At 39.7% G+C, this 72,089-nt stretch overlaps 4 protein-coding genes across 5 annotated transcripts in view; 2 read left to right on the top strand and 2 right to left on the bottom strand.

Moving 5' to 3' along the window:
* Window positions 1–18,634: 18,634 nt before the first annotated feature.
* LOC135475113 (G-protein coupled receptor dmsr-1-like) lies at window positions 18,635–19,723 on the top strand. The gene has a single exon (XM_064754857.1). The coding sequence runs from the start codon at window positions 18,635–18,637 to the stop codon at window positions 19,721–19,723; it is 1,089 nt and encodes a 362-aa protein (XP_064610927.1).
* Window positions 19,724–25,944: 6,221 nt separating this feature from the next.
* Window positions 25,945–48,143, top strand: LOC135475112 (vitelline envelope sperm lysin receptor-like). Its single transcript, XM_064754855.1, has 10 exons — window positions 25,945–26,067; window positions 29,449–29,499; window positions 30,303–30,339; window positions 30,997–31,181; window positions 32,719–32,873; window positions 34,883–35,040; window positions 37,983–38,058; window positions 38,289–38,442; window positions 45,864–45,927; window positions 48,052–48,143. The coding sequence occupies exons 1-10, from the start codon at window positions 25,945–25,947 to the stop codon at window positions 48,141–48,143; spliced, it is 1,095 nt and encodes a 364-aa protein (XP_064610925.1).
* Window positions 48,144–53,640: 5,497 nt separating this feature from the next.
* LOC135475906 (vitelline envelope sperm lysin receptor-like) lies at window positions 53,641–62,176 on the bottom strand. Of its 2 annotated transcripts, XM_064755861.1 has the most exons (10): window positions 61,751–62,176; window positions 60,987–61,032; window positions 59,729–59,765; window positions 58,952–59,139; window positions 58,401–58,555; window positions 57,586–57,740; window positions 56,657–56,732; window positions 55,437–55,590; window positions 54,663–54,720; window positions 53,641–54,009 (listed from the first exon to the last, which is right to left on the bottom strand). In XM_064755861.1, the coding sequence occupies exons 2-10, from the start codon at window positions 61,017–61,019 to the stop codon at window positions 53,687–53,689; spliced, it is 1,179 nt and encodes a 392-aa protein (XP_064611931.1). In that variant the 5' UTR covers window positions 61,020–61,032; window positions 61,751–62,176; the 3' UTR covers window positions 53,641–53,686. The 2 variants fall into 2 exon arrangements, with proteins under 2 accessions (XP_064611931.1, XP_064611932.1); XM_064755862.1 differs by lacking the exon at window positions 61,751–62,176 and having other exon boundaries at window positions 60,987–61,103.
* Window positions 62,177–65,303: 3,127 nt separating this feature from the next.
* Window positions 65,304–72,089, bottom strand: part of LOC135475375 (vitelline envelope sperm lysin receptor-like) — a 10,420-nt gene continuing 3,634 nt past the window's right edge. The window contains exons 4-10 of the mRNA XM_064755243.1: window positions 70,966–71,150; window positions 70,536–70,690; window positions 69,537–69,691; window positions 68,523–68,598; window positions 67,566–67,719; window positions 65,967–66,027; window positions 65,304–65,780 (exon numbers count right to left, since the gene is read on the bottom strand). Of these exons, the coding sequence (XP_064611313.1) occupies window positions 65,434–65,780; window positions 65,967–66,027; window positions 67,566–67,719; window positions 68,523–68,598; window positions 69,537–69,691; window positions 70,536–70,690; window positions 70,966–71,150 (1,133 nt within the window). The 3' untranslated portion in view covers window positions 65,304–65,433. The remainder of the gene's footprint in view (window positions 65,781–65,966; window positions 66,028–67,565; window positions 67,720–68,522; window positions 68,599–69,536; window positions 69,692–70,535; window positions 70,691–70,965; window positions 71,151–72,089) is intronic.

Raw genomic sequence — 72,089 nt, 5'->3', positions numbered from 1 at the left:
GAAGGAATCATCCAAACTAACACCCAAACAAACGAACACACAAACAACCACCAAATGAAACGGTCCAATAAATTAATACGTATATATGACTCTCTTCTTCTTCATATAATGCTTTGTAAAATGGCCGAAGCTACATCACAACATCACACTGAATAAGCCTTTTCAGGTGGTTTTAGCTTAAAGGGATGCAAAATCGATTCTGATTGGCTGATGTGAGAGATAGGCAAGTCCCTACTACGCCTAGCCTAAGCTGAATTTAAGATGTGATACATATATTCAAGCGTGACCAAGGCTGATGGTTTTAACCCAGGAACCCTGTCTCCAACGTCAACCAGTCAGCATGGATTCTGTATCCTTGCAACATTAGACATCGATCAGGGGAATGCACAAGTGTTGTTTAGTTTCGAAGTGTCTTCATATCCACCAGATCTTTCGGCAACCCCATTTATGTCATACAAGTCCAACCATTACCAGCTGTCAGGGTTTCGCCATTTAGATCGGTGTTAACAAAGTTACAACAGTGACAACAAGCATATCGAATTTCTCCACGAAATGGTTTGCTGTTCTTTGTATGGTTGTTAAAAAAACAGGTTATCCAAGATCCCTCGAGTTTGTTCAGGTTTTTAGATGATTTGCCCCCCAGGAAGACTTAGATTTTATAGCACAAGACGGATTTTAAACCCAACCAAGGCAGCCTTATCTGCTCTCGTCATTTTACAGCTGAAAGCTACGAGAGGAATACAACTGAATTGTTTTGGGTGGATTTAAAGTCATCATTACATTTTTCAGCAGATCTAGCGGTAACATACTGTTTGATCAGGTCATAATCATTATAATTAGGGCTAGTAGCTAAACATGGAAGCTAATTATGTAAGGATTATTTGGTGGCAAACAGTTATTGATAGATTATATTTGTATACCAGACATGATAACATTTATTATATCCGAATAGTTGAGGTACATATTTTCTGCAACTGGCGTTATGTTATATAGCTGACACCTCTCCTCATGGGGAATTAGAAGACCCTGCATCACAGTAGGGCCAGTTTGCGTGCTCTTTTCATTGTCTTCAAGAGAAGCTCAATTTTGCAGTATCCAAAATTGAAAAAAATAGGATCTCTCTCTCTCCGTCTCTCTCTCTGTCTCTCTCTCTCTCGGATTTTCGGATGGCTATATATTCTGATCAGTGGGAATGAATATTGTCTGATCAAGCTGAACACACAAATATTGCCGTCGTTCAAATTACTGCTGTTTATGGAGAGTTCTGTGGGAGTTATTACAACTTATGATATATGATACTTATAGTCGTTATTTTACCCTTATTGTGGTGGTTCATTAATCGAAGTTTGATCAACAAAACCACGTGTTTGGTTTCATACGGATACCTCAGGTGTTCATACAACTAAATAATAAACACCTGCAGTTCTTGCCCCAGTTATCATTTTACCAGCAGACATTACCGGAAGTGAGTGTATCTGTTTTCATAAGCGACGAAAGGTAACTGTCTTCACCGGGATTCTATTTCTGTTGCAAATCATCCTCTTATAGTGGTCGTAAACAGGGTTGTGGAATTATAGGTACTCTCAAATCTTATGTCTTTAATTCCTTTTCATATTAATATGGAACTTGTCTTACGAAAACGTTTATTGATGTAATAAAATATATTGCTTTGACACACAGATTTGTCTCCCATTATGCTACTTAAACAAAAAATGTTTTCTTGTAATTTACTTATATTTATAAATATTTATTTATTTATTTGCTTGGTGTTTTACGCCACACTCAAGAATATTCCACTTATACGACGATGGCCAGCATTATGGTGGAAGGAAACCGGGCAGATCCCGGTGGAAACCCTCGACCATCTGCAGGTTGTTGTCAGACCTTCCCACGTACGGGTAATTTACTTACAAGAACGCTCAATGTAATAGGCCTGTACTTTGTGTATAGCTCATGCGTGCACCCAGTTGGGCACAGTTGCTCACTATAACACGATTTGTCAAACTGTTCGAACTTGCCGTTACGCGTAGGTCGACTTTGTGAAGTTTGACCCAGTTGCTTGTGGTTGCATGTGGACATATGCCAGGCTTTAAGAAACTCGTGACCCACCCACAAGTGACATGGGCATTAATTGCGCATGACGTCACTCTAGTACGGCCACTCATTTGCAACCTGGGGAGAGACGGGACAGTTCCGATTCAGTATTTGGGGTTTTCTTTTGAATGTGAAATAAAAATGAAAACGACCTACTTATTAAGCATCATTCTATCGTATGTAGTTTTCTTTTCAAAAATTAGAACTCAAACCAAGAAAACACAACAATTATTTCACGGCTCATCATGGATGTCACAGGTTTCACTAAACGTGTAAACAGCGTTCTGGTGAGCCTCGTTCTCTATTTATATCTTGGCGGGCCCAAGGAAAATATGATAAAGCTTATTTACTTGACAGGTCATATAGTCCATGGGCCAGACATAATACTGGTACTACCTGAGGTGGCCAAACCTAATTGATACTAACATGTTTATAGGGTCAGTAGAAGTAAATTAAGACATGATAGCCTTTCTGCAATGGTAGATATATCACACATTTTGATTAAATAAAAAAATCGCCTTATAACACATATAAGGCGTTTGCTCAAATAACGAAAAACAAGAGAAATGTCAATACATCGTGGACCCTCAGTTAATAATATAATAAGACCAATGTAAAAGGGAGGCTTGTATTGTTTATGAAGCAAAGAAAATTCAGCAGTCCACATTTTGTCTGTGTCTTGTTCACTGTTAGCTGAATGTTCAGTTAATCTGTACACGTACATGTAACATTTGCAAGGTTTCCAGCTGAGTTAATAACAGTTTATCAATAGTTTATATGCCCAGGTGTGTAGTTCTTTTTTTGGCACGCACTGTTACGGTGAGTTAAGGTAGATTAGCTCAGGTAAGTAAACGTTCGTGGCATTTCCTTACCTGTGATCTACATGTGTGAAAACTTCAATGTCAGAGTTAGCCTTTGATCAGATTTTTTGACTGTCAATCAAGAATACTGGTAACTGAAAGTACCGACAAACACTAAGATGAAGGATTACATTATTCCGCAATATTCTTTACAGAGTATAAATGTCTACTTTGAAGTTAAAGCCCAAAGAGAAAAATATACTATTATGAAGTGTATGTCAGACGAAATACAACCCAGTAAATTGCCTTATAAACACTGGCTATTTCAGTTGCATTTTCTGAACATATTGTGAACATTAAATTGCACAGACATATTTGTTCCATAAATGCATTAACACGAATATACCAACTACTTCCACCCAAACTTTGTTTGAGAGATCTCAAGACATTCGCTCTTGAGAGATGAAATTATGCGTGCACACTATCTCACCAGTAAATCTCACAAAATGCCTCAAGGATTATCATGCAGATGCAGTTGTTCTCTGATGGACGAAAACAAACGAGCCTCCTATCCAGTTTGCTTAGCTTGGCGCAGCATACTTAAAAGAGCAATCCAAAATTTTGACCAGAGAGTCTTTGACCTACACAAGACGGACGTTAGTGTTACAGCCGTGCATTGGAAGCTCTAGACTGTAGACAAAGGGGAGTCCTCCTCTAGAAATAGTGACGTTAGGCCACAATCTTTCATTCATTCATTCCTCCAGAAGTACGACAGAGTGGAATGTACTTTCAATATTCCCTTTTGGCATCACCTTGGGAATCAGAGACAACATCCAGATCACTACATCCAATGGCATTTAGAAGTTAAGTTGGATAACATAACAAATATATAGATCACACCTTGTATTATCAGTCATAATACTGACATCATCCAGTGTCATTTAGAAGTTGGATAACATAGCAAATATATGGATCACAACTTCTTAAATTCATTGAGCGACGTTATGCTCGATACAGTACCTATACCGAAATGTCGCTCACTGAATTAAAACAAGTTGTGATCCATATATTCGTTATGTTAACTTCCAAATTTTCTGAGATATACAAAAATCTGCACATTTAACTCTTATTACGGAATACAAAAACATATAAGCATTAGAAGAGGTTTCCTATATGCACTTCATTTATATGACGATATTCTCCATGTACATATTTACTGATTTATTTGACTGTTGTCGGTAAGTTTTGTGGGTAGGGGAAAATGGTGGGCCCAAGCTAAGCCCCAAACCTTGTAAGATACATGTCTACTAGCGAGGTATCGCACATGAGATGTACCGATATGCTGTCGTATTAATGGGAGACATGTGGTCTTCATTGCAGTGGTCACATTGCCCACACGTGGCAAGCACTTCCAACTAATAGACCACGGCCATCTTCCTCCATGTGTCATAAACCTTGGAATAATTGCATGAAAAGAAAACTGAACACTGACTCGGTTGTTTATATGTTCTAAGTATTATTTATTTACCTTTTATTTATTTGGTTTGATTATTGTTTATTGCTATACTCAACAATTCTTAATGTATTCGATAGGGTTTTATCGAGTTTTATCGAGGGACACATTGCGTATGAATATCACTCTCCTTTAAATATAGTTGGTGACGTTTTGATCTACATGTAGTTCCTTACAAGTTCGTTTTAAATACTGTTAGAGCCTGCATCGAATCGTCTCCAGCCATATATGGAGTGTGCTTTTTACAGGCAATGTGTCCAAAATAATTCAGGTAAAAACATCCAGTTTTAGCTCAAGTAATTAAAAACTCACTAATGAACACGTATTCGTTTTCCCTGATTAATCACATCACGTCTGTCCAACCAGGACACTGGCTCACCCGTTTTATAAGAATTCACCTTAATAATATGGTTTAATGGCCTAATGTCTATATCTGTTGGCAGACATATAGCATACATGACTATCATGAGCTTTGTCTCATGGGTTCATGTTAAAACATATTAAAATCCGTTTGGTAAATCTTTGTTTATCATTTTGTATAAAAAACCAGCAGATACTTAATTTACTTCTTTGACTTGGCTGATGTCGAGGTTGTTGTAAACAACCAGGGGACATAGCCATGTGGAATTTGTCGATTCTCGTCGGTTCTATAGAGTGTTAATTGCTGGTTTTCGGTCGAAAGATTGCTCCTCTCCAGCAGAAGCTCACAGCGATAATCAGAGTTCTTACGGCGATCGACATCAATATTTTACAGCATATTAAATTAAGCCGTAATGAGTGATTTGTTCCTGGGACTTATTGCCTCGAGACGGATTCGTCTGCACAGCCTACGCTCAGCTGCACGATCTAGGCTGACCAGCATTAACCAGCATTAACCAGCACTGAGTCTCTCAAAGCGCATTTTGTCTCGCGGCAACTGATGCCAATTCCATCCATTTATCAACGCAACTCATTGTCTATAATCACTTTGTACCACTATAATGACTGTTTGAACTAAAATAGATCAGCATACCAAATACTTTGTGAGGACATCAAGATATCCTGTCTACCTTTTCGTTGTAGAACCGGAAGGCCCTTTGTATATTATATAAGTGATGAGGTTGGTTAAAACTTCACAAAGAAAACATACAGACCGATAATTGGTAACTAGACGCAGATAGCCTCTAAAACTACATGTACTATCCTTGTTATGATAACAAACTGTAATTCACTTTGGATTCCATTATATTACATAACAGGATAAGATCTCACACACCTTTGGCGAATGTTAAAGACAGAAATATTGATCTGTCAATTTTCACACAGTCTGCTGTTTGAGTGATGCTGGAATGAATTCTGTTATTATAACACAATATTCTGTTGTTAAAACACAATATTCTGTTCTATTCAACATTATATCCTAATATCCCAATCCTAGTTAGTCTAATAGAATTTTTACGTCGAATTAATAGTATTGTGTTTGTGTTACATTTAGGAGGATATTCTGCTGTATAATAGCAGAATACATTCTAGCATTACGCAGACAACAGACTTTCTGTTAAATTTAACAGATTATTTTTTTGAGAGTACACTGTCATCTGAACTGCATTCCATCTTCCAGAAGAATCAAAGACTTCCTTCAGTGCTTCTAAATGTTTGTATTGCCTTCAACAACTAACAAAGAAAGGACTTTTAAATCACAAGGGTGTTATCTGCTATTTCTGTTGGAAAGAATAATAATCAATTAAACGCCCAAAACAGGTGATTTTTATCAAAAAGATCTGCCTTTCTTATGAAAAACATTACATGATTTATTGTTTAAACATTCTATCAAGTTGAACAGGTGTGGTCTTAATTAAGTCGGAAACCCAGCGAGGGATGAGTCTATAGTTGTAAGCTCGTGGAATCTCTTCAATGCTTGGGGAGTAAATATTTAACAGAAAACATGGTTTCCAATTGGATATGAAACACAAAAATATATAAAAGGGACAAAAAATCTGTCAAGTGCACTATGAGACTTAACACATTATCACACAGCCCAAAGGGTTTTATCTTAAATAAGTACTCTGTTATCAGAAATTCTGTTCTCGAGGCAAAAAATGTAACATGCCATTTCAGAAACGCAAACGAATAAGGACGCAGAGGGATAAAATCTGCACCAAAAGGCATGTGATAACAACACAGTGGTTTGAATTATTCTACAGTGCAATTAACATCACTGAAGGTTTTTATATAATTCTTAAGCCAAGGAGGCGTCATGTTTGCTACATGGTAAGAAGACGGATTTCACCGGTTACGCATGACCATTTCCCAACTACCACACCGTAGTCACTGCTCTGGTTTGACTCTCCTTACTGTAGTATTATGTACAAAATGCATCCGACATGCATCATTAATGTCTAGGTAATATATGGCACAGAGGCTATGGACTATCAAGCAGCATGGGATAGTTGCTGGTTTTCTGCGGGCTCTACTTGGCTCCCTCCACCTATTTACATGTGTGTTAAACGTCGTAGAAAACAATTATTCGCGAATGTATGTAGCGTGAAACTACGTGGAAAAAAATCCATAAATCTTGAGTCATGTGAAGCATGACTATTGTCAAAAGTCATGCTGATATTTCTGCAAACGAACACATTGGAGAACTCAGGAGAAAAAGCGTCATACATGTATGTACATCGTTAATTGCCGCTCTGTATGTCAGATAATTCTTCGGCGCCCTGTCCAATAAGCTGCCAGGTGCTTGGTGTAATGCGCTGGGTGTGTCATTATTTATCGAAATGGGACACCCCACTTCTGTTTGCATTATGCTTAGCTCCACAAAGTTTATAGAACATTTTAATACTGATGGTCACCTTGGTCTCAGCGGTGTAGAGAGCCAATGCTCGGATGGTGCACGGAGCGTGAAGATGAGAACTGGGTCTCCGTGTGCCTCTGTCCTGGGTGTCACAGCACACTTGACAAGTGCACAGTATTAAAAGTGTTACTGAAACATTTAAGGCAAAGCCATCTCTAGTATGCATATCATGACATTATGACATTTCTTGTACGCATGCGAGTCCATGCAGTCAGGGTGCTGTCGTCACTGAAGTATTGTGGCGAAGACACCAAACATGACAACCCATATCATACTGGCACCGGGCCAACCATTCCTGTTTCCTTTTTCTCGCGAGGCAGCAAGTACTAAGTCGTTGGTTTGACGCGACCTGGGTTTGATCCCGGGACTCCCGACCTCTAGGTGGACGCTCTAACCATAAGTTGACCGAAGCCGTCCATTGACATCCCATGGTCCGTCAGCTGGTGATTCTGACGAACCCTCATGAACACTGATCAACTAGTATTGCAAAACAATGAAGCTTACTGTATTTCTTCCTGTACATAGACCATGTTTTTAATATGTACAAACGCCAATGCGGTCAATGTGAGTTCAAGTCCAGCTTATTCTGGCCCCCTCTCTGGCCGTCCGGAATGTCTGCAGCAACCTGCGGATGGTTATGGGTTTCCCCCGGGCTCTGCCCGGTTTCGTCCAACCATCATGCTGGTCGCCATCATCTAAGTGAAACATTCTTGAGTTCGGCGTAAAACACAAAATAAATAAATAATATTCATAAAACAACGTATTAGCGTTAAACAGTACATAAACGACATTCTTCGGTTGTCTTCTCGTGTTACTTGAACATCAGTTGTACAATACAATCAGTTCGAGCAGTGCGATTATCCCGTGCATGAACGTGAGAAATGAGAAGATCACAAGATGTGTTTCCACACGAGCGAACATCTGTCTTCTAATATTGACATGGATTATCAGCAGGGTTGACATCAGTGTAGCCTGAAGGGTAATTCACTTGTATTGACAGTTATCTGTCTGCGAACCTACTTTAATTTCATCACTGTAAGGACTCCGTAACGTGGCCTCCCTGATCCAAACCCATCCGCCTTGAAATCTTAGCCAGACACAAGAACACCGGCCATTACAGTCTGTCAGGGCTTTAATCTGTAGGCCGTTGCCTATCCATGGGGATACAGGGAATACATCCAATTTTCATTATCTAGGGTTGGATTTGTCAACTGTATCGTCATTGTCTTGTGAGACAACCTTTGAAATGCTTGTAAGGTGTTGGGAATACTTTGCCGTCACATTTTGTATTGAAAACCACGCCCTATACAATGTTCCCACTATGTAGTTTGATTCGAGATAAAGATATTCCTGTATGACGATACTGATGATATGCTGTTTAAATGTTATGGTATGTAAAGAATAGAACGCCATACTATTAAAGAGATTCTGCCGGTATTGGGTTGTCAATGTCTCAGTCTAACTGTGCCCAGCAAATATAAGAATATGAATTATGTATTTAAAAATAATAATTTTTATTTTCCAGTTTCCATCATTGTGCATGTAAACTAGATTTATCAAATAAACAAACAGACATATTAAAGTGGACGAGAAGAAATATCTTTTCTATATGTTAAATTCGTCAAGAATTGCCATCGTCCATCGTTTTAGAAGGTTCACGTAGTAAACTTGTATATTATCACCATTACAACTATATGTGCCATCGATACAGAATAAAAATAACACCAGTCAATACTATTCAACTTTATTATGGCTAATAAAATGTACAATTAATGATTCGGAATTTAAGTAAATCCCCACTCTTTATTATATTTATGAGCCTTAATAATATAAAATCTGACAAAGAAGTTGATCTCAACTGGGTGTGATGGAAATAATTAAAATCTAGTGTTAGATGCGCCAGGGATTTGAATTCTGTATCACTTACATTCGAACAAGGAAGAATTTCAAGGCTTCAGCCTAGTCCCAGTGCCACCAGTATGTGGTATTCTGTCGAAAATATATATTCAAATATTCTGCTCTGCACGTATATTAAGGATTGAATGTAGATGATTAAATGGTGATTTGTATAATATTATTATTAACCCCCAATCCCATGTTTATCGAAGTGCACCACGTAGTCGCCTCCACCCTTATGTTGTTCAAAGAGATAACATGTTTAACAATATTAGATTATTTGTTTATTTAGTACTTGGGATGGTCTCTCAACAACCTGCGGGATGGTCGTGGTTTCTGGTTTCCATCCTGAACTTTGTAGCCTGGAAAAGTCAAGAACATTGTCTAATATGCCGACTAACAGGAAGGACAGAGTGGCATCGATTGAGACTGTATGTGTATCCTACCGGAAGTCCGTTGACTGACCAGTTAATTTATTATTTTACACGTACAGCCCTGGATCCGTACTTATCCAACACCTCAAGGCATAAACCCACAAATCCAAAAGGGCTACAAATAAAATGTTTTACTATAGGATGTTTAAAATTTCTGATTTTTTTTTTATTACAGATTAATGTACTAGCCACAATTTGAGTGCTTTCCTCTTTTTTTGCCTTTTAGGGACTTGCAGTTTATGACTTGAGTCAAAGTCAAGAAGGGAAATAACAGGAAAGGAGGTAGTACGTCAGGGGCTCAGTCTGTCACTTATTGGTTTCTATTTTCTTTTGCCACGGTCGGTGGTTTTTGTTTACGATTATATACAACCAGTCGCGTGTTTTGTCGGACTTTATATTAAGGGTCTCTACACAATAAACATTAAATATTGACACATAGAGGTAGAAAGCAAAGGCGTTATCACAGCTGTGTCATGTCTGAGCTACATGGTAAAGAGACCTGGAGGAAATTCCGGCGTAAATCACCTCCATAACCTACTAAAGTGTTAACATCAAGTACGTACAATCATGCCATTGCCCTGGTGTGCATGTAATGTTTTTGTATTGTTTGCCTGCATAAACTAATATTCTGCTGGTAGATTAATAGTCCCCGTGTTTTGTACCCTCCATATTGTTTTTATTTTACTATAAATGTGATAGGAACACAGTGTTTCAGTCATTCTAGACCAGCTCCATCTAATTATATATCTAATCACCATCTAATTAGCTCCATCTAATTGTAAGGGTCTGTTTTTTAAGCATGAACGTGAACAATTAGAAGGAAACTTTAACTGAGGTAAATTGAACAAGAGGCTATATTTCTCCGGTTACGTGTGACCATTTGCCAACCATCACACAGACGTCGATGCTCTGGTTTTACTCTCCATGTTGTAGTCCATTGCATTCAGACTATTAAAATATAAATATTGTTGAACACAAATAACTGACTGTTAATTTCATTATTCCTGTTTTTCTTCTAACAGTACCTTTGTTGATCCCTTCGTGAATTTGTGAGAAACAGTCGGCGCATGATTTTATTTCATTTTGGGTTGCCTAGAGGTAAGAGCAAGGAAACAGAATTGGTTGACTGGGTGCCAGCATAATGTGACTGCAGGGTGTCGTATATGGTGTCTTTGGCATAATTCTTCAGTGGCAGCAGCAAGCGCCATTGTATGATGTGTATGTTTACATGGGAGTAGCTAGAGTTTACTGACACAAATGTAGTTCACATGGGCCTAGGTTTAATGCATGGTAGTTTGAATAGGATTGTAACGTAGACAGTTGTATCATGGTTTCTTATTAGAGAGTCGAATAAGGTGAAACTATTTTGACTCAGACAGTCAATACGAATTGCAAGGCACATAGGTGTGGAGAGAGAAATGGTCAAAATTACCTGAACAAGAAATACGCAAAAGACATACATGTAGCAGAGTGCACTGGTGAGAACATGTTTTCATCGAAAATCCATCAGAATCAAGGACAGTTGGGTTTGCTATTTGTCGGTCTAAAGTTAGCTCCCTTGATAAACTTCAAAGATTTCTGATCTACCGTCCAGCAGACTCGTATAGCTCAAGCACTGTAAAAGAGATAACGCACACTTTCACGAGCGCAATTGATTTTCGCTATTTATGCAGTAATTACCTCAAGGAAAGAGCCAAAAAAGAACATGATTCAGGTGAACAGAACTGAAGCATGCGTTTCGTACAAGTACGACATCTCTATGAAAGTGGCCCCTAATCTGTAACATATTTACAAAGCTGCCAATATAATTCCTTATTAATTGAAAGTCACACTCCTGAAATTTACAGCCCAAATAATATGTTAATATACACTTCGAAAGAAGTAAAGAAAAGAGAGACAAACTTAATTCAGTTTTACTAAACTGTGGTCACTGTTTCTTCTATGATACTGAAGTAGAGTGTTTTCCGGGACCCTCCAATCTCTCCCCTAATGAGTACTGGGAAAACTCAGAACAGGAGGTCCAGCCTAAGCTACCTGCTGGCATCTCGACAGGGGTACATGTAGGTCATTCATAGCTTTTATGTGCATGTCTTGAAGGCATCCACCGATGGGTGCTAAACCGACTAAATCAAGCCAAAGGCGAACGTGGCTGTCCAACACACAGATAATTAACCCCAATTGGACGCTAGGAAACAATTTGAACATGGGATAACTTGTAATGAACAGAAACATGCACCAAGGGCATGGCTACCCCATTATCTCCTTTGTCAAGACAACCTTTAGTGTAATGGTGCTCGGGACTATTTTCACCTCACTTTTGCCTATGTAGTAATCCCATGAATTTGTGGATGTCCATTTGGTTTCGAAAATTGCTTGAGATAAATTTCCACAGTCGACAGCATGCATCCTCCTTGTGAGGGAAACTGTCCCGGTGCTCTTCGCAATTTTTATTTTGACCCGTACAAATCAAGTGCGTTATCACGAACAATGGTTGTGTTTGGCTGTACAGCACTGTGCGCCACTTACCATGCAAGTCGTTATTCCCAGGATCGTCTGATTTTTGTGTGGCTGTATCACGGACCCGGCTTCCTAGATCAAGCCTAAAAGAGATCTGTCGTCATATTTTATATAAATACGACATTGCAATCATTAAGTGTTTGAGGAACCCTGTGGATAATATATATTGAAAGACAAGGACAAATGTGTTCACAAATGTCACGATTTTATCTTAAATTTAATCAACATATTTTAAATCAATCATGTAACAATTGTAGTCAAAAAGTAACCTATATTCAATTTAAGCCCGTTGACATCCATTGTTTTTTTAGGCGAAACATGAATCTACATGGAGTCGGTTTTTCTGCAGGTTTGTTTCTAGTTCTTCGCGTATTTTGGTTATCCTCTAAGTAATATGCGTACATTTAAATACAAGTCATGTGTGTCTCCTGGGTTCAAGGAAATGTTTCGTGTTTTTGTCGCACTGATGACGTGTATTTATACCCGTGGGGAATAACATTTTACGCCTGTGGATTGGTACTACTTAATGGACAAGTTGACCACTGGTCAGTTATAGTGCCTGTTCAGAATCCATCAGCGATGAATCGAAGCGGTGATCACTGTAATGTTGATGGATCAAAGCAGGAAGAGCCATGACAACACAGGCCATTAAAGCTGATATGAAGCATGCCAGTGTACTTAAGCTTTCGTAGTCTATTTGCAAGGACTCTTTTAAAGCGCGGCCATTGCTATGGAACGCATAGAAAATATGCAACGCAAGGGTTTTCTTTTCATAATTCTTTTCCACCTATCAAGTCATTATACTCATTATTCCTTATTAGCTTCATCAGGGGCTCTTACTCCACATCAGTACTTATCACAAACTCGCTCATACTTACACGTGTATTCACAATCTGCCCTAATGAAGAAACACACATGTAGTGATTTGCTTTCTTTTTGGACAGCGTTCCCATAATTTGCTAATATCTGTGAAAACAAACAAGACGAGAGACATAAAAGTCAATATCATTGTAACGTGCATTAAATATGTGACAAGCTTGTGGTTAGTGCATACTTTGGTGTATCAAACCGATGTCAGTCCACATGTGTCTGTTAATTTCCATGGGTAACGTCTCTGTAATGTGTAATGTAATAGTTTTCTCAAAAACTGAACTCGAAAACTAATAGAAATAGAATTATGAAACTCGGAAACTAATATTTATTTATTTATTTGACTGCCGTTTTACGCCTTACTCACGAATATTTCACTTATACGACGGCGGCCAGCATTATAGTGAGGGGAAACCGTACAAAGCCCGGTGGGTCATAAACCAATTGGACGAGAATTATGAAAGTCGAAAACTACTTGGACGAGAATTATGAAAGTCGAAAACTACTTGGACGAGAATTATGAAAGTCCAAAACTAAGTTCAAACTCGCAGGCTGCGAGCATTGAGTAAGCGAGACAATTTGTTTCTGGATATGTTATTCCGTGATTAGCTAATATTTTGGAAACTAACAGAAATAGTCCCATTCTCATATTGATGTTACACTGACCTTGTAAGAGGCTTGTGATTGGTGTATTTAGGTTCATCAAACATTTAAAGCTGCGCAGATTTGATTATACATGAATGCGATGCTTCATCGCTTTAACAAGGCTGGATTTGGAATTGGTCCTTACAATGCATGTATGTGATTATAACTTATCTTGTCTCAATTCATATTTTCAGATTTGTTAGTCTCGCTCAATAACGTATCACTTCTTAATCACCGCACAATCTGACAAGCGCCATGTAGTCACCAAAATAATTGTTTGGAGCATATCGGTCTGACCATCGTTTTTTTTTGTCATTTTAGTGGAGAAGTCTGGAGTCAGAGTGAAATTTTTGGGGACATTTTTGTCCCCATGAAACTACCAAATGGTTAAATATCCTTTTATTTCGTATTTGGTATAAAGTATTCTACAGAAATCACAGAGTATTATTAATATCTTCAAAACATTTCTTGAGACATTATATAATACTGTGATAAGCATTTTGTTAGTTGCTGTCCATTCACTCACCTTATTGAGACTCACGCTGAAGGGAGATGGCCAATTGTAAGATGGATAATTGTATGGCCAACTATAATCTTCATGCACAGATTGTATGGGCTTGTCAAAGAGGAATGAATTAGGAGTAGTTATCACTACATTAAGGAATGAATTAGGAGTACTTACCACTACATTAAGGAATGGATTAGGAATAGTTACCACTACATTAAGGAATTAATTAGGAATAGCTACCACTACATTAAAGAATGAATTAGGAGTATTTACTAGTACATTAAGGAATGAATTAGGAGAATTCATGCCACTATCCATGTTTAGTGTCGTAATTTTATGTTTAAAATATGTCAGTATACAATGTATATTGGAAAAATATATTTAAATGCGTACATAATACAGCGTAAAAGCAGAGCAGCGATGACAGTGTGACATCTGGCAAAATGGTCACACGTACATGTTTTATTGTGTCTGTTCATGTAAATGCTTAAATGGTACCAAATTATACTTCCCCTAGTACTATGGCTTAAGCAGGATTTGGTAAAAAATGCGGTAATGTTATTGGAATTTTTTAGATTTTACTGGCTTGGAATATCTCAAAATACTGTGTTATCATTTTTATAACATACAATAACATTAAACAATGCAAATTGGTGATGCTCAGTCTCGCAACAAAATCCTGATTTATGCAGGAATACACCATAGAAAGTAAAACGAGGGAAGCGATGACATCAATGTGAAATTTGATGTTTCACGAACGCAACCACCTTTCCCTCCAAAGCCTATACTCTGTTATATTCAATGGGTTATTCAATCAGATCGGCCCAAGGACTAAGCTAGGTTCCTTGTATACTTACTGCTCAGTTGACTCCGCTGTCGACAAAATTCGGTATGACTGAGAACAGCAAGAGACTGATGTATGACCTACAGACAGGCCTAAACCAAAAAACATCTCCGATATAAACCCCAGGTCGGTTTGTTGTTGATTACTGCTCTATGACAAGCTCTTTCAGAATTCCATCACACTATAATGCCGACATTATCAACTTGTTTATAATCTCTGAAAACGCTATTCAATTACTAGCCTAACACGTCGAAAACCGTGCTTGTTTCTCTAAACCGTTTATACGAGATTGCATTGAAGTGAAAATCAGATGCCTTGGGAGGTTGAGGATGAGCCATGAAGCATCCTTAAGAGAATGTTGATGTTGCCTTTAGATTTAAATATGTCAACTTAATTCAGCCAATCTCGCCTACTGGTTCCGGCAGCGTTAACTCCACAGTCATCACTGAAATGGTAATTGCTTCAAACGTCAATGTTCAATGTTCTTCATGTTTTGATCTTTGGAAAACAAAATAAAGCCCATCATATTTTTCACCCCGACAGCGCTTATTATATATGTTCACGTCGCCGTAATTTTGCCAAACATCCATGGACAAACCTGATATATACCACATCATTCCTACAGACACAGCTAATTACAGTTGGTGGGTCAACACAGACCATGGGATGGCGTATTCTGATGGGGTATCACAGGGATCACACCATTCCATTGGATGTTTTCGTGTAGGATTAGTATCGGTGAAGCCATATGCGCCGATTCGTGATATCGTGGTGACACGATCTAGAGCTATAACTAGCCGTCATGCAAGGAGAATTGACAAGTCTTTATTTCAGCTATAACTAGCCGTCACTCAAGGAGCTGTGGCAAATCTTTATTTCAGCTATAACTAGCCGTCACGCAAGAAGCTGTGGCAAGTCTTTATTTCAGCTATAACCAGCCGTCACGCACGGAGCTGTGACAAGTCTTTATTTCAGCTATAACTAGCTGTCACGCAAGGAGTTGTGGCAAATCTTTATTTCAGCTATAACTAGCCGTCACGCAAGGAGCTGTGGCAAATCTTTATTTCAGCTATAACTAGCCGTCACGCAAGGAGCTGTATGTCCCCTTTGCAAGGTAAAATGGAAACTTAGCTCTTACAGATGTCAAAACAATTTTATTTTTTGAAAGGTACAAACTTATTCTAAATGGAAATCACCGTCTTTTTTCAGAGATATCGACATACGGTGAGCAAATGACAACGTGTAAAATTATGCTACAATTGTGTATTAGGTTTATATATGTGTGTTTAACGGGCCAATAAGGTCTCGCTGTCGTTTGGCGACCATTGTTGTCAGTTGAGACTCACTTGCTGAATTTGGCTATGGTTTTATACCACTGGTACTGAATATCCCTGACGAGAAAGAAAGTTGTAAAATGTGGCTGTACACACCGATGTAGAAACTGAAAAACATTTTGGTTTGTTATATCAAGTAACATATCATGATCTACGCGCATGATAATACATAATACATAACATTATTAATTATTTTTTCCTTTCATTGCTGGGCTGCAATCTACATAGAGTTTTCTTTTTAATTCAGTAACTTTTAAAGATTTTCACCGTACATGCGTTGTGCTTTGTAAGAGTGTGCTATTCGTGTTATTACACCCTTATCGCAACACACACGTGATCTGTTCTGGCGCCACGTGCCTTGTTGCCTTCATTTCGGCATAACCTGGACAATGGTTGTGTTTATAATCATATAATAATGTAATAGTTCAATTAAATGTACCATGTATTTCGTCTAGTAAGTGTATCACCTAGATAGTTCTTTTACACCCTATGTTTGACATCTTATAAGGCGTTTGTATCATGTCTAAGAATGGGAACAATAACACAGTTGACCAACGGATAGGTTTTTAGTTTTACTTTACCAAAATATACTTTAATTTGAAATCCACAAAATAATTAATTCGATGTTTGACTAACCGGTGTTCAGGTCCTTATCCTTCCTGCACGACCACGATGTAACGTACTGCTAATAGAATGTAGGAATGCGGAAAAGTGCTTTTGCACACTCCTGGTTTCGAGACATGGTACCCCTCAGGATAAATGTTCCGGGAACCGACCATCACCAGTATTAGCTCCTGCAGCAACGAGCGTTTCACCGTTAGTTGAAAGTTCTTTACTTTCGAGAGCAATACTATAGAATGTTTGTCAGACAATGATGACGGACCTAGCTAAGGTCTTTTTATGGCGTTCGCTGAGAAACTGAATATTGTTTGATTTTCTTCACCAGCCTTGCGATTATTAACTTTGTGAATGGTGTGTATTTCTCGGTTTACAATGCATCCCCTCTTCCTTTGTTTCTACTTGCATCATCACGAAGTAATGTAATAGTCATGTTTCTTCTGCTCTGTGTTCACGCAATACATTCAATCAATAATAATCCCTCTTCAACGAAGAGGGATACATGTATTGGAAGAAATAACGTTCGTGAACATGGTGAAGCGGATATCTATCGCTAGTTTAGCCTTACATTCATATTGAGGGCTTTATATTTCAGGTATCGATGTTACACCTGTTCTATCAGTTGAATAACATGATGTTTTACTTTCTATTTTTTAAATTTTACAGTACTTCTAAAAGCGCTTCACCCATTCTCCATATTGTAACTGATCCATCGATATAGTTCTCATTCTAAACGCATCTGACCTATTTCTTTCGACCAATCTTTATGTGATCTCAAATAGGGACGTTCAGTGACGAAACCTGCTGGAATCAAAGAAAAATATAGTTTGCACGTTATATGAAGACAATTGATGCTTCTCGTTGAGCTAATGAAACTTAAACCATTGGCAAATCTTCTGCCTCAGTCTAACTATGTGGATATAATACGGGTGATTAAATTGTCGTTTGCTTCATTCGTTGTTAGCCAAAATAGCCTATCTATACCCTAACTCCACGAACCATCGCTCAGTTGCACCATGTGATTGCCGTCTACTTGAAATGATAATAACCACTGTAATAACACAATCTGAATAAACTCACATATCTAGCTGAGGTTAGTCAGATTGCTGGGCACATTGCATAGAGAGATAATGAAACGCTACTTGTACTTCCTTTTCAGCTGGCCACCGTCGGAAAGGTGAAATAAAACGCCTATCAAATAAATAATAGTTTTCTGTATGGTGTTCAACGGCAATGAAATAAATACATGAACCATAGTCACACCTGGCCATGATAAATGCATTTTCAAATAAAATGATCCCTTTTACGCTTATGATATCCTTGGTTCAGTGCATTTCTTAACAGCTAATTACATATTTATACTAAATGAGGGATTATCCCGCTATGGTATCTACCTTTATCATTGTTCTTTGTATCCTTTGTGTGATATATTGTAATCAATAAGTTCTGTATTGGTGCATCAATAAATTCTGATTTACAGCTGGAATTTTAAGTTGGGTTTGACGTCATGCGCAATATTTGCCAAAGTTGTTCACTATTTCATTATCTATAGATTTAAAATAAAATGTAATAAACAGCTGCACAAAATTAATCGGTTCAGCAATGGATATTTCCTAATCTGAGCTGTTCGCATTGTGTCTTTGCAGACTTTTCAAATCGAACAGTAGCGTACGGGCGACGAACTGTTGGCGACTCAGAGCCCTGTTTCAAGGCGAGCTATACGCCATGGAGCTGGACAACGCTACGGTGACAGACATGTCCTCTCTCATGACATTCGCTTACTACTATGCCAATGTCCATGGCTACATAAGCATTTGTGTTTGTGCGTTTGGGATCGTCACGAATTTCTTCAATGTCACAGTTCTGACGCGGAAGAATATGAGGACACCAACGAACTACATTCTCTCCTGGTTGGCCGTATCTGACATCATCACCATGATATCTTACGTGCCATTTGCTGTGCATTTCTACTGTTTTTATCCCCCTGGCCAAATATCAGAGGAGAAAAACAACTTATCTTGGATGACACTTATGCTGGTTCACGTGAATTTATCAGCTACTACTCACACGATATCGATATGGCTGTGTGTGGCGCTGGCAATCTTCAGATATCTCCACATAAGAAATCCAAGCAAAGGTCAGGCAACCAGGCGTCGACGTCTAGCTCGGACCAAGCTCATAATCCTTAGCACATATGTAGCATCTGTGATTGCTCTTATACCTAATTACATGTCCAACGTCCTGGAGAGAATACACGACAATGCCACCGATCAGGTTGTCTTTGTGTTCAAGGACACTAAGCTTGGCAGTGGAGAGACCGACCCTATGTACCTGATAAATGCCTGGCTGTACTCAGTAACCGCTAAAATAATCCCCTGTATTCTCATGTCCATATTTGGTGCCCTCCTCATTTACAACATCCACTTTAAGAACAGAAGTAGAAGGAAACGCTTGGTGATATCCGGAGCCAGCAGTCTGCGCCTATCGGAACATTCCAGAACGACCAAAATGCTACTCACCGTCATCGTTTTATTCCTAGTCACGGAATTTCCTCAAGGTGTACTCGTCATCTTAAGTGCTGTGCGTCCGCAATTCTTTGAAACGATATATCTTCCATTGGGTGACGTAATGGACATTGTAGCTTTGATCAACAATGCGATCAACTTTGTTCTGTATTGCACGATGAGTGCTCAGTTTAGGAGGACGTTTTTAAAACTCTATTGCAGGTTTCCATCTAAGAACACTGCTTCTTCTACGACGTACGCTGCGTACGATAAGCAAGACAGCAACAGTCCGAATAGCCCTCATTCTTAATGTATGCTTTTAAAAGTCATTTAATTGTGAGCATAGAGGCATAATCATCTGTTCAAAACAGAGAATGCAAAACAAAAAGTTTTTCATTTCCTGCTGAATAATGAACGTCTTTTCATTGCAAATTGGGGAGTTCGCTTTACATGTTTGCCAAATATCTTATGTAGAATGAGAGAGAGTAACGGTGGTAGAGACTGTTGACATTTGCTTGGGATATTAGATCCGAACTAATGGTGATAAACACACGTCTACACCTTAGTTCTCTGGCATTTAAAGGTTGTTATATTAATAGTTAGTTGTTACATCTGGCTGTTCGTGGTTACAATGGGCTGTTCGTGGTTACAGCGGGCTGTTCGTGGTTACAACTGATTGTTGATTGTTATAACTAACTTTCCTTAGTTTCCATAGGTTGGTTCTGTGTCACAACAACGTAATGGTTTACGAGCCCATTTAGCTGCCATTATTTCTGAATTTCCAACATCACCACCTTCTACTAGTTTTCATCAGTACTGAATGTTCATGGCTGTAAATAAAACCTCAAAGGTTAGAAACAGACTACGATGGTGATGACTGGAAGATTGTTTTCTGTTTGTCCCGTGATATACACCTGTATCGCGTTTCTTGTTTAGAACTGCAAGTAAATCTTTTCGGAATTGGATGTCTTAGCTTGCAACTTGACATTCACCAAAATGTCCGAGCAATGTCCGAAGTGGAAATCATCACAATATTGTTAATGTTATCATATAGTGAGTATGCTGCGATATGCACATCGATAAGCCGGACTTTCCGTTGCAGCAGTTGCGCGAGATCCGGGCTGTTATAATTAGGCAACACACAATTTGACTGCACCTGTGCAATAGATTGCATATGGCGTGTGATGACATGCCACTATGACGTACAAGTGAAGTTATCTTCTCGACCATTCTGTGCTTGCTACATCCTCTAGCAAGCAGTTGTTCATAGACAGTCCGCGCAAGTGCACCGAGCTCAACGTTTACGTCAATCACAAGGTTGTGTTGATGGGGATAGAGGAGTTGTGAGGGAGTGGTTTGTGCCAATGGTTCATCTGGGCAATCTGACTACCATACAGGTTCGGGATCAAGTCTTGTCTCATTTTCCCCTTGATGCAGCATTATGGTCCAGGACTGGCACTGTAACATGACAAGGCTACGCCCCATGCTGGAGCTCTCGTGCACATGTCCGTGCGTAGTGCACAATGGTGGTCGGTTGACTTTCACGGTACCCACACTGAAACTTGAACGACACCTTCGAAAGACCAGTGAGTGAAGCAGCAGATAAATTCATCTCAGACCTGACAAGGTCTTGAACATTATGGACGACTTGCGGGTAAAATGCTTTGTGAACTTCTCCAGTCTACATGGACTAGTTGTGTTAGTTGCCCTATTAGAGGTCACACTCGTTCGTGACTAACTGTTTCAACAGATTGACTAATGTCTTATTCATGTTGGGGGACGTCATGCAGGTTTTCTCCAGTACATGCAGTACATGTAAAGAAGTATGATTAAAATCTGTTTTCATAATTATGCGCACAATAATTTCATCGTGAGATTGAGTTAAATGAGTGTCACGTTCTTTTCATTTTTTTTGAGCATATATCTTTTGTATGAGTAATGGTATTACACTTTTAAAAGTGGAAAAAAAATTGAAAATTGCATAATGTTCAGCTGAATGAGTGCAAAAAGTTAGTTGTAATTGTGATCTTGAATATTTTTTTCTATTTTTCTTAAAGATAAATAGGCTTTTGAAAATAATTGTTTTACGATGGGTATCTAGGACCACCATTTGGTATATATAGTCTTTGTGTAATAATGTTATAAATAAATTCATTTATTTATTTATTTATTTATTTATTATGTATTTGAATGTTGCTTTAGGTCGTACTCAAAAATACTTCACTTATACGACGGTGGCCAGAACTATGGTGGGAGGAAACCGAGCAGAGCACGCTGGAAACCCACGACCATCCGTAGGTTGCTAACAGACCTTCCTACGTAATTCAGATTAAATGCATATGTTCCGATAGAATCAGGAGATTTACATTCAAACAAATTTATTAACATACATCACGTCCTTATGGAGAACATCATTATGCAGTGACGATGAGTACCGAAAGGTGGTCCCAAATACCCACAATACAAAAATATTTTCAAATACACTTGTCTCCTGACAAAAAAAATGGAAGAAAATATTTAAGACCATATTTGTAAATAAGTTTTGACGCTTTTCATCTGATTTTGGCATAATTTTTAGGTTTTCTTTTCCTTTAAGTTTTCTAGGAGGTTGGACGCAATTCAGTAACGACACTGATGTAGAGTGTGCGTTTATGTAGATGTATTTATTCGTGTTAAACAACAAAAACATACGTAATTAAATATATCTAGGTTAGATGTCTTTTCTCGTGGACTGATTTTTCAGTTTTTAAATTTCGAATTAATACATAACATAATGGAAAGTTGCAAGTTAAGCAATAACATTGATGTAGAATGTATGTTTATGTGTATAATATTTGAATATATGTTTATGTGTATAATACTTGGATGTATGTTTATGTGTATAATACTTGGATGTATGTTTATGTGTATAATACTTGGATGTATGTTTATGTGTATAATACTTGGATGTATGTTTATGTGTATAATACTTTTAAACAACGATAAAGTACATAATTAAATGTATTTAAGTTCACGTCGGTTTTTTCTTCTTCTTTTGTATTCTTTTACCTTTCAGTCAGCAGGAGTAAACAGCTAGACAACAGATTTTGAAAAGTGTTCCCTAAAATAATTCTGGGCCACACAGCAGACAAAATTGCCACCAAGTTTTTTGTTAGTGTTACAATTTTTCCATATTTACTTGCATTTACAAAGAAAGGAGATATTTCTTTGATGTTGACAGGGGTAAATCTCATGTCGAATCTACTAAATTTGTTACAAGCCGAATGTTCACAACTATTCTTTATCAAGATGTAGGTCTACCTGTTTTGTAACAATTCAGATGCATCATGGGTCTTTCAAGCATCAGGTTTATGTGCGTGTTTGTTTGTTAACATGTTTCTGGATTGACCGAGGGTTGCGGAAGAATACCGAGAGTAACGAGTGTGATGTGTTCGTTTCCATACACCATTATAGATTATAAGCTACACAAATGATAGCTGGAAATTTCTAACAATGTGAAACAAGTAGGTCGAGCAGTAGGGTATGCATGTTTTGTGGAATTCCCGGTTCTCATAGCACATTGTTCATGTTTGTTAATATTATATACAAATAAAGATACTTAGACAAAGTAATGTAATGTTGCTTTTGATGTTAATTCCGAAATCTTGCACTGGGAGAACCATGAGGACAAGGTCTGTCAGAAACCAGCAAATGGTCGTGGATTTTCCCCGAGCTCTACCCAATTTCCTGCCACCATAACGCTGGCCGCCGTCGTATAACTGAAATATTCTCGAGAACGGCGTAAAATGCCGATCAAATAAATAAATAAAGAGGCTGTTTTTTTGTAAGTTTTGCAATGAACAAATTTTCATTTGTTTACTTGATTACGCCTTATTTGATTCAACTTTGATTTTTTACTTACTTGCTTTGTGTTTTCTGCGTCATCAGGAATATTTCTCGTGCAAAATGGGGGCCATCTAATGGTGAAAGGCCGGTGTTAGTATACAGAACTGGTGAGTACGGTGCCATTATACAGCAGTGGTCATTCAGGTGTCAGTATACAGCAGTTGTCAGGTGCCAGTATACAGCAGTGGTCGGGTGCCAGTATACAGCAGTGGTCGGATGCCAGTATACAGCAGTGGTCAGGTGCCAGTATACAGCTGTGGTCAGGTGTCAGTATACAGCAGTGGTCAGGTGTCAGTATACAGCAGTGGTCAGGTGCCAGTATACAGCAGTGGTCAGGTGCCAGTATACAGCAGTGGTCAGGTGTCAGTATACAGCAGTGGTCAGGCGCCAGTATACAGCAGTGGTCGTTCAGGTGTCAGTATACAGCAGTTGTCAGGTGCCAGTATACAGCAGTGGTCGGGTGCCAGTATACAGCAGTGGTCGGATGCCAGAATACAGCAGTGGTCAGGTGCCAGTATACAGCTGTGGTCAGGTGTCAGTATACAGCAGTGGTCAGGTGCCAGTATACAGCAGTGGTCAGGTGCCAGTATACAGCAGTGGTCAGGTGCCAGTATACAGCAGTGGTCACGTGTCAGTATACAGCAGTGGTCAGGTGCCAGTATACAGCAGTGGTCAGGTGCCAGTATACAGCAGTGGTCAGATGCCAGTATACAGCAGTGGTCAGGTGCCAGTATACATCAGCGGTCAGGTGCCAGTATACAGCAGTGGTCAGATGCCAGTATACAGCAGGATTAAAGGTGACAGTATACAGCTGTGGTCAGGTGCCAGTATACAGCAGTGGTCAGGTGTCAGTATACAGCAGTGGTCAGATGCCAGTATACAGCAGTGGTCAGGTGCCAGTATACAGCAGTGGTCAGGTGCCAGTATACAGCAGTGGTCAGGTGCCAGTATACAACAGTGGTCAGGTGCCAGTATACAGCAGTGGTCAGGTGCCAGTATACAGCTGTGGTCAGGTGTCAGTATACATCAGTTGTCAGGTGCCAGTATACAGCAGTGGTCAGGTGCCAGTATACAGCAGTGGTCAGATGCCAGTATACAGCAGTGGCCAGATGCCAGTGTACAGCAGTGGTCAGGTGCCAGCATACAGCAGTGGTCAGATACCAGTATACAGCAGTGGTCAGGTGCCAGTATACAGCAGTGGTCAGGTGTCAGTATACATCAGTTGTCAGGTGCCAGTATACAGCAGTGGTCAGGTGTCAGTATACAGCTGTGGTCAGGTGCCAGCATACAGCTGTGGTCAGGTGCCAGTATACAGCAGTGGTCAGGTGTCAGTATACAGCAGTGGTCAGGTGCCAGTATACAGCAGTGGTCAGGTGTCAGTATACAGCAGTGGTCAGATACCAGTATACAGCAGTGGTCAGATGCCAGTATACAGCTGTGGTCAGGTGCCAGCATACAGCAGTGGTCAGGTGCCAGCATACATCAGCGGTCAGGTGCCAGTATACAGAAGTGGTCAGGTGCCACTATACAGCAGTGGTCAGGTGCCAGTATACAGCTGTGGTCAGGTGCCAGTATACAGCAGTGGTCAGATGCCAGTATACAGCAGTGGTCAGGTGCCAGTATACAGCAGTGGTCAGGTGCCAGCATACAGCAGTGGTCAGGTGTCAGTATACAGCAGTGGTCAGGTGCCAGCATACATCAGCGGTCAGGTGCCAGTATACAGAAGTGGTCAGGTGCGACTATACAGCTGTGGTCAGGTGCCAGCATACAGCTGTGGTCAGGTGCCAGTATACAGCAGTGGTCAGGTGACAGTATACAGCAGTGGTCAGGTGCCAGTATACAGCAGTGGTCAGGTGCCAGTATACAGCAGTGGTCAGGTGCCAGTATACAGCAGTGGTCAGGTGCCAGTATACAGCAGTGGTCAGGTGTCAGTATACAGAAGTGGTCAGGTGCCAGTATACAGCAGTGGTCAGGTGCCAGTATACAGCAGTGGTCAGGTGCCAGTATACAGCAGTGGTCAGGTGCCAGTATACAGCAGTGGTCAGGTGCCAGTATACAGCAGTGGTCAGGTGCCAGTATACAGCAGTGGTCAGGTGCCAGTATACAGAAGTGGTCAGGTGCCAGTATACAGCAGTGGTCAGGTGCCAGTATACAGAAGTGGTCAGGTGCCAGTATACAGCAGTGGTCAGGTGCCAGTATACAGCAGTGGTCAGGTGCCAGTATACAGCAGTGGTCAGGTGCCAGTATACAGCAGTGGTCAGGTGCCAGTATACAGCAGTGGTCAGGTGCCAGTATACAGCAGTGACCAGATGTCAGTATACAGAAGTGGTGGGTATTGTGTCATTACTTTACGCCGTTCTCAAGAATATTTCACTTTTACGACGTCGGCCAGCTCGGGGATAACCCACTATCATCCGCAGGTTGTTGGAAGACCTTCGACTTTACGCTGCGCTAGCAGGCTAACCAACTGTGCCACGGAGGCCTGTCCGGTGCCAATATACAGAAGTGGTCTCTTAAGTGCCAGTACACCGAGCAGTGGTCGGCCAACAGTGAAGATGCCCGTTCGTGCTCACTAATGATTATGTAATTATAACCAAACGAATCACTGGAGGCTTTATATTTATACATAACCTTGACCTTGCCGAGATGAACCGCAACCAGACCAATACCAAGCGCTTCAATGATTTATTGAAGGATTATACCGTTAATTGGCACACAGCCATGGCCACTAACAATGCCGCTAGGGGCCCGTTTGAAGTCGTGAACAAAGTACTTTAGATTAATAAGGTCCTAAGGTGGAATTTACCGGGTCTCCGTGACCTTCCTCATCGCGCAACTTCAAAAATGTGTTTCAGAGCTCTGTAGCCAATTTACGTGCTGCGCTATTTATTGTCAAATTACACATATATGTACAAGCAGAATTAAGAATTGTAGGCTACACATATATCCAATTTTAGAATATTGCGTTTTCGTTTATTTGGAAAAAAAATCTAAGCAATTTTTTACTTACACATGCATACAGATTTTCACGTGTACAAAAAACTTACGCATATGTTACAGTAAAAGTATCACAATAAAGACCAAACCATTTGCTCTAGTGTTGCACGCAGTTCAAATCAACCTTCTCTAATCGTCACACATTCAATCCGATTTCTCATAATCACTTTGATCGATTCGCCAATCACCAAGGCCCCCATAACGCTCGTAATAACAATGGTCTGTATTTCAGACTTTATACAACCACCCCTTGATATATATATACGGCTTCATTCCGCGTTAAAACAGCTTCGCGGCCTAATTATCAGAGAACCAATCAAATGGCTGAAATGCTCGTGAAGCAGGAAAAATCCATAAATAAAATATTATTGAACGATTTAATTCATGTGACCGTATCTAAAGCCCTACAAATACGACAAAGCCCACGTGAGACCCGGACAAGAGAACTGTGAATAATAAAAGAAACTGAACATTTAAACAGTGATCTGGAAGTGAACTTTTGAAAGATAAACAAGTCATTGTGATCTTGCATTTTTAATCCAGACAACAACAACAGGCTATCAATCGCTTCATCCAAAATGTTAGAACACGCACAAAACACTCGTGTCATATTTGAACAACTCTATCATGTGTTCATTTAACACAAGTTCTTGTTTGTGTGATATTATTTTGTTACATAAATATGTGTACTTCACATTTAATTAACACATGTTTGTGTTGGGGTAACACATTTCTGTGGTGAATCAAACAACACATGTTGTGTTAGATTTCAACACAAATGTGTTTTTTTGTGTGAACGCTATGCTTCAAGTGGTTAAACTCAGCCATTGAGTTTCTACCGGTAGTTATGATGGGAATTTAGTCAGGAATGTCTACCTCCGCCATGGTAAGCATCACAGTCATTGAGTTTTTATCGGTTGTGGTGATGGGAATTTAGTCAGGAATGTCTACCTCCGCCATGGTAAGCATCACAGTCATTGAGTTTTATCGGTTGTGGTGATGGGGATTTAGTCAGGAATGTCTACCTCCGCCATGGTAAGCATCACAGTCATTGAGTTTTATCGGTTGTGGTGATGGGGATTTAGTCAGGAATGTCTACCTCCGCCATGGTAAGCATCACAGTCATTGAGTTTTATCGGTTGTGGTGATGGGGATTTAGTCAGGAATGTCTACCTCCGCCATGGTAAGCATCACAGTCATTGAGTTTTATCGGTTGTGGTGATGGGGATTTAGCCAGGTACAAGAACCGATGTGTAGCCGCGATTCATTCGTTGACGCAACTTCCCCAAAAGAGGCTGATAAAGGAGCATTAAGCTATATTTATCCGCGGGTGATCGAGTAAAGTGTGACGAAATGGGCCGATGATATTGTGAGGTTAGGTGTTCGTGTTTGAATCCTCCACACCGATAAAGATTACGTGAAAAAACATTTTATGATCAGCTTATTTGCAGTTATAAAATGTCTGTTGAAGGGCTGAATTTGTTGTTCGTACAGATCTATGTTATCCTCATCCGCCACACAGGCCAGCAGACTATATGCAATAAGCCTCAAGTTTCTCGTGCCATTACATATTTTAATTCTGAAGTCGACAACAAAGAGCATAAATTATGAAATCTACTATTTAAGTATGTTTCAAGATAGCTAACATTTCAGAAAGAGCCAGAAACATTTATCTTCAACTCCTGTCTACAACTCTATCCCTATATATACACAAAAACATTCATGGAATTTCCTAGGCTATATGTTGAGATAATCAAAAATAACCCCTTTCGTACATGTATAAGTAAAAAACGTCTTGAGTAATTCAACAACCAGCGCAAAAATAAATAAATTAACCCATGAATGTGCCACCAGAGGCTTCATATCTTCATCGCTATCACTCCATAGAAACTCTGTCCCTCCATCCACTATAGCGAGGAAGCTATACTTGGCAATACAGTGATCGCACCTTCCCAGGCCTCGTTTATAGTAAAGTCACATTAAGGGACAGGCAAATGCGAATTTACAACTATATACAGCTATAACGAAAGAAATTTAAATTACAGTATCATAGCAGCACCGGATTAACACACCAACCAACTGTAATTTGCGAAATTCGCGTCATCTTGCACAAAGTGTTGAGGCCCAGAAACCACACTGGCTTTCATACCCTCACGGACCTTTCCTAAAGTAGATCTACGTCATTCTGAAAGCACCCTGGGAACCAGAGACGACAAGAATCCGTGAGTAAAACTGTTCACAAAATGCCCTTGTTAACTTTGTGAACTACAAGGACGTTACTTTAGTCTCAGACTTTTTAAATTGACAGGACGTCGCAGTATCAGCATATGTTGATGTTGTTGTGTTATTATTCTCTGAATATAAACGTGGATATGGGTGCCATTTTCATAGGTGTACATATGTCCCTATTTTCTAACATGAACCATGGAACTGCATATGTTTGTAAAATTGGAACAGTATTTTCAGTTATGTCCCTGATATGAACCGATTCGTTACACAACTATAGAATAAATATATTTTTACAATCAACTGTGTCATGCAAATGGGAGATAACTCAGTGACCAAAATTATCTAGACTGAAGTGAGATCATTGTGTTTCATGACCACATTGGCTGGATTCCGTTGTCAAAACCAGGTCACGGAAGGCTAGTGTTATTTTTGTGGACATCTTCACGAAACTTTCACACGAATATATTAATTTGTCCAACATACTGATCAGGGTAGCAGTATCATAAGATTAAAATTTGCAACGTAGCCCATCATGAAAATCTCTGACTCAGTGTTAGAATTTGTGTATTGTGACAGCTGAAACCAGTGAAACTTGCCGCTATCGGTATTGTGCTAAGAATTCTGTAGTGAACTCACAACTGGTTCTGGAACATAGTACTACTGAAGGAGCAGCTATATAGATTGATTTTTGTAATTTCTCTCTTCATGTCTTAGAGGTTTAACAGCAACCTACGGATGGTTGTCGGTTTCCACCGGGGTCTGCCAGGTTTCCTCCCGCCATAATGCTGACCACCGTCGTATAAGTGAAATATTCTTGAGTACGGCGTAAAAGAACAATAAAGTAAATAAATAAATAATCAGCTTTTTATTTAGTATTAGAAATTGTCATGTTGTATTGTCAGAAAAAAAACTGTTGTATTCCAGGAGACGATGCAAAATCTCCAACTTATCCTGGCGACTGTGATAAACGGATTGGTGAGTATTATTTCCAGACGTTTCCTATTCTTAGTCCTTAGGCAAATAATTGGCCGTGATTGGGAATGCTTTGTAGCAATCTACGGTTTCCCACTGGATTTGCCCGGTTTTCTCCCACTTCTCTAATGCTGGCCGCAGAAGTATAATTGAAATATTCTTGAGTACTGCGTAAAGCAACAATCAAATAGATAAAAATAAATAAATAAGTTGGGAAATAATAGCATGTCTGTGTTGTCAATTGTTCATTCTTCTCTTTACGATGACGTCTTTTGGATATAGTGGCGTGTTTGGGCGCATTGGCTTTTTTTGGGCACATTCATAGCGACAGAACATTGAACAATGTCTAACGTCACTCAAAAGATCAAATATTATAATATAATATTACAATATAATATGATATAATATTCTAAATTCTTTAGAATTGTCGGTATTGAGAAAACTCTTCACACATTGACTCCGTGCGATATTTCAGATGACGGAGCTATCTAATATAGGGCATAATGAAATGAGTTTGGTGCTTAGATTGAAGCCGACACATTCTTCATTCATCTTCCAATTGTCTCACATTGTTACCACACAAGGCTTCAGAACAAGATACAAGTATGTAATGGTAGTAAGTATTACTAGACATAACATATCATTTAATTTTCAGAATCTGTAGTTTGGTTGTTTGTAATTTTAAAAAGGGAGACTGATCCTGTGGGTGTTTTGGAACGAGAGAAAGATTTAAAATTAGAAACTTAGAAAACAGGTTAATGTGTAATATTACTCCTGTACTCTGATTCTCATTTGGATTCTTTCAGACTGGCCTTTTAACTGTCCAGGCAGACGCTCCACGCTGTAAGCTCTTGAATTTCGTTCTTTTTGACTTTGAAATCTCTGAGACATATAAGTACCAAACTAATGAGTATCAAATGTGAAATCAAATGGTTTTACTGGGGGGCAGCGAGTAATATGATTTTATATGACATGGACATATCGAACTAAATGGGCGAAATGCTTTGGAGAACCTAACATAAATGTATGTCTATTTTTAAATCACACTGTTAGGTTTGACATAGGGCCTCTGATTGATGATGTCATGAAGTATTAGCAGGCACACTGTCAGCATAGCGGGTAGGGTGTCATCTCTGGTGTCTTTAGCATGATGTGCCTGTGATGCAGCAATGTAAAAATCGTTTTGTGAGGGGCCTCCCAGACGGAGAGAAAGTCGTGTTTGCGATCAAAGTAATATGGGAAACTACTAAAAAGCCAACATCTTAGAATTAGTCAATGAAATGGGCCTGTTTTTTGCTTATATCAGTATAAACTAAATTTAAAATGTAAGAATTATTTTCCGTATGATTATTGGCTCTGGGCACTAAGAAATCGTTCGTCCTCTAAGAATATTAATCTTTATTTCGTTAAGACGAATATTCATCAATAGGTAACTGGACTATCCATTTCTTAGTGTTTTATGTCCGTTTCATTATGTGTGACACGTATATGTATTTTAAGTAAGCCCTCAGTGTCCGGAAGATATCCACGGCGTGGCCACCCTTCGCATGATTACTCAAGTGCCGGCATTTGCTTTAGCGAAGTGCAAGAATGGGGACCGACCATTTATATCACGTGGGACAAGAGATCATTACCTGATTGGTGTCCTGGAAAAGGGACAAGAAGACACCGAATGCCAGTTTTATGTAAGCTAAAGTTCTAAACAGATTCTGTCAGATATACCCGGCCTACCTTAATACTCCGGGTATTATATCCTAGTAAAGGCTCATCGATGGTGGAGCGCACTGAAGACTCCCTTTGAAAAAAATCTTTGGCCACCGACGTAATAGGTCTGACTATAGGTCCAGAAAGGTTCGACCGCACGTTCAGGTCAGGATTTTTGGTTTTCCCTGGATCCATAGACTTAACCTCAAGAGGGATGTTCTCGTGAATAAATATCAAATAAACATGAAATAAATATCAAATAAATAAATATATTAGATGGCTTACTGATGTCGTTTCGTTCGCAGACTATTGTTTACGCATTCGTTTTTATTTATTTATTTCGTTTGGATCAAAATATCTTAAACAGCTTTGATGGTGGAGGTATTTTTTTTTTTGGGGGGGGGGGGGGGGCATTGCCCGGTTTCCTCCCTCCATAATATTGGCTGCCGTTGGAATATAAAATTTAAATATTCTTGTTTACGGCGTAAAACACCAATCAAAATAAATAAATAAATAAATAAATAAAACCTTTGATATTATCTAAAAATGGCTTCCGTCACTTGAATTGCCACAACCGCTTTTTCAGTGCTTTGTAATTCTAATATTTTTGATTAGGTTATATGTCCTTGAAAGAAGGGGATTAACGAACAAAATTAACTTAGGTTTTGTGAAAATGGTCGTTAAATGGACATTTGAAATTAGTTATCGCCGATTAAGCATAGACTGGGACGCAAATGCCCAAATAAGAAATAACTAAGTAATGTAAAAAATGCGCATGTTGTGCGTGCATAGCTTCAAGTGCTGCATTGGACCATCTCGTGAAGCACTGGACATTCTCGTACTTCTTCGGACAATCGCGTATTTCTTTGGGCATTCTCTTGCTGTATATGGCATTCTCGTGCTTAGCACACCAGCGCGGCGCAATGTCCCAGGAGCCTGTGGAAGCTCGTGTGTTTCCCCGGGCTCTGCCTAGTTTTCTCTCATCATAAGGTTGGTCGTCGTCGTATAAGTGAAATATTCTTTGACCACGGCGCAAAAACACCGATCAAATAAATAAATAAATAAATAAGTGGTCATGAATCAGTATTATTACTTTGGATGTTATAATTCTCGTGCCACATTCTGATCTCTGCTTCTGACATGTTCTCTCCACCACAGGGCTGTAACGCTGCCCATATGACGTCACGTTACAATCATCCATCAAGCATAGTGCATACAGGCTTTCCTCATCCTGCATCATTTCAGTTGTCTTGGTGCCTTTGGTGCAGCCGCTAATTCGCCGCACTCGCCCAAGAAGATTGATCTTAAACCCAAAAGGCTTGAGGATCTCGCTTGCACGGGTTGAGCGGTGATATTTACTTCAAGTGGTTTCCTTCAACCACAAACTGACAGGAGTTGAATTAGTAACATTCTCCAACTTAGACACAGCAATAACTCCTGAAAACTAACAAAAGATGTATAAACAAAGTAATAAGGAAAAAAATCTAAATTATCTTCTTTGGAATCTTTGATTTGTAGGAGAAAGGATCCGGGCACCTGTACACCTTGGACGTGGAGATTGGTTGGGGAGAGGAAAATCGTCACGTGATCACTCACAAGCGGATTCATACTCTGTCTTGTGTGTACGACTCCCACGGCAAGGCTCTGACCTTCACCGAGTCGCTAACGGATGGGTATGCATTTGACATCATTGTATTCTTTTAACCTAATTCTGCTTAAGCCATGGTACTAGGGGACGTGTAAATTGAGACAGAAAACTGCCTGTAGAACAAGAAAGAACACGCTTGGTATATATGTAAACTTTTGTTCATCTTGAAGTGCTCTAACCTAACCACATAGATTTGTTTCTTGCCTAACGCTAAAGAAACATATTTTCTCTTGTCGTCTATGGAGAAACTCACCCATATCAAATGTTTGAAGTTTAACCGCCAAAAGAGATCAAACTCACCGATATCAAATGTTTGAAATTTAAGTGGGCAAGTGAGATCAAACTCACCGATATCAAATATTTCAAATTTAACTGGGCAAGTGAGATCAAACTCGCCGATATCAAATGTTTGAAATTTAACTGGGCAAGTGAGATCAAACTCGCCGATATCAAATGTTTGAAATTTAGCTGGGCAAGTGGGATCAAACTCGCCGATATCAGATGTCTGAAGTTTGGGGGACGGACAAAAGCCCCGGCGGACAAAAACCCCGCGGACAAAAACCCCGCGGACAAAAACCCCGCGGACAAAACCTTCGGAGGACAAAACCTTCGGAGGACATAAGCCCCACGATCAGTATTAAGCGTATATGGTAAATGTTTGAGAAAACTTGAAACATTCAAATCCTGGAATTTTACGGTTGATTGCAAACACTTGTAGCAATGATAGTTTCGACCTCAGCAAACAAAAGAAACAAAACGTGCCGGTTTCACTCTGTCAGAGTGTAAAAGTTCAAAAACATGCAACCAGCATTCGTTCTGTTCCTGATTTTGAGGGAATTATATATAAATTGTAATTTATGCAAGTTATATAGAATGTTACCGATTTAACGTTAAGATCACTGATTCGTTTTATTTATCATATACATCCAAGTAGGGAATATAAAATAGAAAAAAGTCCACAGTAACATATAAAAATATTTTTTTTTCATTCTTTTTTAAAAGTATTCAAAAATAATCTTTTTCTTGTGAACGATACTATGATTTGGTTTAAAGTTCGAATAATTAAAACACATTTGTTGTCGTGAACAAATAAAATTGCATAAGATGCCTGTAAACGTACTCAATATGTATACCTTACACTGGCCGCGAGATGATATTGTGAATCATAGTAAGCTATAACATGTATGCTATGCTGAAATATTTCATCCAAACAGATTTTGTATAATGGTATAAAAATCTTATTTGCTTGACGAAAAACATTCGATAATAATATTATAGACATCAGAGATCATATTTGGCGATATTGTGTTGAAAACGTACGCTTATGAGAGGAAAGCAGAGTGACAGAGTGGGGTACGCTTTGATGACAATTTTTTAGATGGAAAACAAAGTCGCACCATTCCTGTCAACAAATATTTAACATCATGTTTGTTGGATTGTGTGATATGTTTTGTCGGTTAAGTAGGACGACGGGGCTTTTGCCCGCCAGGGTTTTTGTCCCCCGGGGGTTTTGTCTGCCACGGCTTTTGTCTTGGATTCCCGAAGTTTCAATGGGCTAGTGAGATCAAACTCACCCATATCAAAAATTTGAAGTTTAACTCAGCAGGCGACATACTCTTGGTATGTGCAGACATTATGTATATTGTAAAAAAATGATGTTTCTGGCATATTACAACATACGTTCAAAACACTTCAGTTCATAAGTGACGATCAGTTTTATAATATGCAGATGGCTTGACTGGGTGTGATTGTTCCTGTTCGCTTTGTCTTCTTTGAGAAGGTTTTTGGGAATGCCATAGGCTGCACCAGCTCCTGCTGATCTCTGATTTCTTTGGTATTCCAATAACCACTGACCAAGGGGTCCGAGGTTCAAATCCACATCGTGTGGTTTAAATTCAGGAGGTATGCAATGCTCCCCTTTGCGATGGACCCCACGTCCCTTGATGTGTTATCTCCATCAATAGCCCCAATAAAAAAGTAAACTGATAAAATTTTTTGACTCAATCATCACAACTATTTTTTCTGTTTTTCTAGGCACATTCTGCCTAGTGAACAGAAACTCGTCTCGGAGACGTCTCGGACACGGCAACTGACCTTTGAACTTAGTGTCATTGACATCACCAACGCGGTAGTTCTCACCGACAATATTTACATGGGAAAGAAGATCCGATTAAGAGCAGTTGATCCGTCGAGTAAGAATTTCTAAAAACCGTTATTCAACCTGTGGTATTAGTGGATGTCCTTTAATTTATTAATTTGTTCGTTGATTTATTTATTTGTTTATTTGTTCATTCTTCGCGAACACCCAATCTCAATGGGCACAGGCTAGTAGTGTTTCGTCAGAACACACTTTATTGCATTAACGTCAGGCATTCATTAGGCTCAGACTGACGTATGTACTTATAACACAGTACAGTGTAATGTAATTAATTTTCAGCTCTCCGGCCGTACGTGGGAAGGTGTTCCAGCAACCTGCGGATGGTGGTGGGCTTCCCCGGGCTATGCCCCGTATCCTCCCACCATAAAACTGGCCGCCGTCGTATAAGTGAAATATTCTTGAGTATGGCGCAAAACACCAATCAAATAAATAAATAAATAAATAATTTTCAGTATTGGAGAATGTGACGTTCCTGACATTTATTCTGGAACATAAATCATATGAAGAGGAACATGATACCAGTGTCACCTTACTTCAATTAATGTAAGTGACAATAATGTGTTGAAATTCGTTATTACGGAAGTAACTCTTCAGACATTGGCACAGGCATTCATAATCTTAACTGATTTTTTTCTAATCACGTGTATTTTGCCAGCATGCAGTACTTTTATGCTAAATAGGTTAATAAATAGGTTAATAAATAGGTATTTGTATGCTAAATAGGTGAATGAATATGTTTGACTGGAAAGTGTAACTGATAATTCATGTTGTAACATATACTAGTGCTCAAAAGAAAGTATACACCAAAACAAATACATAAAAATCGCGCAAAGTAAAAAATTGAGAAATTATCCATGATGAGCCCTATTACCCGTGTAAACGCCGATCCATCCAGGGAACAAACTGGCCCAATAAAGCAAGATTTGCCTAAACTTAGCATAAAATCAAAAAATGGCCCTTCCACGTGTAACACGACATGAACGTGCATTTTGGCGGTATAAATGAGTCGACGGGAAACGTTAGGTACACAGTCGTCAGAAAAACACCAGAGGTATGCCACTTTTGAGCCAAGTTGAGAGAGAGAGAGCTGTCGGCATGGCCCAGCAAGGAGCGACCAACGCCGCCATTGCCAGAACCTTTGGTTGCACAAGAGCAACTATCGTCAGACTTATGTAGCGACTCCGGCAGACAGGCGTTACATCCGACAGGCCTAGGAGCGGTCGACCACGCGTCACCACCCCCGCTGAAGATCGACACATCCGGACCATTCACCTCCGCAATCGGAACGTAACGGCAACGTCAACGGCGGCGACGGCACTAGGGCACCCGATTAGTCGACACACAGTCTACCGTCGAGTACGTCAACACGGTATTAGGGCACGTCGACCGTATTGTGGAGTTTATCTGACGCCTCAAAATCAACGTCGTCGGCTGATATGGGCCAGGCGTGTTCTACGCTGGCAGAGGCGTGAATGGGCACGGGTAATGTTCTCCGACGAGAGCAGGTTTTGCGTGTACAAAAATGACGGTTGGGCTAGGGTATACAGGCGTGTAGGAGAACGTTTGGTGCCAAATTGCGTTCAGCAAGTTCGAGCGTTTGGAGGTGGTAGTGTGATGGTGTGAGGAGGCATCTGCGGCGATCTGAAGACGAGGCTGGTGGTGATTCATGGGAACCTCAATGCTCGCAGATACACGGATGAAGTTTTACGAACGGTTGTAGTGCCATTCATCCACCAACAGCAAAGAGGAATTTTGTACCAGCATGATAATGCAAGACCTCATACTGCAAGATTGACGAACAACTTTCTACAGAACGCCAACATCGATCTCTTACCATGGCCGGCATGTTCACCCGACCTCAATCCAATGGAGCACTTGTGGGACCACCTGGGCAGACAAGTCAGAAGACTGCCAGTGCCACCTGTGACCGTTCAACAGCTGGAAGAGTGTCTCCAACAAGAATGGCAACGAATCACACCTAACGTCATTCGACGCCTGACGTCATCAATGCGGCGACGTGTTGTGGCCTGCACCAATGCCATTGGAGGCCACACTCGCTACTGAGCATGATTTGAATGACATTTCCAGAGGGAAAAATGCTTCATTTGAATTTTGCAAATGTGTAAATGTTCTGTTGACACCACATCTCTTTGACTGACCATCAAACCAAACCTTCACCATTTAATGAACTGTATGTATGGACGTTTCAGGTGAAATGGAATATTCTTATGGAATTAAAAATAATTTCAAATATATTTCTTTCCGTTTTTATTTGATGTCTGATCAAACAGCTGTATACTTTCTTTTGAGCACTAGTTTACATGTCGGGCTATTGGCATACATGTGTTGCAGGCGTAAGTAATTGTATTGCAACTGCACGAGCCGAGCGAAAGCACTGCTTAAGAATTGGGTCAGTGATACCAATTCTGTTCTACATCAGTCCGGAAGGTGGTAGATACAGGGTCAATCCTCGGTTGGGTCACACCTAAGACCTCAAAAGAAGAAGTTTGTAACTTCCTTGCTATGCGTTCAGCATTAACAAGATAGTGCAACGACTGGTTGACCCGTGTCAGTATAATGGCTCGGGCGGTGGCGGCTTACTTTCCTTCGGTAAGTTGTCTCAGTGAAGCAGCATTCGGTAAAAGAGCGATGGCAATCCTTCCTGCAGCAAGGAGGCACATTACATGCACTTTATAGACTCATTCATCGTCAGATGACTGATAGAGTACGACACTCACTCACTCACTCACTCACTCTATAGCGGCCACTGCAACTCCAAGGCTCTTAACAAGAGAAGTTGTGTGTACGATTCCAACTCCCGTTGGTTTTGCAGTAGCTCTAAGTCATGTCTTTAAAAACAGTAGTTTCCTCCGGTTCCCTCCGTCTGTCTTTTGTACTTGGTATTGTTATTTGCATTTTCTAGCATTGTTTTTGGTATAAATAATGTGAAGGCGCATTGTGTTTCTCCTTGCCTAGATTCCGTTGTGGCCTTCCGAGCCCTCAGCTGTGTGGCCAGAAATGGAGTAAGCAGTTACGCTATACTTAAAGCTGGGTAAGTACTCTCGGCCAAACATACAAGATTTCATTAATTTTAGTGGTGTCTGTCCAATTAATTTATCCAAATAAAAGTATCTAGGTACACTTCAGGTTACTAGATGATGGCATAATAGTGCACAGACTTTCGTGTACATTGGTATTTTTAAACTGATTTTTATGAAACCTGTATTTGTATTCACGTGTGAAGTATTTGTCACAAATTCACCAAATGCTTGTTATTTACAGATGTGGTGATGGGACAGTCTTCAAAAAAACCACTGGCTTCCGGACTATTGGCAAAGAAGTGATAAGTCCGTATTTTGAAGCTTTCCAGCTGAAAGGGGGTGACACAGTCCAGTTTCAGTGCAATTTCACTGAGTGTGAGGAGAGATGTGACGGGGTATGTTTTACAGCTGGACATAACTCTGTACTTATTGTGCCAAACCTTTTAGAATTATTAAGAATGAAACGGACATTATTTAATAATAAATAATAATAATAGCCAGACCAATTCCTTAAACGACGTGTGACACAAACCACCAAAGGACTAAGAAAGTATATACAATACGAGTATAAGGACGGAATCGTGCAAAGGGGAGCCGTCAACAGTTTTCAATGATGATGGAAAGACGCAAGGAATGTTCATGCTGAAAGAATTACAGCAGTATCCAAATCGTATACGATGCTGGTTTACAGGTTGTCTGTAGTTAAAAAAATGTATCTCCAGTGTGCTTTGAATGCAACTGTTCATATATCCAACGTGGTGATCGAATTCAAGAAGATGAATATAAAGCCTTCGGCTCTGAGCTAAGCGATATTAGATACAACTATGCAGAATGCAGAACACATTTTGCTACAAGAGAATTATACTCATAGCAAAACAGGGTGAAGCGGTTTGATGGCATAACCTTGACACACCATTTTTCAGTAATAACTTGTGACGTTCATTAAAATCGTAATTTAACACACATGTTTTGATGCATTTCTATTTAATGGAGTAGCTTTGTCCGTTGTGGTGCCTGTGTATCTAATAGACTAACTATGTATGTTCTGGTGCATGTGTATCTAGTTGAGTAGCTTTGCCTGTTAGGCTTCATTTGTATCTAATGGAGCAACTTTGCCCGTTTTGAAGCATGTGTATCTAATGGAACAATTTTGCCTGCTGTGGTGCGTATGTGTCTAATGGAGCAACTTTGCCTGTTGTGGTGCATGTGTATCTAATGAAGCAACTTTGCCCGTGGTGGAGCATGTGTATCTAATGGAGCAACTTTGCCTGCTGTTGTGCATGTGTATCTAATGGAGCAACTTTGCCCGTGGTAGAGCATGTATGTCTAATGGAGCAACTTTGCCTGTTTTGGTGCATATGCATCTAATGGAGCAACTTCGGCTGTTGTGGTGCATGTGTATCTAATGGAGCAACTTTGCCTGCTGTGGTGCATGTGTATCTAATGGAGCAACTTTGCCTGTCGTGGTGCATGTGTATCAAAGTTTACCTGTTGTGGTGCATGTGTATCTAATGGAGTAACCTTGCCTGTTGTCGTGCATGTGTATCTTATGGAGCAACTTTGCCTGTTTTGGTGCATGGGTATCAAACTTTGCCTGTTTTGGTGCATGTGTATTTAATGGAGGAACTTTCCCTGTTGTGGTGCATGTGTATCTAATGGAGCAACTTTGCCTGTTGCTGTGCATGTGTATCTAATGGAGCAACTTTGCCCGTGGTAGAGCATGTATGCTAATGGAGCAACTTTGCCTGTTGTGGTGCATATGCATCTAATGGAGCAACTTTGGCTGTTGTGGTGCATATGTATCTAATGGAGCAACTTTGCCTGCTGTGGTGCATGTGTATCTATTGAAGCAACTTTGCCTGTTGTGGTGCATGTGTATCTAATGGAGTAACCTTGCCTGTTGTCGTGCATGTGTATCCAATGGAGCAACTTTGCCTGTTGTCGTGCATGTGTATCAAACTTTGCCTGTTTTGGTGCATGTGTATTTAATGGAGGAACTTTCCCTGTTGTGGTGCATGTGTATCTGATGGAGCAAGTTTGCCTGTTGTGGTGCATGTGTATCCAATTAAGTAACTTTGCCTGTTGTGGTGCATGTGTATCTAATGGAGCAACTTTGCCTGTTGTGGTGCATGTGTATCTAATGGAGTAACTTTGCCTGTTGTGGTGCATGTGTATCAAAATTTGCCTGTTGTGGTGCATGTGTATCTAATGGAGTAACCTTGTAGTGCATGTGTATCCAATGGAGCAACTTTGCCTGTTGTGGTGCATGTGTATCTAATGGAACAACTTTGCCTGTTGTGGTGCATGTGTATCTAATGGAGCAACTTTGCCTGTTGTGGTGCATGTGTATCTAATGGAGCAACTTTGCCTTTTGTGGTGCATGTGTATCAAAATTTTCCTGTTGTGGTGCATGTGTATCTAATGGAGTAACCTTGTAGTGCATGTGTATCCAATGGAGCAACTTTGCCTGTTGTGGTGCATGTGTATCTAATGGAACAACTTTGCCTGTTGTGGTGCATGTGTATCAAAGTTTTCCTGTTGTGGTGCATGTGTGTCCAATAAAGTAACTTTTCCTGTTGTAGTGCATGGATATCTAATGGAGGAACTTTGCCTGTTGTGGTGCATGTGTATCCAATGGAGTAACTTTGCCTGTTCTGGTGCATGTGTATCTAATGGAGCAACTTTGCCTGTTGTGGTGCATGTGTTTCAAAGATTGCCTGTTGTGGTGCATGTGTATCTAATGGAGTAACTTTGCCTGCTGTGGTGCATGTGTATCTAATGGAGCAACTTTGCCTGTTGTGGTGCATGTGTATCTTATGGAGTAACCTTGTAGTGCATCTGTATCCAATGGAGCAACTTTGCCTGTTATGGTGCCTGTTCTGGTGCATGTGTATCTAATGGAACAACCTTTGCCTGTTGTGGTGCATGTGTATCTAATGGAGCAACTTTGCCTGTTGTGGTTCATGTGTATCTAATGGAGCAACTTTGCCTTTTGTGGTGCATGTGTATCAAAATTTTCCTGTTGTGGTGCATGTGTATCTAATGGAGTAACCTTGTAGTGCATGTGTATCCAATGGAGCAACTTTGCCTGTTTTGGTGCATGGGTACCTAATGGAGCAACTTTGCCTGTTGTGGTGCATGTGTATCAAAATTTGCATGTTATGGTGCATGTGTATCTTATGGAGTAACCTTGTAGTGCATGTGTATCCAATGGAGCAACTTTGCCTGTTGTGGTGCATGTGTATCTAATGGAACAACTTTGCCTGTTGTGGTGCATGTGTATCAAAGTTTTCCTGTTGTGGTGCATGTGTGTCCAATAAAGTAACTTTTCCTGTTGTAGTGCATGGATATCTAATGGAGCAACTTTGCCTGTTGTGGTGCATGTGTATCCAATGGAGTAACTTTGCCTGTTGTGGTGCATGTGTATCTAATGGAGCAACTTTGCCTGTTGTGGTGCATGTGTTTCAAAGTTTGCCTGTTGTGGTGCATGTGTATCTAATGGAGTAACTTTGCCTGTTGTGGTGCATGTGTATCCAATGGAGCAGCTTTGCCTGTTGTGGTGCATGTGTATCTAATCGAACAAATTTGTCTCTTATGGTGCATGTTTATCAAAGTTTGCCTGTTGTGTTCCATGTGTATCCAATGGAGTAACCTTGTGGCGCATTCGTATCCAATGGAGCAGCTTTGCCTGTTGTGGTGCATGTGTATCTAAAGGAGCAACTTTGCCTGTTGTGGTGCATGTGTATCTAATGGAGCAACTTTGCCTGTTGTGGTGCATGTGTATCCAGTGGAGTAACTTTGCCTGTTGTGGTGCATGTTTATCTAATGGAGCACCTTTGCCTGTTGTGGTGCATGTGTGTCTAATGGAGCAACTTTGCCTGTTGTGGTGCATGTGAATCAAATGAAGTAACCTTGTGGTGCATGTGCATCTAATGGAGTGACCTTGCCTGTTGTCGTGCATGTGTATCTAATGGAGCAACTTTGCCTGTTTTGGTGCATGTGTATCAAACTTTGCCTGTTTTGGTGCATGTGTATTTAATGGAGGACCTTTGCGTGTTGTGGTGCATGTATATCTAATGGAGTAACCTTGTTGTGCATGTGTATCCAGTGGAGCAACTTTGCCTGTTTTGGTGAATGTGTATCCAATGGAGCAACTTTGCCTGTTTTGGTGAAGGTGTATCTAATGGAGTAACTTTGCCTTTTGTGGTGCATGTGTATCCAATGGAGTAGCTTTGCCTGTTGTGGTGCACGTGCGTCTAATGGAGCAACTTTGCCTGTGGTGATGCATGTGTATCTAATGGAGTAACTTTGCCTGTTGTGGTGCATGTGTATCAAAGTTTGCCTGTTGTGGTGCATGTGTATCTAATGAAGGAACTTTCCCTTTTGTGGTGCAACGTGCGTCTAATGGAGCAACTTTGCCTGTGGTGATGCATGTGTATCCAATGTAGTAACTTTGCCTGTTGTGGTGCATGTGCGTCTAATGGAGCAACTTTGCTTGTGGTGATGCATGTGTATCCAATGGAGCAACTTTGCCTGTTGTGGTGCATGTGTATCAAAGTTTGCCTGTTGTGGTGCATGTGTATCTAATGGAGTAACTTTGCCTGTTGTCGTTGCATGTGTATCAAAGTTTACCTGTTGTGCTGCATGTGTATCCAATGGAGTAACTTTGCCTGTTGTGGTGCCATGTGTATCTAATGAAGCAAATTTGCCTGTTGTGATGCATGTGTATCCAATGGAGTAACTTTGCCTGTTGTGGTGCATGTGTATCAAAGTTTGCCTGTTGTGGTGCATGTGTATCTAATGGAGTAACCTTGTGGTGCATGTGTATGAAATGGAGCAACTTTGCCTGTTTTGGTGAATGTGTATCTAATGGAGTAACTTTGCCTTTTGTGGTGCATGTGTATCCATGGAGTAACTTTGCCTGTTGTGGTGCACATGCGTCTAATGGAGGAACTTTGCCTGTGGTAATGCATATGTATCTAATGGAGTAACTTTGCCTGTTGTGGTGCATGTGTATCAAAGTTTGCCTGTTGTGGTGCATGTGTATCTGATGGAGTAACCTTGTGGTGCATGTGTATCTAATGGAGCAACTTTGCCTGTTTTGTGTGAGTGTGTATCTAATGGAGTAACTTTGCCTTTTGTGGTGCATGTGTATCCAATGGAGTAACTTTGCCTGTTGTGGTGCATGTGCGTCTAATGGAGCAGCTTTGCTTTTGGCGATGCATGTGTATCCAATGGAGTAACTTTGCCGGTTGTGGTGCATGTGTATCCAATGGAGTAACTTTGCCTGTTGTGGTGCATATGTATCCCAATGGAGTAACTTTGGCCTGTTGTTGTGCATGTGTATCAAGGTTTGCCTGTTGTGGTGCATGAGTATCTAATGCAGTAACCTTGTGTGCATGTGCATCCAATGGAGCAGCTTTTGCCTGTTTGGTGAATATCTATCTAATGGGACCGGCCCGGATAGGACAGTTGAGTAGAGCGTCCGCATCGGGACGGGTAGATCCAGGATCAATCCTTGGTCGAGTCACACCTAAGACTTTAAAGAGGAAGTTGTAACTTCCTCGCTTGGCGTTCAGCATGAAGGGATAGTGCAACGACTGGTTGACCGTATCAGTATAATGGCTCGGGCGGGGCGGCTTACTTGCCTTCGGTAAGTCGTCTCAGTGATGCAGCAGTAAATAAAAGAGCGGTGGAAATCCGTCCTGCAACAAGGAGGGACATTACACGTGCATGCACCCTAATGATTCCTTCGTCGTCATATGACTGAAAAATTGTTGAGTACGACGTTAAATCCCAAGCACTCACTCACTCTATCTAATGGAGTAACTTTGCCTGTTGTGGTGCATGTGTATCCAATGGAGTAACTTTGCCTGTTGTGGTGTATGTGTATCCAATGGAGTAACTTTGCCTGTTGTTGTGCATGTGTATCAAGGTTTGCCTGTTGTGGTGCATGAGTATCTAATGCAGTAACCTTTGTGGTGCATGTGTATCCAATGGAGCAGCTTTGCCTGTTTGGTGAATATCTGTCTAATGGAGTAAGTTTGCCTGTTGTGGTGCATGTGTATCCAATGGAGTAACTGTGTCTGTTGTGGTGCATGTGTATCAAAGTTTGCCTGTTGTGGTGCATGTGTTTCTAATGGAGTAACCTTGTGGTGCATGTGTATCCAATGGAGCAACTTTGCCTGTTTTGGTGAATGTGTATCTAATGAAGTAACTTTGCCTTTTGTGGTGCATGTGTATCCAGTGGAGTTACTTTGCCTGTTGTGGTGCACGTGCGTCTAATGGAGGGAACTTTGCCTGTGGTGATGCATGTGTATCTAATGGAGTAACTTTGCCTGTTGTGGTGCATGTATATCAAAGTTTGCCTGTTGTGGTGCATGTGTATCTAATGGAGTTAGCCTTGTGGGTGCATGTGTATCCAATGGAGCAACTTTGCCTGTTTTGGTGAATATGTATCTAATGAGTAACTTCGCCCTTTTGTGGTGCATGTGTATCCAATGGAGTAACTTTGCCTGTGTGGTGCATGTGCTTCTAATGGAGCAACTTTGCTTGTGGTGATGCATGTGTATCCAATGGAGTAACTTTGCCTGTTGTGGTGCATGTGCGTCTAATGGAGCAACTTTGCTTTTGGCGATGCATGTGTATCCAATGGAGTAACTTTGCCTGTTGTGGTGCATGTGTATCCAGTGGAGTAACTTTGCCTGTTGTGGTGCATGTGTATCCAATGGAGTAACTTTGCCTGTTGTTGTGCATGTGTATCAAGGTTTGCCTGTTGTGGTGCATGAGTATCTAATGCAGTAACCTTGTGGTGCATGTGTATCCAATGGAGCAGCTTTGCCTGTTTGGTGAATATCTATCTAATGGAGTAACTTTGCCTATGGTGGTGTATGTGTATCCAATGGAGTAACTTTGCCTGTTGTGGTGCATGTGTATCCAATGGAGTAACTTTTCCTGTTGTTGTGCATGTGTATCAAGGTTTGCCTGTTGTGGTGCATGGGTATCTAATGCAGTAACCTTGTGGTGCATGTGTATCCAATGGAGCAGCTTTGCCTGTTTTGGTGAATATCTATCTAATGGAGTAACTTTGCCTATTGTGGTGCATGTGTATCCAATGGAGTAACTTTGCCTGTTGTGGTGCATGTGTATCCAATGGAGTAACTTTTCCTGTTGTTGTGCATGTGTATCAAGGTTTGCCTGTTGTGGTGCATGGGTATCTAATGCAGTAAACCTTGTGGTGCATGTGTATCCAATGGAGCAGCTTTGCCTGTTTTGGTGAATATCTATCTAATGGAGTAACTTTGCCTTTTGTGGTGCATGTGTATCCAATGGAGTAACTTTGTCTGTTGTGGTGCACGTGCGTCTAATGGAGTAACTTTGCCTGTGGTGATGCATGTGTATCTAATGGAGCAACTTTGCCTGTTGTGGTGCATGTGTATCTAATGGAGTAACTTTGCCTGTTGTGGTGCATGTGTATCCAATGGAGTAACTTTGTTGTGGTGCACGTGCGTCTAATGGAGCAACTTTGCCTGTGGTGATGCATGTGTATCTAATGGAGCAACTTTGCCTGTTGTGGTGCATGTGTATCCAATGGAGTAACTTTGCCTGTTGTGGTGCACGTGCGTCTAATGGAGTAACTTTGCCAGTTGTGGTGCATGTGTATCCAATGGAGCGACTTTGCCTGTGGTGATGCACGTGCATCTAATGGAGCAACTTTGCCTGTTGTGGCGCACGTGTCTCTAATGAAGTAACTTTAACACATCTTTGACGTCTGGTGGGTGTTTTATAAGAAGCTCTAATTACGAAATACTTTTAGGACTCCTGCTTGGAAGAAATCCGACGAAGACAAAAGCTTACTCCAGAAGAACGAGAACGAGAAGGTGAGATTGTTTGTCAGTGATTCTAGTTAAGGTGGGAATACTTCAGGGTCATTCTGACAATTCTGACAATTCATTGATTTTGGTGAGAACCCTAGTCTGTAAAATAGGAGAGAATCTTTATGTTCATTCTAAGGCTAGAATTCTTGATTCGAATGAAGGTTAAATGACTGGATAAAAATGAAGGTGAGAAGCCATGATTTTAATGATGGCGAGAAACCTGAAAGGACTGGATAAAAATCTAGGTGAGAAGGCATGAGTCTGATGAAAGCCAGAAGGCTTGATTGTAAGGAAGACGAGATGCAATAATTCCAATGAAGGCGAGAAGCCTCGACTGTAATGATAAGCCTTGACTGTAATGATGAGAAGCCTTTATTATAGTGACGGCGATAAGAATTCATTCTAATGAATGTGAAAAGGCTAGAATCTGATGGAGGTGAAAAGATTGCATTAAAATGAAGGAAGCCCTCAGTCTAATGAAGGCGAGAAAGGAAGCCCTCAGTCTGATGAAGGCGAGAAGCCTTGATTGTAATGGAGACAAGAATCCTGTATTCTAATTGTGAGAATTGATTTTCATGAAGGACAGAAGCCTTCATTGTAATGGATGTGAAAAGACTTGAATCTAATGAATTTGAGAATCATTGTATGTGATTCCATTGAACGAAGGTACATATGTTTACCTAACATCGCTATTTTCATGACTTCAAGTCTAGCTCAGCCTGGCCTCTTCTCTGGCCTATCGTGGAAAGTCTAAAGATGATCGAAAGTTCCGCCCGCTCTCCTCCCTTGTTATACTTCTGTAGTGTTATGTGTCTGTAGCATGTTTGTGTATTATGTGTCTGTATCATGTTTCTGTAGTGTTGTGTGTCTGTAGCATGTTTATGTATTGTTATGTGCCTGTAGCATGTTTATGTATTGTTATGTGTCTGTAGCATGTTTATGTATTGTTATGTGTCTGTAGCATATTTCTGTATTGTTATGTGTCTGTAGCATATTTCTGTATTGTTATGTGCCTGTAGCATGTTTATGTATTGTTTTGTGTCTGTAGCATGTTTATGTATTGTTATGTTTTTGTATCATGTTTCTGTATTGTTTTGTGTCTGTAGCATGTTTATGTATTGTTGTATGTTTGTATCATGTTTCTGTATTGTTTTGTGTCTGAATCATGTTTCTGTATTGTTATGTGTCTGTATCATGTTTCTATATTGTTATGTATTTGTATCAGGATTCTGTATTGTTAAGTGTCTGTGTCATATTTCTCTATTGTTATGATTTATCTGATTTATTTATTTCTTTGATTAGTGTTTTACGCCGTACTCAAGAATATTTTACTTATACGACGGCGGCCACCATTATGGAGGGGAGAAACCGAGCATTACCCACGATCATCTGCAGGTTGCTGGCAGACCTTCCCAAACTATGTTATGTGTCTGTGCCATGTTTCTGTATTGTTATGTGTCTGTATCAGCTTTTGTATTGTTATGTCTGTATAATGTTTCTGTATTTTTATGTGTCTGTATCATGTTTCTGCATTGTTATGTGTCTTTATCAGGATTCTGTGTTGTCATGTGTCTGTATCATGTTTCTGTATTGTCATGGTGTGTATCATGTTTCTGTATTGTTATGTGTCTGTATCATGTTTCTGTATTGTCATGTGTGTGTGTATCATGTTTCTGTACTGTTATGTGTCTATATCAGGATTCTGTGTTGCTATATGTCTATATCAAGTTTCTGTAGTGTTATGTGTCTGTATCACGTGTCTGTTGTTATGTGTCTGTATTATATTTCTGTAGTGTTATGTGTCTGTATCATGTTTCTGTATTGTTATATGTCTGTATCAAATTCTGTATTGTTATGTGTGTGTATCATATTTCTGTATTGTTATGTGTGTGTATACCATGTTTCTGTATTCTTATTTGCCTGTGTCATATTTCTGTATTGTCATGTGTCTGTATCATGTTTCTATATTGCTCTGTGTGTGTATCATGTTTCTGTAGTGTCATGTGTCTGTATCAGGATTCTGCATTGTTATGTGTCTATATCATGTTTCTGTAGTGTTATGTGTCTGTATTATGTTTCTCAGTGTTTCAATTACTGAGTGTTTCTGTATTCTGTATGTTTTTTTAGATTCCGCGTGTAACAAGGCTGACCCGCACGTGCTTGTCTGGAGCTCGGAGGGTGACGAAGGGGACTTTGCTTTCGAGAATAGGTTTGCTTGAGTTGTCCGCCGTCCACTTATTCTGCTGGCCTGATTGTTACGTTGTGGCTCTCGTTATTGTCAGTGGTACAATTTAAAAGAATTCAAAAATACATTTGGAAACAATGCTTTTCGTTTTGTCATTTTGTTCTTATGCATTCAGAACCGCCGCCAGAGCTATTACAGATCGATGCTTGTTTTGGGATACCTTGTTTTGCACTACAAATTTCTGCAGTGTTAGATTGCACCTAGTTAAAATTATATCTGTCTATTTTGGATAGAGCTGAAAACTTTTTTGACATTGTGAGTTCTCACCCCCTGGAGGTTACCAAGGTGAAAAAATCCCGCGACTTCCAGCAACCACAGCTCAAAAAATGGTGGTCATGCTAGGTTGATTTTTTCATATGTTGTAGAGAAAAGTGTAAGCCGCAAGTGGTAGTATGGCATTTTTGAAGTTGAAGTTGGCAAATTTACTAGATAAATTGGAAGGAAAATCAATGCACTCGTGTACGTAGGTCCCCCCGTTGTCCATATTCATCCGCTCAGATTTTGCAATGCAGGCTGTCTTTGTTTGTGTGAATGTATATATATATATATATATATATATATATATATATATATATATATATATATATATATATATATATATATATATATACACACAGTCAAAGTTTTAGGCAAAATGAGAGATAATATAAGTTGAGAAATTAAGTGCCAACAAGGTTGATTAAAGGAAAAGACCTCTAAAAATCAAAGGAGCATTACTAAGTAGACCACTTAAAAGTATGCGTAAATATACTTTCGTTTATTCCTTAAGATTTTTGTGAAAAGGGTTAAAGGCGTTCAAACATTTATCTTGTAAGGTGGGCTTTATGGGTCATACTGTCAATGAATAGGAGCTCTGACGTCACAGGAAGTTTATCCAACTCTAATCACCAACTGAATGTTTGAGTGACTCCACTTAGCGAAGAGTGAAACATTACTGAAATAATGCTCCCAAAAATTCCTGCCTTCTGGTGAACACCAGGGAAAACGTTATGTGATGACAGAATTCCTAGATACTGTCGGCATGGCTCCTAAGCTCACCATAGTATCCAAATATTTCAATGCCTTCAACTCTCAAAACATCTGAAAAAAATAAATGAACGTATATTAATACGTAAATTGATATATATACCTATACGTACATGCACGCACCTACATAAACTCATGCATGTGGACACAAACATACACACATGTGGACACAGACACAGACATGTGGACACACACAGGCATACACACACACATAAACATGTAGACACATTCATACACGTGGACACGCACATACACCCATAGATATATCGGAAATCAGTTGAGGTTTTGCACGAAATGATGGCCTAGAATATTTAGTCTAACTAATATAAAGGCAGACCTCTGAAGAAAAGGGCACATTTTGTTCAGTGGGTAGAGAACTATAGTCGTACTTGAGAGTGGTAGCGGAGATGTTGTCCGAACAACCAGATTACGTGATATGTTGTCCTTTTGAACAACACTCGCTACTTTCTCCAATAGAAAATGGGCAACTGTTTGGATCATCCCACTTAAAATGCATCTGCGAGGGTCAATTAAATTAGATAAAGTATCCACAAAATTATATTTTAACATCGGTTACGAAGTCAATACTATACTGGTGGCAATGGCCGGATAAAACATTCTTCTAGAGCTACTTTAAATCTTTGATAATTTTGCCCTTATAAAATATAGTAAGGTTTTCAAGTCCTGAAAAGTTTGTGGAACAAAGATGTGCTGAAACTTGCTGTTTTCCGTTTTTCTGATTTGATACGGGTTACACTGACACGTTAGTGGTTCCAGATACTACATAGCCTGATGCATCGTTGATATGACGTTGGAAAAATAACAGGCGATTTACATGTATGACGTGTAGCATTTGTGACGTATTTGTATGGAACCGGATTTTTGCTGTTTCATGGCGGTCTAGAGAAAGTGCCTTTATAACCAGAATTTCCATCGCCTCTGATACATAATCAGATGTGGCGGCTAAATATTCTCGTCTGGTATAGCCTTAAATACCAGCCTAGAGGAGACGACTATAATTTATTATGTAAAAGGCTATATGATATGTAATCTAATACTTCATACTCCAACAGAGCTTGGAACAAGTGACCAATTTCAGGTGAGTGACAAAAGAGAAATCTCAACATTAGATCTAACATCAAAAATATCATCTCGGCGCTTGAGGAATATGTTAAAAAGGGTCAAAACGGGAGAAAGTGGATTCTTCGGTACTTAACGATATGGCTTGAGATTGTCAAAAAGGTTAGTTTAGCTATACACCGTATAGACATTGAGGCTCTTCCTAATGTTAAACAGGTTCTGAAGGATCCCACTGTGAAAGAAACACGCGCTGACCTGCATAGTTGATTTGTCATCACTGTAGCAGACAAGGCTCCTAATAATGTCATCCTTATTTGCAAGAACTATTATTATCAAATTCTTGTTCAAGAGCTATGTACATCTACAACAACATCCACGTATTCTGCTACTACATGTACTCTTTAATAAACTACTAGGAACTATTTAATAAACACAAAACCTTTCTTAAACAAAGGCGCATAAATATACCTATCCCTCATAGAAATATCACAACTTTAACGGATTCCTAAAATGCATAAATCCCCATACAAGGCTCGATTTATTGCGGGTTCAAGAAGTTGTACCACCAAACTCTTGTCAACCCTACTTACGAGAGCGTTACGAGAAGTAAAGTCATTTTGGAATAGGTATTGTGCTATAACAAAAAATTCAGGTGTCAACTGCATGTGGATTCTTAACTCCAAACGTCTTGCGGAAGGACTTGACGTATCCACATGGCAGATCTCTACTCTCTGTACTACAATTCCTCACAAAAATCGATTGAAAGAATATCGTTGTTAATTGTCTCGGTATTTACTAAAACAGGTCACCGTTACATTAACGTCAGAAGCAATAAGGCTTTTAGTTCTACTATTTATGAAGGTTACCACTCATGGGACGTTACATTATTTATTGAATTACTTGAATTTCTCATTAATAATATCAATGTGAAATTCGGGGATACCATTTACCAACAGTGCATAGGTATTCCAATGGGCACCAATTGTGCGCCTCTTTTGGCAGACCTATACTCGTTTTCATATGAATACCACTAGATGCAGAAATTACTTAAAAGTAATGTCTTTAAAGCTCGATCCTTTTCATTTGTCAAGCGGTATACTGAGTGAGTGAGTGCTTGGGGTTTAACGTCGTACTCAACAATTTTCCAGTCATATGACGACGAAGGAATCATTAGGGTGCATGTACGTGTAATGTGCCTCCTTTTTGCAGGACGGATTTCCACCGTCAAGCGGTATATTGATGATCTACTGGCGTTAAATAACCCCCATATTGATGAAGCGGTGAAGGAAATCTATCCGTCTTCATTGGATTTAAAGGAGACAACAGTTAATCCTGATGGTACATCTTATTTGGATCTATATCTGTACAAAGACGAACAAGGTCTCCTTTCACGCCGTCTTGATGACAAAATGGATAATTTCAATTTTGACATTGTAAATTGTCCTTTTTTGGATAGCAATATACCAAAGGGTCCTGCATACAGCGTATACATATCTCGCCTTGTAGCGTTTGTCAGATATTGCGTAAATTGTTATGACTTTAATCTTCGTCCCAAGTTGTTAGTTCAAAAACTAGTTTGTCAAGGATACTCCATCAAACGCCTTCACTCTAAGTTTCTCAATTTTTACAATGAGTATAACACTCTTGTTTGGCGGGTATGGACAGAGCGTTCAGAATCTCTGGCGATCTGCATTGTGATCAACCACATAGACGGCGCTGTTATCCTTATGTACATATCTATCGCGTACATGGTATTTAACAACACAGATGGCGCTGGTTGCCGAGTGTAACCGTCTATCTTGTAGACAGCTTTTATACAGACCACCATGTCATGTGTAAATCAAAGATGACGCCTCTTGTAGTAGGAGATCCTAACATAGTAACGGGAAAGACGTAATCGTCGGTTTCTTTTGAATCACAATGTGTTCGGTTAAGGTCTGTAACGCTAGTCATTTTCGAACTGTATCTAATACCGCTTAACCTGGGGCTAGGGACCGTAAACGCAGCCATGCTCATTACGTCTGCATGATGCCTTTATGAACAGTTGCAATCAAAGTGCGACTGAGATATCTTGTTTAATTGTTATTTGACCCTGGACTAGGAATTTGAAATTTGATATGGAATTCATGGCTGGAATATCAACTGTCTGCCCGGCATCACTGAAAACTGATGACCGCTTCTCTTGTGTGTTACCGGTTTTATTTCCTATTTGTATAATTTATTACATATCTTTGTCTTTGGGAGCTAGTGTTTAACGTTGTTTTGGAAATGGATCTTGTGATTATCGACTGGGAACGCCCTTTACGGACTACGAATGGTATACGAATGTCGGACATGACGCTTATATTTGCTAATCACATTTCTTATCCGCCATTCACTTCAGTCTAGAGGTGGCTTAATAACCACATCTTGTATCGCCATTCATGACGGTCTAGAGGGGACAGCTTATAACCACATCTTGCATCGCCTTTCTCAGCGATCTAGAGGAGACAGCTTATTACCACATCTTGTATCGCCTTTCTCAGTGGTTTAGAGGAGACTGCTTATAACCACATATTGCATCGCCTTTCTCAGTGGTCTAGAGGAGACAGCTTATAACCACATCTTACATCGCCTTTCTCAGTGGTCTAGAGGAGACAGCTTATAACCACATCTTGCATCGCCTTTCTCAGTAGTTTAGAGGAGACAGTTTATAACCACATCTTGCATCGCCTTTCTCAGTGGTCTAGAGGAGACAGTTTATAACCACATCTTAGATCGCCTTTCTCAGTGGTCTAGAGGAGACAGCTTATAACCACATTTCTGCATCGCCTTTCAGCCTAATAGTGATGGTCTAATAACCGAATCTTGTATGGCCACTGTTACATACCGGTTTACACGTGATTTCTTCTGGGCTCTGTCTGGTTTTCAATAAGGACAACAAATCCTCAAGTAGTAATTATCAAACATTTATTTATTTCGCCAGAGAGAGACATTTGGCATACTTCAAATATGTCACGGAGCATTACACAAATGAAATATTAGATAATCAATTTTCGCATTAACGTAATCAGCATGTAGTGTTTCATAATATGTAGCCTGCAATAATGTTTACAGAAATTATAACTTCTAAAGATCTATCAGGCTGATGGTAATAAATCTCACAATGTAAGCATGAAACAAAACGTCAGCGATGAAATACAAAAAACATGGAAATAGTGGTTGGTGCAAACAGTTATACGCACCAAAACTATAACAAAACCACTAATAGGGACCTATAGAAACCAGGTGCGCGCATTAAACGAGTGGAAAGTCAAAAATACAAAATGTCAAAAAGAAAACAAGAACAAAAAAAAAAGAAAAAAAGAAAGAATAAAAAAGGGAAGTGTACATGTAACAGATTGGAGAACATAACAGGTTTGTCGAAGAATATTAGCTCAGCTGGTTTACCACCATGCGTTGGTCAGGGTTTGAAACATCTGAGCGCGGAGAGGAGACCACGAAATACACGGCTAGCACTGTGGCTACCAGACACATGAATACCATGATAATACCCGCTATGGCCGGTAAACTCAGCACAGTCTCTTTCTTAGGGGCTAATTCCCGAGGCTCCTCAAGCTTTTTACTTCCGGTTATGGTCTCAACAGATTGCCAATCTTGTTTGTGTACCTGGACATCTCCCTCCACCAGCTTGGATTCAGCATTCGCGATGATTGTACTGGAGGTGGCAGTATACACAGTTCTGTTACTGAAACCTGATTTGAAAAATCATAAAATTGTGTTAGGCGATTCCTATGACGCCCATAATATTTCCATCGCTAAACAGGACATTTCTATACATGTAGCAGTGAATGTGTTAAATTAAATTTCTGTGCGCATTTTATGTTCTGCTTTGAAAAAATTGACTTCTGTTAAGCCGACCTTTTCATATTTACAGGCAATTTGCCGCCTGGTAGAAATTACCCTTGTACCTCTCACACTGTTATCAGTGCTGTCAATCTCGGTCGTTGAAATGCAGTTCTCAAGTATACATTCAGCTACAAAACCATACAATACGAATACGACATTCACCATTTCACGTTGTATTTTAGAGGCTTTGGCAGTTTTACTTAATGATAGTGTTTCAGATTTTCAGAGCGCAGAGTAATCTTTTAGCATTACTTTCAAACCTGACACTATATAATGATACAGTAAATATTTCTTTCAATTATGGAAATCTTCAGTGCTAACCTCAGTGAGCAAAGTGACCATCAAATAAAACATTTACCATGCAAAGGAACGTAATTATATCAGAAGGTTTAAGAACCGATGGGATTCGTGAAGATACAAGGCAGGGCTCGTGAACACGCAGCATTTTTCGTACAGATTTCCACACAAAAAATCTCGAAACCAGTGTGCACTGACTTACCTTTAAGAAGCATTTCTGACATGGATCTCCGTTTCCGAACGTTCGTGCTACAAGAATCCTGAAATTCAAACCAGCGATTTATTTTATAAGCCTTCCTAATGCACACGGAAGCGTGATATGCTTTTAACGATAGTCATCCTTAATGAAGTGGTTATGTATGGATCTGAATGTTTAATGTCAGGAGGGAAAAAGAAATGTTCACTTGTACAATGGAAGGCACTAGAGGCACAACCACAATACCCGGAGTAAACAATGTCCTTTGTTAAGTTATACTGGTGAACCCTATCAGATGTCACATATGCCTTACTGGTGGAAGGTAAGTGGCCACAAGTTAACTTCAGTGAAAACCACACAAGACAGCACCGACGACCACTAACTGTCAACAAGGCTTCAAAAGTAATGGAATACTACAAAACCCCTTGTCCTAGAATAGATTGGAAGACAACACTGATCTGGCAAGCAACTTAACCACTTGGCCAGGGCCAGCGCATGTATCAAATTAATTTATTTCATTGGATAGGTGTTTTATGCCGTTCTCAAAATATTTCCCTTATAAACGGCCACTAGCATTATGGTGGGAGGAAACCGGACAGAACCCGGTGGAAAGCCACTACCATCCCCTGGAAGTTGTCAGACCTTACAACCGAGGTGGAACTATAACAGCGATCGCACTGGTGTGGGGGGGGGGGGGGGGGTCCTGAGTCATTGTACCGTGAATGTCTCTGTAGAAGTGAGCTTTTCTCACGACTAGGTCTTACTTTTTCAGGTACTTACCCCGTCACACACACTCTCACAAATGGTAAAGTTACAAGAGAATGTGATTCTGGGGGAACCTTGGAGACGGAATGCCCGGAAGTAAGGACTATAAACCTTATTCCTGTGTGTAAGGAATCCTATTTTGCGGGGGATGATCAAGCCGTCGCCACACCTGTGAAAAGCATTAGGTCACTGAGTTATGCTTTTATTTATTTATTTTTTTGATGTATTACGCCATACTCAAGAATATTTCACTTATACGACAGCAATCAGGGTTATAATACGAGGAAAGATTGCAGAACCTGACGTAAACCAACGATCATGCGCAGGTTGCTGAAAGACCACTGAGTTATGATAACAGAAACGTAAATATTGATAACATATGAAAAACGTCACTATCTAGGAGACAATTCTAACATGACTGAAATATCAGACAAGAATCATTCGTAAATAGCCTATGAATAAAGAAATGTAGATACTACCTATGACCATCCAAAGGTTTTGCACTAATTCAGGGAACAAAAATTAAAGTCCCAGTATACTCAGTATATTGATGTGTAACAGATGACGAACGCTAGTACCTGGGAAGCGATTCTAACCTGAATGAAATATGAAACAAGAGCCATTCGCAGATAGTATATTCCCGAATAACGTAATTCTTTAAATGGGACATGCTTGTGCAGAAAATACTCCAGACCACTATCGTATTTTATAATATCTAGACTACCTCTAAACCTGTACAGACCATAAATTAAAAAAATGTGCTTATGTTTCAGATATAGGTTCATATACGTGAACAACAGTTGGGTTCACAGGCCCTTTACAAAGGGAAGCAAACGTTCTAACGGAGGAGGAAAGGGAAAAGAGATGGGCAAACAAAAAGACAATCAAGAGACATACACCCAGACGGACAGGCTGCCACAACTGTTAGATAATCTAATTACACCTAGATCCATGCAATAAAGATGTCCCAGTCAAAACAGAGAAGACAAACGAAATCCAATTCTTACATCCTCAGCATAGAGGGCTCTACCATTTGTTCTTTAATGCCAATGGTCAAATAACATTTAGATGTTTTAGTATAATACTACTCATGAGGTTTTTCCAACACGTTTACTTTCACAAAATATACAGAATAAAGCGGCTTTTTTCCCCTGAAGCAGGAATATTGGCTAGCAATTTGTCTATGCTGGGGATCGGAGTTCGTGGTTAGTATTTCCCAAGAAATCGAAACTTACCCTGCTACAAGGATGGAGTATGTGCTGATATCATTTCGAGCCACACAGCTTACAGGTTGGAAGCCAGATAAAGTTTCTGAAAATGTTTATGTATTTATTTGATTATAGTTTAGCGGTATACCGTTTTTTCCCATTATACAATGGCGGTAGGAAACCGAAATGTCCGGGGATAAACAACCGACTTTCGGCAAGTTACTGACGAACTTTCCCATATGTAATGTACAAATATACGACCATATTGATGGCAGACAAACAAATACTTGGCCTTCAACATGCTTAAATCCTGTGGAAAACAGCACACGAGCGTCCTCCACCGTTAATTATTACCAAGGCCCCACAACCAGTGGCAACGACTGAAGCCTCGGAGAATAAATTCTTATATCATGCAGAAACACACAACATGCATTACACAATGTTTCTCTTCATGATGTGTAAATATTCTTCATCAACAGTTCTGACTGCGGCTGTTGAGTGAATACAAGCATAGAGCAGAAAGCAAATCCCAGCACGATGCGGTTGCATCATATTAACCGTGTTCTAATCAGACTGTCACAACTTGGCCACCAACTGAACAAAGCCAATTACAAATCCCCTGTTAAAGGCACAGACACACCCTCGCGCCCATACAAACATGCCCCCAAGTGAGTTACTGAAGGGGTTGACTGAACATATTAGCGGCACACACACCAGCTTTTAGCGTATTAAGATCATCCATAGTCTCCAAACCCTATAAACGACTACCTACAACGTTGGCTGCTCACCTGGCTGATGACCAGATCAAAAGCCAGTACCTAAAGCGTTGCGTCATCTATAAAATTACAGAAGACATAATTAGACGTATGTACGTGTTTTCCACTTTTAGTGTACTGTGATAAAACTGCGTGTGTCCCACTAACAGTTTAACATATGGTGAGTACATTTCATCTTACCCGACAAGTCTCTTGCATACAACCGAATTTTTCGTCCAATATCAATGCTTCCCTCGTGTATCGTTTCATCCAATACGTCCATAACGTGCAGATCGATATTCACGCTTTTATTCTTCGGCCCGACCAATTCCTGAACTTCTTGCGCTGCCATAATCCTAACATAAAATACACAACAGTAGTGACCATATACGGATTGATATATGTGGCTAAATCATGGAAAATTTAAAACCCATTACACATTACACAAAGGCTATAACATTAAAAAATAAGCGTAAATATTGTTTTCTAGTAAGATGCTGTCCAGTAAGATGCTGTCCAGTAACATACATTTTTTGGATTCAGAAGCAGAGAAATAGCTTATTAACTTGCTTGAGCGATCTACCTTTAACTACGTCCTAACACACTAAGATGCTTATAATGGAACTTACCGTGTAAAATACAGAAACAATATCTGAGAGTGGCGTTACCCAGAAAGCCATCACGGAATACAATTAGTCATGTTGAGCACAGGAAAAGAAAATACTGTACAAAAGGAGCTTCATGTTACGCGACATGAAATGGTTTTCTTACGCATACGAATTCAATGCCGTTAAATATACTTTGTGTGAAACTGAAGTGTTCAATCAGAGGCATGCGATTCCAATGATTTCACTGTGTAATGACACTACTCAACACAAATATGTAATATTTGTCGCCGTGGATAAGTCAGTTCTCTGTCTTAAGTATGGTTTCATCTAACAGGTTTGGTGGATCTCTCTACATGTACATATTCTGTAGCCCACAATAAGCCCTTTCATATTTTGATATGTACTCACGCATCTTTAACCGTCTCCATTCCTGAAAGTGCGTTGCCGTACTGATCATAGGCACACGACAGAGTTTCCACGTCTGTTGAGGTTATAACCTCGGCGTCCTGTTCTCCCCATCCGTATTCAACGTCTAATGTAAAAGTATTGCTGCCGGATTTTTGCTGGACGAACAAAATATATGGCATACATTATGAACACAGAAATGAAAAGCAGCCGGACACTGTCGCCATTGCATTAATGTATTTGATTTAGTCCATTACGTGCCACTCGACAACATTCTTGGCATGATTTTGAAAACCAGCCACATATCGCCAGCTATGTGACAAACTTCCTGGCAAAAGGGCGCAGTCTATCTAGCACGAGCTGAATTCCGGTACATCTACCCACTGGTTGAGAGGGAGTGGTCTAGAGAGAGAGAGTTACACCTTAGATGACAGAGTCAGGTGAGGTTTATACGTATCAATATGGAGCTTGCTGGTCCAGTACCCGAAGTGTTCGTTTGGACATTATGTTGTTTTATTTTCATCCACTTCACGTATGGATAGAAAAAAACTTACATATACTTGGCAGCCAAATCCTGAGTAGTCTACATCAAAAGAGCCGACAAGAATGTGCGTAATGCCATCGTCATCTGGGGTGAAAATCTTGCGGCCATTTTTACACCTGGCTTCAGCGTAAGCGGGGACATCAGCGGTCAGTCTGAACACCGGATTTCCGGATGTTGTGGCCGGACATTCCTGTGTTACTGCAGGATAAAAGTACTGAGAAAATAACTCACTTGGCCATTTTTTGGTCAAATTCAACACTGTAAAATGTAGGTACACGTGTTTTGGCCGCCATTCTAGAGGGCGTTTATCTGTAACATACAGGTGAAAAAGTGCGAACTAAAAGTGCAATACTGGTCGGGATTTTTTAGCTACTGGTACATAAAATGACTAGATAAGTGGTTTTTCTTCTTACCAAGCCAAAGGAAATTGGTTTGGGTAAATCGGATATGCGATATTTCCTAGTTAAGACTGAATTTTATCACACTCTCCACCGAAAAATTAACAGATGTTTTGAACGGTTCATTCCAGTGCTGAGATTACAAGAGGTGTTGGGCGACAGACTAAAATTAGTGGGCAGTATCACATACGACTCAGAGGGCGACAAAATTTGGGAATACAAGACATTCAGTTTCAAAGCTGGACAATGCTTTTTGAGTTTTGGAAGTAAAGACCACTCTCGGTAATGCTTCATTTTTGAATAGAGGCAACCTCTTTTCATACGGTTAGATATTGGGACTGAGAGACATTCATCTGAGAAAACATCCAGACTAGTTGAGCATTACTCACATGTAACTATCTTGTCATCAGCAACACATGAAGCAATCTGAAAGTACACACGGCAGTGAATAAAGGTTACAAGATTGGAAGTATAAACACTGTTTATGACCCAAAATGATTTGTTCAATGTGACTGGACTAGATATTGTAATAAAGGTAGATTTTGCACTCCTGATAGAATAGAAAATGGAGACATCTATTCCTTGGAAGTTTATGCAATTCAAACAAAAGAAAAAGGATCTCTCACCTCGTAAAAAAGCAAAACAAAACAAACCTAAAACAAGCTCTTTGCATTATTTCCTTTCTCCCCGGATAACCAAGTCGGTTAATATTTGGGAAACTTTAACGGCAAAATGAGAACAGGACATGAGACTATGTCGAATAGTGTTTCTGTAGCCACATCTTTCCGGGATCAGTTCTTTCAGGGGAGAAACCCTTTATGGGAAGCTTTCACCTCCCCCAATCTGCGCATGTGCCAACCGTGTGCTTATCTCTCACAAATCTATGAAGGAAGCGCGATAAGACTTGCTTTAAGGAACGCAATTTCTATTGGCCAGTGTTGTGTATTTGGAGTGACACGTGTTACCTAACCAAGTTTTCTTTTACGAGAGATTTCATCAACCAGTGCCAAAAAAACAGCACTGCTGCATCTCGAAGTTCGGGGCAGGGATGTTGGAGGGAGGTTTTATTTGGTAGTCTGACATTTATTTATTTAAATACTTTTTGCTTGCTAAAAAAATATCCCACCCGATCTTTCTTTCTGGAGATTTTCTTTTCATTGGGTCTGCTTATAGAACAGAAAAACTCCGACTGCAAAAGTGAAATAAAATTTAATTAAAAAAAGCACAGTTCAGAAAAAAACCGCCATGTCCGTTTTACGGCTCCGTACAAACGAGACCCGTGTGAAACTTTTGTTTTTAGCAACAAAATTGTAAGCTTTATGAATCCGAGCTGAGAGCTAAACTAAATCGGTGACTTGATTGGTTACGGTCTAGTAATCTTTGCATAAAAACCCATAGCATGGCAAACCATTAACTTATATTTAACTGACTAGACCATGACTTAATTATAATAAGCTAAAAGAATATATGAAAAATTTATCCAATATTAGATAAAGGCACAGTTTAGCTTTGCTAAAATATTTGTATAGTTATAAAGTTATAGTTATAGTTATATTACAAATACTATTTGTAATAGTATTTGTATAAGACTATAGTGGGTGTACCATTGTGTATATTATCCACATATGTGAGGGCAAAATGTCTTACCATAAGGAGATAGCTGTATAGGAAAATATCCATAGTGAAATAAAATCTGAAAAGAAAACAACCCTAGGATACATTAAGATGTGCGTGTTGTATAGTAAAATAACATTACGTTATTAAGGCCATAGTAAAGTGCACAAATTTTCCAGCCATTCGATATAGGAACCCCATTTACCTACACCAGTACATGTAGTTGCATTACCCGTTTCGAACATGGAATACTTGTATATCAACACTGGGGTGCAACGTATCATTTAAAAGCAATTACCTAACACGCCACTTTACTATGACCCTAATCTTATCAAGTACCCTTAGCCAAAGTGACAAATAAAAAATTTAAAATGGTGAACCGACTCTCTCCACCTATCCTTATCCATCCAAGTCAATTTAATGTACAAAAGATGACTTTCGACAATTTTCTGTTAAATTGCTTCACCTTGACGTGTTTTAAGATGGACAAGACTTATTTCGCAAGAAGTGACCTATACGGATTTACTTGTTCTTTATTAAGTGGGCCAGGTCTATAGAACATCAAAACAATGTGAACCATATCCATAGTGCATTGGGACAAGGTATATTTATAACGCAGCAAACAATACAGGGCTTGGGATGTCTACAGGCAGCCTTTGGGCTTTTGTAAACACTAGGCCCATGACTAGGATTCCGGGCCCATAGATGCCAAATCGAGATCAGAAGAAAGGCTTTGTCGTCTTGTTATGTGTAGTGTACAGAGCAGCACATAGTTCTCAAACATTGGTGATACTTACAAGGAAAACCAAAATATCCAACAAAAATGAGGGTTAACAAGAGATCAACACAGGACCCGTTCTCCTGACAAAATGTGAGTTTAGCCGTTATTAGCCCACGCCCACACCGGTACGCGGAACAGTTCATAACGTCTCACAGGGGTGTTTTCATCAGAATGTTTTGGCTTAGTTCCCGATTGGACCAGACAATGGCATGGCCTGCTGGAATTGCGCGAACGCAAAACCACTGAAAACAAGACAAAAATGAGGTTTAATAATAATGTAAAAATAATCATATTTGTTGTAAGAATTTTTTTGAGTGCGACATGTTGACAGCAACAGCGTTTGTATCAAGTTGTATTGTCTCAAGTTTGCCCCCTCAAATTTGTGCAATTTAATTCGGAGCTTTGGAATACTCCGGAAAGAAATGATTGTTGAACTGACCTATGAACAAATACTTGCTTTGGTCAAAACTTTCTGACATCTGATTGTCGTGTGGTACGTATGGGGCAAACTATATGTCTGCAACAGCGCTATCAGATGCAGGCTTAGTGCTCAGTTCATATAACGTGAACGTCCTTCGTATAACACGTCATAAAGAATTCAGACTCGAGGCTTCCCACATGTATGGAACTCTTCATTGTTATAAAGCCCAAGTTTGTAAGCGGTCTCCACAAAGATAGCACTCGCATACTGTGTATCTCACAAATGACAAATCACACTAATTTCCTGAACACTCAAGCTTTACATACACTAGAGTTTGTTTTAACCGCATGTTGGTGCAGGGTATTGCAAAACAAATTACTCTCCACGCCCATTGTCCAGCATGCCACTTGGGTTTGAATAATTATGTCACCCGAGGTAATAAGTTCTTGGTGTTGAATGAATGAATGATTATCTCTTAACGCCTCTTGGTGTCGAGACTAGTCTAATCGAGTGTAACATTTTCATGTAGTAGAAAAAGTATTCTAACTGCATTTTCCTTGCAATAATACAGACGTACAGTATATCAGTGTGTAGAGCTTGTGTTGTTACGTGTCACTAAAGCAAATTTGGCAGCAGATATGACTGATTTTACAGACAGCTGAATATAAGCAGTCTACTGGTATCTGACCTGAAACATAGCTGCTGTTTAGCTTGAAAATTGATCAGCAGGTAGGTAAACTGCTGCACTGCATTTTAGTCCATTTAACAATCTTTGTCGGTTAGTTTTGCGTAAAATGCGTTTAGAAACCTGTTGTATTCAGCGAGCTGACCTCTGTCGTATAAGTGAAATATTCCTGAGTGCGGTGTAGAACACCAATGAAGTAAATCAAATAAATATTCAGCGACAACGCCATCAGTGACAATGCTCAGTTAACAGGTAGCTATGGCGGCGGCCTACGTGCCTGTTCACAAAGAAAATATTTGGCTATCTACTAAATCCTTTGTCTTACATTTGGAACGATAACCCATGCAAAACTCCTGGGAGGCTAGAAGAAAAAATCCAGCTTTAAAATGTCACCAGCCCCATTTTCAAAGGTTTATCAATATTGTCGATTTAAGAAAATCGAAATAAATCAGCTCCTATCAGCAAATTAAGTTCTTCAAGGCTCACAAACCAGCAAAACGCCTCTGTTGTTCTGGTGTCGCTTTGACTGTTGTGACAGTTAAATCAACCTGGATTACTACCAATCAGATTGCTTCAGAGGGATTTGTGTAAAAGGTCGAACGTGTTAACGTCCAGACTTTAAATATTTTTAACATTCTTTGTGAACTTTTTACACTATCTTTAAGCATTTGTATGCTATGTGACGGTATTTAGAGCTATTGCATTTTAATAATACCGTCCGGTATCATTGGAAGAATAACTTAAAATGGAATTTTTTTCCATTCACGCCTGCAGGAAAGACTGATACAGTGTAATTCATGAAACAGGTGGCAGTGATGACTTACACGTGGTCTGACTTTGAGTCGAATCAGTTAACAAATATAACTGTTCAAAATCAGCAAAATTCCGATCTTTCCTTGAACTTTGTAAAGTGCATGCAATATGCACAAAAGAGCGTATTCAGGTAGAACAGAACTGTGTTTTTATACATTGATACATAGTAATCATTGATGGAGAATGGCATCGTTGTAACTCTATGAAACATTGGGTTGAAGCAAAATACTTTCTCCAACTGAACCAAAAGCCCTCAAATAGAGTTTTTCTGTTTTAACATGCTAATAACAACGCGAGTGTTACGTTAAGTTCCGAACCATTTTTTTGCGAAGCATATGTTAAAAGCCGTGTGTACTGACAGCTTGGAAGCCGTTAAACTGCACGCAATTCTCGTTTATCTTGGTATCGGTGTGAGAGAAGGTATATGTATATGGAATACTTTGGTGGAACTCCGGTGATCTGTAACTCAACGTTACGTGGGACCAGCCAATCGTCTGACACTGGCTATGTACAAGAAAGCCACCACGTAGATGTTCAGAAGTAACTATGTACAAGTGCATGTAGATTACACAATGAATCCAATAATTATATACAAGAATCTCATAACGTTTAGTTTAACTGTGTGAAATGGGCCATTTACAGGTACAACATAGTCCATGCTAAAATGTCTGAATACATATCATTACGTAATAAAGTTTCTCACCAGATATATGTTTAGAATGTAACTGGTTTCAATTGCTCGATCACTGTTTAATGCCATAACTTCGGAATTTTTCACTTGTACGATATCGGCCAGTTAGATGAGCAGAGGAAACCGGATGCTCAGGGGGTAAACCACGGGCCTTTGGCAAGAGATGTGCATATTGGTGATAGACAAGTGGCCTTCAACGAATATTAGCCTGTGCAAACGGCCACAAAAATAATGTGTACCATCACACACCTCTCTGAATTAAAATGTATGTTTGAATCCGTCTGTGTTTGTACAGCTAGTACCAGTGAGATTAGGGTTTGGTTCTACTCGTTACAACAACCATTTGTTATTAAAGTAGATACGACCTGCAGATGCAACACATTTGACGTGCGCGGCGTAGGGAATGCCTGTAGTGTATTACTCCACCGACCTCAACTTTATGTGTTGATCTGATAGAATTCTTAATACCGAGCGCCAAAAAATACGGATGTCATTTATTTTTGTTTTTTGATCGGTGTTTTAGGCTGTACTCAAGAAAATTTCACTTATATGACGGCGGACAGCATTATGGTTGGAGTGAACCTGGAAGAATCTAGGGAAACCCACGACCATCTGGTTGTTGCCAGACACATACAGTAAACCAATGTCAAGCAGGAAACATAGCTCACAAGCTGCCGTGAGCAAATAACTTACGTAACTTCTCATTTGACGGCAGCTTGCTGAGCTTAACCTGTGTACCAACTTGATAGAAGTCAGGATTTTCACATGAAAGCCATCTGAACGAATCTAAACGCGAACCAAGACCATTGCTCACAGGACACTGAACACCAGAGATTTTCAGCAATTCCGAAACTGAGAGAGACATAATTGTTTTTCATCTGCTGAAAAGTTGGCGAATATTTTCTAGATCCATTGGCATGTGCCTACTAGACAAGATAGCTGAAGAAATATCAACACATTTACTAAGGTTTATTTCGAACAAACAATTTGTGGTCATATTCAAATTTCAAGTTCCATTTAACAAAATCTTTCAAAACACTTCTTGTTAACATTTTTCTTTTTATTCCATCATACTTAACAGTACCCGAGTTATCTATTTAGCGAAGCTTTTATCTGAGCAATTTCATATTTACAAATAAGATAAAGCGATATCGTGAATGATAGGAACAATAACAATCCGAAACCCACAAGGGCTGTGATGAACGCTGGGTCCTGGAGAACGCTTGTCAACGGAAAACACCGGTTGGTGAAGAATTTCTTCGAGATTTTTCGAATGATGCTTCGGTTTGCTGTGTTGAACTTTTGCTTGCACAGGTTGTCCCGTGTCAGAAAGGATGCCTGTGGCATGTTCAAATTCTCCGGATTTAACGGGACTTCTCGTGATTCTTCCGCAACAAGCTTGGAGGACACACCTTTCACAAGAAGCTCCCGGGGCCCTGAAATCAGGATATATGAACGAACCAACAACTATGAGCACGTGATCATACTGTAAGTTCGGTTAAACGGTACGTTTTAGCAGAATCTTTCTGGTTATTCAACGGTATCTCATCAAAGAAAACACACATCGATGCCTTAGTGAATAAGTGTGATTAAGTTCCAACTTTTTGGTCAGCATATCTTACCATCTGAGGCTTCGTCAGTGGAGGACCGTTTCATTTTCTTTGTCATCAATTTACATGAATCCTAAACAAAATACAAACAGGATCAAATGGATAAATTGCAGCCCAAACTGGCGTTTAATGATGTGATTTACCCATGGCATTCCAGTTAAACACCATCAACAGGTCTGACTGCATACGTGTACTTATTCTTTTTAAAGTGTACAGCGTTAAACACAAATCAATTAAATACAACCGGCCTGTCAGAGCATGTATGATGAGAAATAAAAGGTTTCTGGATTGCATAATGATATAACAGAGACATTTACCATAATATGCAAAGTGATAAATATTTCGGAAAGGCCCACTACCATGTTGACAAGAGATTTTCAGTTTGTTTACATTATATTTGTTCTGATTTTTTGCTTACCTAGCTAGACATGCATATTTATGATTTTTTTTTACTTTTGACGCTTTTATTTTCTATTGTTTTTATTTTCCATTTGGAAATAATGCACTTTACAACATTTACTTGGTTGTAAAATGGAAATAAAAAAGCTTTGTTTTAAATCAGACTGTGTCACCTCAAAGAAATTATGTCCAAATCACTCATCCAATCATCAGGTAACACAAATGAAGACGTACAGTAGAGAGAGTAACTAACGGGGCAGAGACGACAGCGTGATAGTTGGCAAATGTTACACGTAAGCGGTAAAATATAACCTCTTTGTCAATTTATGCAAATGCATAAATAGTAGCAAATTCCACACCCCTAGCACCATGGCTTAAGCAGAATAAGGTAAGAAAAATGCAGTGATGTTAATTACAAATTATTAGACGTCACTGGTCTAGAATTATTCAAAATGCACTGTGCTGTTCATCACGTTTAACATGCAGTAGCATGAAATAATAAAAAGGCACGGGACCTAGTGGATGCCTAGTCCAGCAGCAGAATCCTGGTTAATGCAGGAACACAAAAGAATTGAAGACGTACAGTATAATAGAGAATAAAACCTGGTAATGTCATTTTTACCGTTAATAATTAGTTGCACTACCTTGAACTTTGCAGTGTTGGTACTGTGTACAAACATATATAGTGGTTAGTTATTTTCATGATATTTATACAGTATGATATTAATTCCTTTTTTTAAATCCCATAGAGAAATTTTCAATTCAAAATGTACTTTTATATACTGTACACCTACTGAATGAAATGATTTATTTAGTTAAGATGGTTATGGTACTGGTAAAGCGCTAATAAAGCCACGGTATCTTTATAACACGACATGTTGCTCTCAAGGTGGTGGGTTTCCCCTGGATTCCCGGTTTCCTTCCACCATAATGCTGGCCGCCGTTGAGTACCAAAAACACCAAATAATTAAATGGCGTAAAACATCAAATAATTATTTAAATCTTGCTCTCACAGTCGAACACAATCTAAGTGTAGGTACACTGGTTCGAAATCACAAAAAAAGAAAAGGCTATCAAAAAATTCCCTCTCAAAAGCAAGCCGAAAATTACTATTTCTTAAGAAATAAATCACAAAATGACCCAAACATGTCCTAAGATACAGTTTCACTCTAGCTGTAGCGACACGAACCAAAGTCAGTAGAGATACATTACCCCGTTACATGTCGATTCACAGACGGTGAAATTACATTCAAACTGAACCTGTGACGACCCGTTTAATTTAAATGCGTCAAAATAAGGGCTGTAAACTACGCTGCCGATTGTAAGAAACCCCTCCTTCTTTCCAAAAATAATTCCATCGCCGCATCTGGAAAGGATTAAAAGAAGTACTGTTTGCATTAAATCGAAATATTGGAAAAATAACTTTGAAATAAAGTTATATTTCCCGTGAAAAACGTAGTATACACGTAGGGTTTATTTAGGAGGCAAACAGATTTCCATAGTTCTCAGGATATAGTCAACGACATATTGGGTATTATTAAGTGAAGTACAATCAACTGATCCAAGAGTAGACATGTATGCGCATGTCAACAGATACATGTATCTCATCTTTCGTAAGATCTTGTGTATTTAGCTACCTTGTTGATGCAACCATGCTCCCACCATGCAAGTAGTATAGCGAGTGGATAAATATTCAGCTTTGATTTAAAGTATTTCTGGGCTCGGAAGGTTACACGGTATGTATGCTTTGGGTTTAACGTCGAACAATTTTGCGTATGAAACTACACAAACAAGCAGAGTGGACCGTTTATTGCTACCCGATGCCCTGGGAACACTACAAGCATGGGAATGTTGACAACTCCCGGTCAGAGGATAGTACTCAACACAAGTCTTTTAGCCATTAAAAGAAACGACCTTAACTTCCTGGAAAACTAAGATATACATAATGCATGGCTATGATGGGCAAAACTCAGTCCAGAATTTATTTTCTCTCTCCGTATGAAAATAATTGTGCCAAGTCAAAAATTAATTGGGAGCACAGTGCTGTGTACATTTGTTATTTTTATGTCCAAGCTGTAAAACGAGTGCATAATATTAATCAAGCATACTATCTGCTGCAAAAAGACTCACACACATGCGCAATGTTTGGGTTAAACCTGGTCGACTTACCCGGCACGAAGGATAGCATAGCTCGTCAGATGATTGGAAACGAGGCAGCTCAAAGCACGGAAGGCCGTGATGGTACCTGGAATGGTACACACAAGTCAAAAAGTGTTTATTTAACCAGACATTAGAAAGAATGACCAATGACGGATAAGTTGCAGTATCTAGGCTTACGTCTAATTACCAGGAGCGCATCTCACACAACACATCGAAACTTCAGACAAAACCGAGACTCAAGTAGAATTATTCTTCACTGAAAAGTTTCAAATATTGAATATTCATTTGTAATGTAGGCGAATACAATGAAGACACTTTTAACATTTTGTCGAGAACAGTTGTGGGTTACTATTCCAAGGCATCAGCATATTTTCACTATTACATTATGTACGAAATATACAGAAGAGTTTTATTTATTTATTTGATCGAAGTTTTACGGCGTATTCAAAACTGTTTTACTTGTACGACCGTGTCCGGCGTTATGGTAGGGGAAAACTGGTTAAAATGCGGGGAAAACCCCCGTCCATACACAAGCTGCTTCCTGAGCTCCCCACATACGATAAGAGAGAGAAGCCACCATGAGCTGGGCTTGAACTCACAGGGACTGCATTGGTGAGTTACCCCTGCTTCATTGCTTCACACTTGCTTAACCACTAGCCGACGAAGACCCTTGTTGAAGATAAACCTTGTAGGTGCACATGCTTGACATTTGAAATAGCTTTGTGATCGAAAATTGTTTCGTTTTTGACACATGTCAGGGTCAAATATTCACGTCGAAAAGCCGTTTATGTTTTATAAGTTTAAAACCAAACGAACCTCATGACCGCGTATGGGTTGAACATTAAATCTCGAGCGCCCTGGGTTTATTTTACAACGGAGGCCTTCTGACTTCGCGAAATGCAATGGTGTTCCAAGGCGCTGCTATGACAGTATAAATAAACATTGACTGAATGATCTTAACCTCTTGGCCCCGTTCCCGACCCAGTATATTGCTAACAAGGTGGTGAAGTGGAGAGGAATTACCTGAGGTTTCTACAGCTTTCAGGCGTACGAGTCGGCCAATGTGTAGATGATCGTCAATCAGCTGCCGACCCAGAACATCAATTACTGTCAGGGAAAAATTCCCAGTCTTGTGACGCTCTCCTTTCAAGTGTTGTTTTTCCTCGGGAGCGATATACCTAGGGCGAAATGAAGGTCACCACAGTCACATGTCAAAAAGATCATAAAGAGCAAGATCATTTATTACGTCCGCTTCTGAGAGGTAGGTTTTCTATTGTTTTTGCTTTGGGTGCATTGTTTCTGTCGTATCCAGGCTCCTGCAATGGCGGCAAATTGCCCAAATACTTCCAGCCACTAAAATGTGTATTTTATTCACCTCACGGAATGTGTTCAGTTGTTCGGGTGAAGCGTCGCTCTATACATCTCAGTTTCTATGTGAATTAATTAGAGTGGATTCTTTCGTGTTTATTTTTTCAGCGTGGCCAATTTTTTTATTTTACACCGTAGTCAAGAATATTTCACTTATACGACGGCTGCCAGCATTATGGTGGTAGGAAACCGGGCAGAACCCTGGGGTAAACTGGTCCGATAGAGGACGAAGACATTATGCCTTGTGTTAAAACATCTTTGGTCAACGTCTTAACGATGGTGCTGGATTTGCACACACAACACTACTCTCTGCGGCTAATTTTCTGATTCACTAACATGCTACAAGACGGATCAACCAGAGGCCAGACATTAATATAATGACACCTACAATTCGAACATGGTCTTCTAAATTAAGGTCATGTTGAATTTATCTAATGAATATAGGGCTTACAGGTTATGTGAGCGTCCGCGGCGATACATCTGTTAACTATGTCAGATACTAGTCAATGTTACATTTTCTAAAGGTCAGTATCACACACAGACATTTGCCGACCACAAAGATAAACACCTACCAGCACAAAGTAGATGGGTTCTCCACTAATCCTTGAGGTTAGTACAAAAAGAAGCAATCAGCTAATGAAAAAAAAAACTTACGGTGACACCATTCTGTCTCGGTTTGAGGTAGAGTTGCCATGGTTGTCGTACGAGCACGTGATTGTATAGGTCTCCTTCTTGGTGTACACTTCATTTCCCGCCTCGCTCCAGGCTATGGCCACCTCAATATGATATATATTTACGCCGGCTTTTTTCTGTAAAATCAAGACCAGCTATACAGTTGTGGCCATTTAAAGCATGTACACAACTTCCTTACTTGCCGGTAACTCACGCGATGGTCACAGCCGTGAGGACTTTTTACATAATTTTCCATGTCATCAAACTGGAAGGTATAAGTATTCGCTACATTACAAACCTATTTTCCCCAGTCCTTAAAAACATTATTTCATTTCTTATTGTCATCCAGAATATTTAAAGTTTAGAAAAGAAAAATACTTTCTATAAAAAGCTTCTTCAAATATCCACTCACGTAATACTGACAATCTCCACCAACGTAATGTTGATTAAGTGTGGCACCAATGACGTATTTGACCCCGTTTGTTGAGGTAAACAGTTTCTGGCCGTTCCTGCACTGTGCCGTGACTTCAGCGGGAACGTCTGCACGTACTAGCGGATGGGGTGTACCGTGGTTTGTGGAAGGACAACCTGGGGAGACTTAAGTACAGAAGAGGCTAACATCACTATCTCTCTCACGTGGACATTTAGTGTACATCGTTCAGGGTTATTTCCCTTTACCAACTCGTTATGACAAGATTTGGTTTATTTGATTGGTGTTTTACACCCTACTCAAGAATATTTCACTTAATATATGTAGACCAGCATTATGGTGGACGGAAATCGCCAAGGGAAAACCCGCTCCCAAGCCAAGACAAAATGGTAATATTAAACACTACATCATGGAGAGTAATATAATTAGAGTACAGTAGAGTAAAACGCGATTAGCGACGAAGGTCACACGTAACACGTAAAATAGGGCGTCTTGTCAACTTACCTGAGTTGCGTTTTATTCCAACCGTTCATATAAATACTTAAAAAATTACATCTAGAAACTTACCACCATGCCTCAAGGAGAAATAGGTAAAACAAAGTGTAATCATATTAACTACAATTTATCAGACGTCACTGGTCTCGAGTCACTCAAAATGCTGGGTTGTTAACATATTTAATATACAATAACATGAAACCAATGCAAAAGGACGACGCCCCGGTGATGCTTAGACCACCGGCATAATCCTGGATAATACAGGTATTCAAAATACAGGAATACATCAGAGAAAGTAAAAATCGCATCCCGTCAATGATGAGATGCAACTGAAATTCTCCTACAGACGTGGAAACCTCGTCATGATCCAGTTGCATATCGTAAGTACAGTTATCTCCCTTCTATGGCATGGGGAAACTCCTTGTGAAAATGTTTATTTATCGATGGTAAATTGGTGATGAATGACGATTCAAGAATAGTTCACTTATGCGACAATGGTAATGTTTTTGGATGATGCAAACGGGAAAGATCACTGCAAGACACATCCCTGTCCCAGGTGTGGAACTAGACTGAAATATGGACAAGAGGTAAACATAGGGACAAGAGGTAAA

The sequence above is a fragment of the Liolophura sinensis genome, chromosome 9 (genome assembly GCF_032854445.1).
Source record: "Liolophura sinensis isolate JHLJ2023 chromosome 9, CUHK_Ljap_v2, whole genome shotgun sequence".
NCBI classification, from domain to species: domain Eukaryota; kingdom Metazoa; phylum Mollusca; class Polyplacophora; order Chitonida; family Chitonidae; genus Liolophura; species Liolophura sinensis.
This window is presented reverse-complemented; position numbering and strand designations above follow the sequence as displayed.

Coding starts and splice junctions, on each gene's coding strand:
- LOC135475113 (XM_064754857.1), top strand. CDS start 18,635: ATGGAGCTGGACAACGCTACGGTGACAGACATGTCCTCTCTCATGACA.
- LOC135475112 (XM_064754855.1), top strand. CDS start 25,945: ATGAACCGCAACCAGACCAATACCAAGCGCTTCAATGATTTATTGAAG. Junction 29,500..30,302: donor CGACTGTGATAAACGGATTG/GTGAGTATTATT, acceptor GGATTCTTTCAG/ACTGGCCTTTTAACTGTCCA. Junction 38,443..45,863: donor GTGAGGAGAGATGTGACGGG/GTATGTTTTACA, acceptor AAATACTTTTAG/GACTCCTGCTTGGAAGAAAT.
- LOC135475906 (XM_064755861.1), bottom strand. CDS start 61,019: ATGGATATTTTCCTATACAGCTATCTCCTTATG. Junction 59,140..59,728: donor TGATGACAAGATAGTTACAT/GTGAGTAATGCT, acceptor TTTATCCTGCAG/TAACACAGGAATGTCCGGCC. Junction 57,741..58,400: donor ATGGAGACGGTTAAAGATGC/GTGAGTACATAT, acceptor ATTTTATGTTAG/GATTATGGCAGCGCAAGAAG.